Source organism: Camelus ferus, chromosome 4, assembly GCF_009834535.1.
Source record: "Camelus ferus isolate YT-003-E chromosome 4, BCGSAC_Cfer_1.0, whole genome shotgun sequence".
Lineage (NCBI taxonomy): Eukaryota > Metazoa > Chordata > Mammalia > Artiodactyla > Camelidae > Camelus > Camelus ferus.
In genome coordinates, this window is record NC_045699.1 from 27,624,246 (window position 1) to 27,696,334 (window position 72,089).

At 37.4% G+C, this 72,089-nt stretch overlaps 1 protein-coding gene and 1 long non-coding RNA gene across 2 annotated transcripts; one reads left to right on the forward strand and one right to left on the reverse strand.

Moving 5' to 3' along the window:
• Positions 1-14,991: 14,991 nt before the first annotated feature.
• On the reverse strand, positions 14,992-25,981 carry LOC116663116. Its single transcript, XR_004319168.1, has 3 exons — positions 25,783-25,981; positions 23,941-24,005; positions 14,992-16,014 (listed from the first exon to the last, which is right to left on the reverse strand). It is a non-coding gene; the product is annotated as an uncharacterized LOC116663116 (long non-coding RNA).
• Positions 25,982-26,053: 72 nt separating this feature from the next.
• On the forward strand, positions 26,054-27,556 carry DMAC1 (distal membrane arm assembly complex 1). Its single transcript, XM_006176763.3, has 2 exons — positions 26,054-26,384; positions 27,269-27,556. The coding sequence occupies exons 1-2, from the start codon at positions 26,111-26,113 to the stop codon at positions 27,331-27,333; spliced, it is 339 nt and encodes a 112-aa protein (XP_006176825.2). The 5' UTR covers positions 26,054-26,110; the 3' UTR covers positions 27,334-27,556.
• Positions 27,557-72,089: the final 44,533 nt, after the last annotated feature.

Sequence of the window (72,089 nt, forward strand, 5' to 3'; positions counted from 1 at the left end):
CATGAATGGCTTTAATATTGTGTAGAGTATGAAAAGAAGTTATTTTTCTTTTAATGTGAGAGTAGCTAATAGTAATGATGTAAATATGAGTTCATAAAAGTTGTGAATCTTGACATGAGGCCAAAAAAGTATGGTCTGTGACTCACCTGCCAGGGACAGAGAGACATTTATTTCTCTACTGCTTGTATCCTGCAAATCTTTTTATCTGTTTTTGTATTTTTATGGGGGTAGTGTTAGGTAATGTTATTATAATTAAGTAGTTTCTAAATAGAAGGTGTTATTTTGCCAGAGCCAAGAGGAACTGCAATCAAGGCAGAGCTGGCTGTGAATGCCAAGTTGAAAACTATAACTGAGTTGCATGACATTTGAAAGATTGGGGAGTTGTTTTTATTATCGTTTTGTTTCACAAGTGCAATTTGATTTCTACAGGCTTTTTTATTCACCATATTTCAAATGTCTGCCACCATGTACCAAAGCAGACAGACTATGTGGTGCCTGCAAAGGGGATCTTGGGCTGTCTGCCACTTGGAATATGAAGACAGGCATAGTGGCTCTTTATTTTTCAAAAGAGTATCTGCCACTTTCTGAAGGTAACTCATGAACATCTGCAGGACTGGGAATACAAAGGGAAAAATAAAATGAAGGATAATAGAGGGCATGCTTGAGGAAGGAAGAAAAGGTTTGGTAAATAACAGTGTTTTTAAAAATATCAAAGTAAATATTAAAGGGCTGAAGAATCATTTTGGATATTTGAGATTTTTTGTAAGTTCTTTAAGACAAGAGAGAATTCAGAACCTGGTGATTTTTCCTAGACAGCTCATCACTTTCTGCTTGGGAATGACATCTGCTAGGCAGCTAGTATTCAAAACTGGAAGGAGTGATTAGCTTGGGCTCACTGCAGTGCCATATAACCCTACCCATGGCACAAAACAGCTATCAGAGAAATAGCAGCAACAGCAGCAGCAGCAGCCCTGTCATCTCAAAGAAAGGAGGGATGGTGTTGGCTTGTAAGTGACAGAAAGCTTGACATCAGGCCATTTATCATATGAAAACTCCAACAGACAAAAGGAAGTGCAGCAGACATGCAATCCTAGGACAATTCAGGTGAAATAAACCATCAAACCTCCCCATCCATATTTCATATATGCATCCAGAGCAACGGGACAGACACTACATCACACTACGCTCTTCTCCAGCCTTGGGTCCTCCAAATGTTTTCATGGCCATGATTCACTTTCACAGTGTCCTAGCAGGTAGGTGCACAGTCTTTCGTTTCTCAATATCCTTCATAAGGCTATGACTCTACTTTAGGAGGCAGGGGACGCACTAGTCAAGAAGTAGCTTTTTTCAAATTAATTAAAGTATCTGTACACAATGGAAAATTCATCAGAAGCCAAGATAAGGTAGATACAAGGGATGGATATTGTTGGGAGACAAGTCTCCATGGATCTCTCACAGTTCTGCACACCCTGTAAGAAGAGGCAGCTTTTGTTCTAGGCTATTTTTTAAATAATATCTACGTAGCAAAGAGCCTTGGAAGTTAGAGATAGTTTCTCCCTGTGGAGTAGACAGGTTTGTTTACTGTCGAGTATAATATAGGTAACGTCTCCCTTGAGACAGAGGTTGGGTAGGTCTATTTGCAGCCTGTTATGAAGGATTTGGATTTCCTAATCTCAGGGTTCCTCAGCTGTGATACAACTCTGTTGCATGTACTGCATTCCTTTGGCTTCTGCATCACTCCTGTGAGACTTGGGTGAAAAGAGGAACCAATGTCAAAATAAAAGTCATGTTGTTTGCAGTGCCATGAGTAACAAAGTTCTTTGTCTCTGTCCCAGACATCTCATGTTTTCTGCTTGCATCCATGAAACTGTAGCAGGCTGACTTATTACATCGCCAGTGGGGTAAAACTGCAGATCCTTCACAGTCTTGACAACCATCTCTCTATAGTCTTGCCTACCACTTAATCTTAACTTAATCCAAGAAGACTGTTTTTCCCTCATCTGTATGCCTCTGATGTTTATACAAATCCTATTATACTTTGAAAGTCAATATTCAAATAAATTTCTTTCTCTCACATGGCTTTCTGCTCCATGCCTTAGTCATTTTTGTAACTTCAACTACTAGTATAAAATAGATGCTTAATAAATGAATCAAATTAGGGTATTTGAAACAGCCAACTTAGTTCTTCAGATATTAGTTGTCTTCTTGGCATAGTAAACTCTCCATCTGGTTCCTATCTATGGATAAAGTTGTAAGATATTTCTGTCCAATGACAGATTCAGCCATCATGACAATTGTTAGCACAAGCACTCAAGTCCCCACAATTTCATCTGGTGGTGGCAGGACTACAAGAATGATCTATAGCTGAGAGGCAGAAAGAGGCTATTGCAGTGATTCTGATTACTGGAAAATCCTAGCAAAAAGTCCTGCTGTAGGTAGGTATTTCTCCAAACATCTTTGCCTATATTCTAGGGAAAACACAATCTAGGAATAGACTGTTCTTACCAGGAATATGGCATCTTTTCTGAGATTCCAATGTCCCTACAACAAAGAAGGTAACAGTACCATGATTTCCAACTGTGATCCCTCCATAATTTCCTCAAGAATGACAAACTCATTTCTTTACCCTCCCATAGATCTTGATTCTCTTCAGCACCCTCTTCTCTCCTAACCACCTCCACCCCCTGCTCACCGGCTAATGGATAGATTTGAATGACAGATGTTCAAAAAGGCAACAGTGGTTCCTACTGTTCCCACCAATAAAATACAGTGTCATTTTCTAAAAGGGGATATTAAGTGCGAACAAATCTCTGTGGGAAGAGATTTATAGTTAGAGTGAAATAGGAACCTTTTCTTTTCTCAAGATCTTTTCTTTTAAGGGAAATAAAAATTCCCTCTATGCAAGCATAGTTTGATCATAACTATTGTATTTGGCACAATTCAAAAACTCATTTTCCACAAAACTGAAGAAATATATTTGAAACAGCTTCCCCGTTTCTCTCACTCTCACTCTCAAGAAAAAGCAAAGGGTATAAAATTTTGCAGATTCTACAACATCCTTTAGTTAAAAGAAGCTGGACAAATGTGTAAAACAGGTTTCTAGAGATGTATAAATTAATTTTATTAAAATGAAATCAAAGTCTCCCCAAACTCTATAAAGGATATTGGTAAGTACTGATGAAAGACAGTGTCTACTTCCACCTTTGAAGAAAGATTATAATGATATTTTAATTAAACAGCTTTACCCAGATTACCATATTTTAAGAACAAATAATTCACCTTTATTGTTGCTTCTGCTTCTTACTCCTCACCAATAACACTCCGTGATTTAAAATGATTTGGAACACTGCTTTCTAATATGAAAGAAGAAAGGAACAAATAGTATCCTCTAATAACTTAAAGGCCTGTTCTTGACTTTCAACTCAACCACTTACTAGTTTGGGGCAAGTTACTTGAGTTTAATTAGCCTTAGTTTCCTCATCTATAAAGTGTCAAATATATAGTGTCAAACTTAAGGGTTTTGTGGGAGTTAAATAAAATAATATAAAAGTGTTTCCATAGTACGTGTTACATGGTAAGTGTTCAAAGATTAATACTACTTACCATTAGGACATGCCAGGCACAATGCTACGACTTTACTATACAATAGCTTATTTAATAAAATAGATATTATTAAAAGTCCTATTTTACTAATGAGGACACTGGCATCAGAGAAATTACATAATTTACCTGAGGCTATAGAATTAGTCATTAACAGCACAAGGATAAAAGCTCAGCCAGATTTTCTGACATCGGGTCCAGGACTCTTTCCAATAAATACAAACAACTGGGAATAGATATGAACTGGTTTCATTTCATGTTTCAGTCTAGCCAAACTGCCACTTGCTTTCCCATAAACATACCCCACAGCGTTACATCTTTACACATTTCATGAGTAAGTTTGATTTGGGATAACTTCTGATTCAGGGGCTGGGATTTACTGGTCTCTGCAGCCACATCTGCTTCCTGTGGCAGAAGTTAAGATCAAGGGCACCTATGGTGATGGGGGATAATAACTATCCTTAGAGCTGAGTGCAATAAAGCATTAAACTCCCCAAGGGAACCCCTTCTTCTCAGCGGTCTGCACTTGAATCTTAGGAATAGTTCACTGAGGACTTATTTCTCCCACTCCCAACCTTAGCATGTGGAATCTTTTCCCCTCTCCTGTCACACTCCTGCAAACATAATTTCATGCTTCTTAAATATAAACGGCTCTCTTCATAGTGGTCTTATGGCTGGTAGAGGCGCTGTCCATGTGCCCTACCCCTTACTCTGGGCTATTTTCACTGATGTTTGTATCAAGAGTCTAAACTCTAGCCTGATTTCCCCTATAATCAAGTTCATAGTTTCTGATTTATATTTTGTGTATATATTAAAAAATTGTCTAAAGGATTTTTGTAGTAAGAATAGGATATATTTCTTGGGAAATTTTCACACAGTATATATACAAAAGTGGAAGTCAGCCCTCTAATCCTATTCTACTTTTTGAAGGTGAATACTATTAATAATTTAGTGTGTATCCTTCTAGACTCTTCTGTATATAAACACCTACCCAATTGCCTATAAATATGTATACAGCATATTATGTATTATAAATACATATTGTATATCACACATGAATATGTAGTAAATGAATACATACTATATATAATATATTGCATACTTATATAATTTCTTTAGATAAATGGAATTATAGATTCTACAATTTGCTTTTTCAATAAACAAAATATCACAGACACCTTTCCATGCCAATACATATAGATACCTAATTCTTTTTGAGAATAGTATGATATTCTATTTTATTAGTGGACTATATTAACCAACTTCATACTGATAGGCATTCAGGTTGTTTCCAGTTTGAAAGCTATTATAACCAACACTGCAGTAAATATCCTTGTAAGTTCAGTATCTAAATACTTGTTAGAGTATTTTTATAGGGTGGATTCCTAGAAGTGGAATTGCTGAATCAAAGGGTAGACCCAGTTAAAATTCTGATAGACAGTGTCAAACCACCCTCTTACCCACTGAATTTGAAAATGCGTATTTCCCAATATATTTTCCAACATTGGATATAATCAAAGTTTTCTTTTTTGACAATCTGATAGGCGTAAAAGTCTTATTTGAATTTATAATTCATCAAATATTAATGAAATTCAATACTATAGTTTCAATTATACTTCCCATGAGGCTCTGTTAGTGCTGCATCTTAATTTCAGTCTAGGTCTCCTGCTGATGTCCCTGACAACTTGACCCATCATTATCACATTTAAGACAGAAACCTTGATTATCGGCCATCCCCATCACTTTATAGAAGAAACTGAAGGACAGAGAGGTCAGAGACATGCCAGAGCTCAAGCTGATATACAGTGAAATTGAGGTGGGTCAGTGCAGTTACCTTCTTACTGGTTACTAGTTATTGTCCCAGGCAGATACCAAATTCTTACTCATTTTTATGTCCCTCCGTTGTATCTGCTATGCTATAGTAAAAGGTAAGTAATTTTTTATTAAATAAATTAATTGAAATAAAACAAGGTTTTTGTTCTCTAGTGGTAAGAAGATGTATCAGTAGATGTCCCTAGTGACTGCAATATTGAAACCAAAAAGACAATACTAGGTTTTTATTCATTTCTTGTAATGCAATATCCAAATCATATCTGCACTAATATAGAAAAAGACAGATATGTACACAATGTTTAACATATAAGATTATTCAATGAAGTAGGTAATTATCAATCACATAAAGTGTCACTTTGTAGTTAAAAGCAAAGCCCTCAGAATGAGAACTAGGTTCCAGCACCACAGGGAGAACAATTGGAGTAGAAGGATCTGGCTAAATTATTTAAAGCAAGAAATGGTCAGACTCAGATTCTTCCTGAAGGAAAATCAGAGGAATATAGTGGAAGGAATCTAGCTATGAGCAAATAAATGCAGGTAGTTGGGCTCTAGGGAACAGCTGGGAATTGGGCCTGAGAAGCTTCTTCCTCTTTCCTTCCTGTACCCATGTAACCTAAAAACTGCATCATCCTCCATGTCCCATAATGTTCCATCATCCACACCACTCCCCCCATTCTAGGAGGACATCAACTGTACTCATTTTTACTGCTGTATAACATTACCACAAACTTAGGGGTTTAAAACATACCCATTTATTACCTCACAGCAATTTAGGTCAGAAGTCCAGGCATAGCATAGCTGGGCCTGGGGCTCCTTGCTTAGGGTTTTTGGTTTCATTCAGCCTTTTTACAAGGCTGAAATCAAGGTGTTGGCCAGGGCTTTGTTCTCATCTAGATCTTGGAGTCTTCATCCAAGTTCATTCACATTGTTGGCAGAATTCAGTTCATTGTCGTTGTAGGACCTAAGTCCACATTTTCTTGCTGAGTGTTGACCAAGGGTCACACTTGGCTCCTAGAGGCTGCCCTCAGGTTATAGCTATGTGGCAGTATAGCACATGGCCATAAGGCAATACGTCGTATGGCCACATCACAGTATGGCAGTTTGCTTCTTCTAAGCCAGCAGGAGCATCTCTCTCCAGTCTACTATGACAGCAATATATATGACATAATATAATCATGAGAGTGACTGTCACCTTTGTCATATCGTATAACTTAACCAAGGGAGTAACTGCCCCATCATATTCACAATTCCCACCCATGCTCAAGGCGAGGGGATTTTACAAAGCATGAACTCCAGGGTGTGGGAATCCTGGGGAATACCTTAGAATTCTGCTTGCCACACAATTATAGCAGATAGAAGCCCAAAGTGACTTTGATGAAATACTCATGACTAGTAGGAATGACAAAAGATGCTCAGCCTCATTAACAGCCTAAAAAATGGGAGTAACAACAATAAAATTACTAGCTGGAAAGGTTTTAAACAAGAAAATAATATGGTCAGAAAAGTTTGAATATATTTTGTTGGTTTGAAAATGGTCATCTATACTACATCTCAAGACAGAACTGAGATTTCAGAGTTTTCAAATCATCAAAAAATGGTATTACATCAACAATATATCAGTATTTAGTTACTTAAAAATAATTCGATATATCAAAAGTACTAAGAACCAGTATTACAATCACAAAATGTCTCCCGGACTTGGGGAAATAAATCAATGTTGAGCTTTTAAATTATTCTCCTATAAGAATTGCTACCTAAACACTAAATAAGCTTATTCATTTTCTAAATACGTACACTTTTTTTCAAACCCATGAAAACTCTGCCCTATTTCTTAGTCAGCTTACATTCTTCTACAAATGATAATGGAGCATTTCTTCTTTTTTTGTACTCTTCCACATTCCATTGCATCTGTATTCTCATTCTTCTTTCTTTGGTTTTTAATGAAGTCAGTCAGTCCTTCCCCTTTCCAGTTAATTTTTTAAATAGAGTTTCACTGATGCTGAAACACCCACTGCCTGCTGTTACCCACAGGCAAGATCCTTACCACCTATAGGAAATGAGTGAATTGAATATTTCAAACAAATCAACATAAACAGTTTAACTTGTGACACATTCTGACTTTGAATTACTAATTCATCAGCTTGGCTACATCCTTGGTTAGGCTGATTTGAGCTCAGCAACTTAAACCTGCTGTCCAGCAGAACAGAAATGAAATAATGGTTCTGTAAGGTAAGCATAAGAGCTGCCAAGGCCTGATCCTTTATTTCCTTTGCCTTGAATTATGTCTTATTGAGAACAAGATCTAAAAACATTCACTATTTATTTTTGGTAATTTCATTTTAAAATTTTATTACTGAAGTTTCAAACATAAACACCTCATGGTAATAGTACTATAAATTCAATGTGCTCATTTCATCACCTAACTTCAACAACATATTAGCACATGACAAGCTTGTTCTATTATATTTTTACCCACTCCTCCCTCAATTATATTAGAGTAAATCTACCTATCATTTCATATTGCAGGTATTTCAATATGTATCTCTAAAACAGGAGGTTCCTTCTAGAAAGCATAAAAAATATAATTACACCTAATAAATTGACACTAGTCCCATACTATCATCCAATATCCAGAAAGTTTTCACATATCCTTAAATGTCTCAAATTTTTGAAACATATAATTCAATAAATCAGGATTCAAAAAAGGTCCAACAGGGCTGGACCTAGAGATCATCATTCTGAGTGAAGTAAGCCAGAAAGAGAAAGAAAAATACCATACGATATCACTCATATGTGCAATCTAAAAAAAGAAAAAAAGAGGACACTAACAAAGTCATCTACAAAACAGAAACAGATTTACAATCTTATGGTTACTGGGGGGAAGGGAGTGGAAAGGGATAAATTTAGGAGTTTGAGATTTGTGAATGTTAGCCACTCTATATAAAAATAGATTAAAAAAACATATTTCTTCTGTATAGCACAGGGAACTATATTCAATATCTTGTAAACCTTTAATGAAAAAGAATAGGAAAACAAATATATGTATGTATATGTGTGACTATGACATTGTGCTGTACACCAGAAATGGACACATTGTAACTGACTATTCTTCAATTAAAAAAAAAAAGGGTCCATACATTGAGATACCTGGTATGTCTTTTCAAGCCTTCTCCTTTTGTTTCTGTTTCTTGCATTTCTTTTTGTTGTTGTTAAAGGTACTAGGCCATTTATCCTGCAGAGTTTTCTAAAATATATCATGTTAACTACATACTAGTGATGTCATTTACTGAGTTTCTTTCTCACTTACATTTCCTATAAGTTAGTAGGAAAACCCAGATGCTTGATCAGATTCAGATTTTTTTTTTTCTTTTCTGGGCAGATTTCCTTCATGGGTAATACTGCATACTTCTACCAAGATGTTATGTTGTCTTTTTTGATGTTATCAACTACTGATGATTATTACTTAAATCCATTAATCCATTGTAGGGGGTGGCAAAATACTCAGGGCTACATAATTAATGCTTTTGTATTTAAACAATTTTTTTTCACTGAAGTACAGTCATTACTCTTCCAGAAGACCTCAAGAAGATGATGATCCAAGTACCTTTTCATATATGCATCTCCTGTAATATCTAACTTGGTCTTTGCATATAAGTGACACAGTAAAAATTAATTATGAGATAACCTGCATGCTATTGATTCTCAGGGCAAGAGAAGTTCAGAGAAAGATCAAATAAATGTGGCCAATAGAAGTCAGAGAAAATATCTTCCTAAAAGATGTAGAATTTGAGCCAGATTCTTAAATAAATAAGAAGTTATTTTTTTAAAAAACATATTTACATATCCCAGTGGTTAGCAATACACACCCCCCTGCCCATCCCATTCAGAGTTTAAACCTATTTCCTAAAGTACAGCCTTAGGAAGAATAAGTACTACTCATTCATAGCCTCTCTCTAGATATAAAAACACTTATTAAATTACTTATTTAATGTTTTTACTCCAGGCTCCAGCCCCTTCTCCACTTCTCATTCATGTTTTTAAAAGAACCTACTAGGGTCTTCCTTAGTCCAATCCTACAACACTTACTTATCCCATGAAAGTTGGATTATGATTAGATTTACTTGAAAATTGAAAACAGCCATCTAACTAGACACTGCCCATTTATAAATCGGTGATAGCATAGCATAACAGGTCTTATAACACATAACAGTGTGTTATAAGATTTGTCAGACTTTCCAGAATCTTATCCTGTCCAATTTCCCTTTTTAAAATAACTGTTGTTCATTACAACTTACCTGAAACTATGATCGTACATTTACTTCTGCAAACCTTTCAGGATCCTGATGTATGATTTTCATGGCTCTGAAGAAATATGCTAGTTTATGGCACCTAACTGCTCTCCCACATGTGATCTTGTTTAAATCTCAGATACTCCTGAACTATGCTTGTTTTGCTCTTCCCAGTTTAAAGTTCACTTCTTCAGAGTCAAAAAAGAAAAAAGAAATCTGCAGTTGGTAAAAAGCATAGTTTAAACAATGGACACTTGAAAACTGAAAAAATTAGGGTTTTTTTCCCTTAGTTCAATCAGACTATGTTTGTAACTTCAGGCAAAGCTCACAGACAATTTCCTCATCTGTATAAAGAAGCAAGAAAAGGTAACTATTGGATCCTTTCTCCATGTTTGTCTTCAGTAAGTGTAATTCTCACTATCCAGTTGAGTTACAAATCTTTTAAAACAAATCTTTTAATACTCCACATCACCATCTTTTTTGGTAAAGTAAGTTTTCTCCTACCCTGAGGTTTTCAGCCCATGTAATTGCTAGACAACCTACAGAATTCTCATAAAACATATAGATTAGTCATTTTCCTCACTTACATGGTCATCTGCCTAGAAATCTGACATTCTTTTTTTTTCTTACAGCTAAGCCCCTTGAGAGCAGTTTTTTGTTGTTGTTTTTTAAATTACAGTCAGTTATAACGTGTCAATTTATGGTGTACAGCACAATGTCCCAGTCATGCATATACATACATATATTTGTTTTCCTATTATTTTACATTAAAGGTTATTACAAGATACTGTATATAGTTCCCTGTGCTATACAGAAGAAATATGTTTTTTAATGTATTTTTATATAGAGTGTCTAGCATTTGCAAATCTCAGACTTCCAAATATATCCCTTCCCACCCCCTTTTCCCTGGTAACCATAAGATTGTTCACCATGTCTGCGAATCTGTTTCTGTTTTGTAGATGAGTTCATTAGTGTTCTCTTTTTTTCTTTTTTTAGATTGCACATATGAGTGATATCATATGGTAGTTTTCTTTCCTTTCTGGCTTACTTCACTTAGAATGATGATCTCCAGGTCCATCTATGTTGCTGCAAATGGCATATCCCATGCTCTTGGACTGGAAGAATCAATATTGTTAAAATGGCCATACTATCCAAGGAAATTTAATGCAATCCCTGTCAAATTACGTATAACATTTTTCACAGAACTAAAACAAATAATCCTAAAATTTATATGGACTCAAAAAAGACCTAGAATTGCCCCCCAAAAAAAACTGAAGAAAAAGAACAAAGCTGGAAGAATAACCCTCCCAGACTTCAGACAATACTACAGAGCTACAGTAATCAAAACAGCATGGTACTGGCATAAAAGCAGACATATGGATCAATGGAATAACCCACAAGCCTACGGTCAATTAATCTTTGACAAAGGAGGCAAGAATATACTATGGAGAAAAGACAGTCTCTTCAGCAAGTTGTGCTGAGAAACTGGACAGTTGCATGTAATGAAGTTAGAACACTCACTCACATTATACACAAAAATAAACTCAAAATGGCTTAAAGACTTAAATATAAGACAAGACACATTAAACCCTCCAGAAGAAAACATAGGCAAAACATTCTCTGCCTACATCTTAGCTATGTTCTCCCAGGGCAGTCTATCCAGGCAATAGAAATAAAAGCAAAAATTAACATATGGGACCTAATTATTATAAGCTTTTGCACAGCAAAGGAAACCATACGCAAAACAAAATGACAACCTACAGAATGGGAGAAAGTATTTGCAAAAGATGAGATTGACAAAGGTTTAATTCCCAGAATATATAAACAGCTCATACAACTTTGTAAGAAAAAAACCAAACAACCCAATCCAAAAATGGGCAGAAGACCTAAACAAGCAATTCTCCAATGAAGACATACGCATGACCAATAGGCACAGGAAAAAATGCTCAATATTGCTAAATATCAAAAAAATGCAAATCAAAACTACAATGAGGTATCACCTCACACCAATCAGAATGGCCATCATTAAAAAGTCCATGGACAATAAATGCTGGAGAGGGTGTGGAGAAAAGGGGACCCTCCCACACTGCTGGTGGGCTACTCTTCTCTCTGGATCTTGCAGGTACACACAAATAAAAACTGCCTGAGCCCTACTTCTACTGCTCCCTGTTAGTGAATTCCTTCACACTAGAAACACACACATCCCTCAGGATGTAGTTGAGTCAGAAGGGTTTCAATATCAAACACAAGAACTTCTAAAACTAAGTGCCTCAGAGAGCAGAGAAATCCTCTCTTTCCCATTGCCCACTCCCCACTTTACTTAATTATAAAGCTTTACTGACAAATAACATAGAATAAACAATATCTAATTAAAATGTACAATTTGATGCTTTGACTTATATACACACCTGATGAGCCATCACCACAATTAAGATAAATAACATAACTATCATCATTAAAAGTTTCCTCCAGCCCTTCCTCCATCTTACCCCTTTCTCATGTACCCCTTTGCTGTTTCCGGTATTTATAAGATGTTGCCATCCTTTGGGAATGGGGCCCAGAAATACTACTTTTAACTGGCTCCCCTAGAGATCCTCTACATACCAAGATTTGAAAACCTCTGCCTTGGGGGAGGAACTTTACATCTTCATTGAAACATTCAATTTTGGGCTTTTATCCATGAAAGCATATCCTTTTTTTCCTCACTCTAAATGTTCTTAAAAGTCTTTTTTTCCCATTGCTTGTGATATATATCCAACTATTCCAATCATTCTCTTCTTTCATTTTTTTAGAATTCCAAGTCAAGGCAGTCATATAGTCATAATCATTATAAATATATAGAACCATGATATATATAGTTCTAAGAGAAGATGGGGGATAATACAATGTGGAGACTGCAGTGTAACCTAAGACTCTGAATTTTACAAAGTTCTAAGTAGTTTTATAAAAGGCTTAAATTTTATCAAACAGAAATTTTCAAACATTTCCATATACAAAGCTTCCTAAAATGTACCATACACATTTTCAAGGGACATGACTCACTTCACTGTGCTAGATAATTCAGAGAGCTATTTTTTGAAACGTGTTTATCATGGCTTTGTAAGTTAAAATTTCAAATTATTTGGACTTTGCTGAACATATGCAGTTGTCTAGTTCAAACGGGGCCTCTCTTCAATGGGAATATATATGGGGCATCAAATGTAATTACCAAAAATATTAGATAATTTATATTAGTAATACTAATATTGTTGACATTTTTCTTTATACTATTCTTGAAAATGTCTCCAAGGGGAATCAGATAAAACTACAGTATTTGGAAATTCCATTGAATGTGTTTATTACTTATTGTTGTAATAAAAACAAACTAAGTCCCACCTCCATCATTAATGCTTTAAGGTCTTATTTATTCTTTTGATGATTACAACCTCAGGCAAAATTTAGAAAACACAGAAAACCCTTAAATTTCAGGTAGAAGCATTATTATTTTACTCTTGAGTATAGAAAAGCACCATGAGTCATCGCCATCAAATGGAAAATGCCTTATGGTAAATAATGCTTCCTTATATTGTTGGTATAAAAGTCCCAGCTCCGAGAGTAACCTAGGAGGCACTGCAAGTAGTTTTCTGTAAAAAGAAATAAAACCAAATGATCAATGTGGAGACTACAGTGTAACCTAGATTCAGAATCAAGCAGGAATTCTCATATCCTAGTTTTTATGGTCATGCTGTCAAAAAATGTTAAAATTATATGGAGTAAGTAGGGTATAACTGGAGAATTTTGGCTTGTTTTCTCCCTCTCAAGGAAATCATGCAACCTCTCAAAGATACTTGATTCACTGTGTGATTATACATCCAAAATGCTTCTCTGAATTGTACAGGTTTATTAAATCTCTATAACAGAGTAAGACACTCTCTAAGGTACTTCTGTCATTTCTAGAAGGGCTAAACTGAGTATGGCAAGATCCCTGATCACAGTGATTTGACATTTCTTATGTAACTGATTCTAAGTAAACCCAAGATATTTCAACAGCATTTCACTTTTAAAAGCTAATATATTTAAAAAAAAAAACTTGTTGGAAAGATGCAATCATTATTCATTTATTTAACAAAAATGTTTTGAATGTCCACTATGCCCACCTATAAGGTGCTGGAAGATTTACATCTCCTATTTATTTTCACTAAGGTAGTTTGTCCACTGTTGCTCTACAAAAGGGCAACAGAAGTCCTTACTACTTAACCTCTCATCAACAGATGCCTCTTCTATGAAGCTTTCCCTGATGATCTCAACTAGAAATAATGCCTCTCATCTCTCAACCATATGATCATATATCAGTCTTGTATTTTATCTAATCTAGTAGTATATCTCATCTTTCCATTTAGTCCATAAGCTCCTAGAGAGCAAGGGCCCCAACTCTACACCCCTATTCATTCATTCATTCATCCATCCACCCACCCATCCATCCACTCATTCACTTATTCAACAGGAAAGATACTGAGCCAGGCATTATGTGAAATATAAAGATAAGTAAGACCATCATCATCAATTTGATTTTAGTTCAGTTGGTGAAAGATACATACACGATTATTACACGATTCCTATAAATTTTTATACACCTAAAAATGTGTTAACTTGATTGAAGGCTTTCCCCAGCATTCCTGCCCCTTTCTTGTCTATATACCTCACATAATTTAACACAATGTCACAAAGTAGGGACTAAATAAACAGGTATTTGATGAACATTTGTTGAGAGAATTTTTCAAGATTTCACTGTTAGGCCAATCAGTTTTCCCTTTTTGTTTCTGCATTTCACAAAGCTACCTACTGTGATACTTTATTACATTTGCATTTTCAGATTCTGTTAGCTCATAACCAACTTAAGGAGACAGAAATCTTAGTAAAAATGTGAGGCAGCAATGTGTAGTGTGAAAAGCATCGAGCTTTGTTTCAGGGAATCTGCTCTGGACTTTGGTTCCTCTATTTCCTAGCTGTGTGGATTGAGTCTTAACCTCTGATTCTAGGTCTCAGTTTCTTTATTTGTAAAATAGGAATAACATTCGCCACCCAACAACGTTGTTGTGAAGCACAAATGAATGAGCACATTTGAAAGTATTGGAAAACTGAAAAACATCCTAAAAATTATATCATGAGCTCCCAGGCTGCTTATGGCCAGTAAAGAGTAGCATGTAGTCAAGGTACTACAATAAGAACTTTTCTTGCTGCTATAGATTGTCAGGCTGACTTGCCACGGATACCTTATTTATTTAGAAAAGTCACATTTTGTAATTGAATTTCAGTCTTTCTTGCCACTACTTGAACAGAAGCATTATACAGGTAAAAGCTTAGCGGGATCCAGAATTTGATGATTCTAAAACTAGTTGTAAAATTTTCAGAAATCTTTATAGTAAAGGCAATAGGCAAGTATACCCTTGTTAGCCACACACTTAGAATAGCTTTCAGTTACATAATGTTTTTTACGTGTGAGGCAAAGTGCAAAGTGCTGTAAAGATATTTTCTTAGCATAGTATGTGAACAGAAATCCCAAATTCCAGTTAGAAGAAGATGCCACATGACATGGACTACATCAGAGTTCTCAAGTCTGAAGATCTGGATTCAAGTCTAGTCCCTTAAACTAAATAAACATGGTTTCTTATCTTTTTTTTTTTTTTTTTTAATGGGACCAGTGTTAGTCTCTGCCACAAAGGCTGTCGTGAGGATTGAATTTACTGATTAATGTAGAGCATATGCAGAGTGTCTGGTTCAATTTTTAGAATCAGGATTTTTTAAATCTCTTCCACCTAACAGCAAATTACTTTGAGCAAACTACCTAACCCCAGACCTTAATTTCCTTACCTGTAAAATGGGGATGATAATATTTTTGGCACTGTACTATTGTATTACATTAGATAATGTACATCTGGAAAACATCACAGATATTTTCATTCATGTAACCACCTCATCCTCTTTCTTTTCTGCCACTTTACTCTTCATACTAACCACAGCAAACTATCAGGATATGCTTTTTGGAAGGAAATTCTGGAACAAATTAAAATTCCAAGAAAACTGTGCATTTTATCACCAGGAGTAGTTATCTCCCTTGGGCTATGTATGCTTCACATCAACAGCAGCCACAGAGCCACCTAACCTGACAGAACAATGCTGTGTGGATTAGTGTCAGCAAACCTTGAGATGCAGTGGGCTGCAGGACACCTGGGGCCCATCTCCTCTTCTGCTGATTCTCTGGACAGTAAAGAACAGCATTCCCAGATGTTCAACCATGCAATATCCACCAGACCTAAAAAAGATTACAAGAGGGATCAATATGAGTTCCTTTCTCATGACAGTAATAAGGAGCAAGGGAGTAGAGAGGCATCCTGTTGAAGTGAATAAGTGTTATGGGAAGATTTGAAATAATTAAATCATTTTTTGCTCACAGCTCTAAAGGTCTGAGCTCACTGACGTGCACCTTAACAGCTTTTCCTTCTCAGCTATGTATATACATCAGACCTTTTAAGTTAAGAAGATTCAAGACACTGTGAAGTGTTATTTCTTGAAGAGAAGCTACGCTATTTATTCCTCATCTAATCAATACTAGTATCCAGACCTAAGGAAATATACTTCTTAAGAGCTCATATAGAACTCCTTGAATTCGATGAATGTAAACATTAGTATTAGGCTGTAAGAGTGGTTGATATAAGAACAGAATTTACTTAAACATCATTTTGAATGACATTTTCATTTTTGATTTATTTTAGGTTCTGAGTGAATGAGATACTGCAAGGACTCAATGTCGGTAGACTGAAACAGTATGGACATCCAGAGTGTATACTAGCTGCCATTTTATACTACATCAACATCCTAGATAAATATATATATACACACATATACATACACGCAATCAGAAGCTGAGGAATCAGTAGTAAACTACTGTAATAAGTTTTAGAAAATCCCATTTTAAATCATTTTAAAGCCTATTTTTCAGGTTCTAATTATATAAACTGTCTGTTAATATCAATACAGCCATACGAATAATGTATGTACCACCACTATTTAACTGCAAACCATGTTACCGAGTTTACTTATTATATCTCTTAACCCTGCCCTAAGACAATGAAGTCATTGATATTTACATATTACTCAGCAGTCCACATGGTAGGCTTCTTTTAAGGTTCAACTTAAAGCATTCTTCCCCTTAGATTTAACTCATATGCCTCTATCTAATTAGAGATCTTCTTTTCCTATATTCTCACTAAATCTTCTTACTACCTCTAATATAACATTTGTCACAGCCTATAGGTATTAGATTTATGTTTATCCAGAAAAAATCCTTAAAGTCTAGAAGGCAGCTCTATCCTGCTCATCTCTGTGTAAGCTGCCCCCTCTACTTCTCTCCACTAGGAGTTTCCACCTAGCTGGTATTTAATGATTTTTTTAAATGATTTTTAAAAAAAATGTCACTGGTCATCTCATTTATATTCTAAGTATGGAGCTATTCATTTTGACCATTAAAATAAGACAATTACATAGCCTACCCTCACCCTTTATATAACTTTGTGGTTATCTACTAGGAACACATGCAACCAGATTTTTTTTTTTTTTTTTTTTTTTGCACTTTTCTCTCAGCTACATGGGACATCCTCTCCTGCAGTTCTTAGGGTGATACTTTCTCTCCATGCTGTCTGTGGTAAGTGGCAAGCAGTGCTTTTCCCTAGTGAGAAAGTAGTCAATAGGCTGTATTTTACTGTGACAGCTGGGCCATTTGACTTGAGTCTTATTACACTTGATGGCTACCTTTAGGGAATGTCTTTTTCAATTGTTTATTTTCCAAGCCTCTTGTCAGTTCAAACTACAGAAAACAAAAGGGGAACCCACATTTTACTAACATGAACTCATAACATGGAAAGCACTTTATCTAACATGGGCCCAAAAAGATATTTCAGTCTAATGAAATATACAGATATTTACCAGATATCACTAACAATATGAGAATGATACAAAAATTAATAAATTCTAACAGTTCACTTAAGGGTGTTATATTTAAGAAATAACAAGCATATAGATATAAAAATTTGTAATTATTTGAATTACTTAAAACAGAAGACTCCCCCTACCCCTAAAATGCTAAAAATATCCAATTTGGGCAAGGTTTCAATAATGGGCACTCTTTTTAGTAAGGTACTTAGGCTGTACCTGTCAAGCCATTTACTGAGTTTTTCAGTGGGGGAACTACTGATATTCAGCAAAGCAATCTTTATTGTATAGGACTATAGTAAGCATTACTAGACACTTAGTATCCCTGGCCCCTAGACATTATCATTATGACAAACAAAAACGCCTCTTATTATTTCCAAATGCCCTCTAGGACAACACCCCTCAGTTGTAAACCAAGTATATCAGTCAAAATAGGTTAAGTTATGCTACAGAAACAAACAACCTCAAACTTCAGGGACATAATATAACAAAAGTTTATTTCTCTTACTCTACAGATACAAAACAGGTCAAGAGGCATACTGTGCTCATTACAACAACCGAGGATCAAGGCTAACGAGGCTCCACTGCAATGTGTACACACATAATCACTGTAGCAGCACTGATCACACTAACGTGTTTTAGAAAGAAGAGACAGCGGAGTGAGGGCATCATTACAGCGGCAGATATCAGAATGAGTCAGCAAAGCATAATTTTTGAAGGTGAAGGGCGCACCTTGAAATGTAAAACCTAATCCCTAGGTTTCATAGACCTAGTTTTGCTCCTTGCAGAAGAGAAGTTAAAGTTAAATAAGGAAACCCATCAAGAATTAATGTATGCAGGAAGCACACTCTCTGTGGCAGTGAAGAAGAAAAAAGACTTGATTAAAAAAAAAATCAAAAACCCCAAAGCTGCCTATTCCACTCACTGAGGAGAAAAGCAGGCTACATGAACGCACATAAGACTCTCTGAACCATGGGGATAATCCCAACTGGCCTGGAATTCAGTTCTGGCTCTGTTCTGATGTAAACCTACTCTTAATGGCTGGGGAAACTCACCTTAGGGAGCTAAGTCAGGATATTCAAAGATACACTAAGGAAAAAGAAAAAAAAAAAAAAAAGGAAGAAATAAGAACAAAATAAATGGTAAATTCACAATAACATTCAGAAAAATATTGTCACGGAGCATGTAAAACTCATGACCAAATATTTCTCCCTGAATTTAAGAAGCAATCAACTCTATGAAAGAACTGCTCAAAGCAAGAACTTACAGACAAAATGATTATACAGCAGGAGAAGATAAAATATGAATTGACACAGCTCAAGAAAAGCAGTGGGACAAAAAAATATAACCATCAAATTTATAAGGACAAGGTAGAGAAATAGAAGGGAGAACAGACACTATAAAGACATTAAAGAGAAAAGTTAAAAAAAGTAAGAAAACAAATGAAAAGGATTTGTAAAAAAATTAAAGGAAATGAAATAGGAATATAATTGGAATTTTTTAAGAAAAAAGAAAAAATAGAACAACTATTTAAAGGGCAGGTCCATTCTGGCAACAGTACAGCAGGAAGAAGGCCTGTTGAGTCCACACCAGGCCCCCAGGGCACAGGGGAGGGATCACAGCATGTCACACTGCACCGCTCTTCTCCTACATGTGTCAGTGCTGCAGCCATGGCTCTCTGGCCATTGCCCATCCCAGGGTCTATGAAAGCAATGAAGATTCCCTCCAACATACTCGTCAACAAAGTAAAAGAAAAGATAGTTAGCTGCAGGGAAATAGGGAAAGGCTATTTCTTGTCACAAAAAGGCAGGCATATATCTTTCTGAATCCATGAGCTGACATGGTCTGAACAGGCCCATTTATCACTGGAACTGCAAATGGATCATTGAACAAAGCAGCTACTGTTCATTCTGGAGAGGTGGAAAAAGAAAAGCATCTGAAAGTATGAAAGTTCAACAGAATATGGTCAAGGATGTTGCTCCTCATCTTAGGCATCTCCAACCCTCTGCTGTGGAATTTAAAAGCCCAGATCCTTTTCTCTTCTAGAAATGGAAGCCTACCACAGAGACACAGCAGCAGAAATTTAGGGGAGTCTTTCATGGGATTTATTTCTTAATTCAGCAACAGAGTAAGTCAGCAGAGCCATGCATTAGAAACAAAGCTCCAAAAGATGATCAAATACTTATAAATGAGCAGATAACCAAACTGTATATCTAAAAAGGTACATGGAAAAAATTAAAAAATTAAGGCACATATGAAGTTCTTTGAGGCTAAGAATAAAAACAAACAAAAACCCAGGGAAAGCAAATAAACAATGAAAAGCTGGAAATACCAGTCTTCAAAAAGCCCCCCCAAAAAATAAGGAGCCAAAGGTAGATGCTGATTTACCCCAAAAAATGAGTTATGGAGCTTATCACATTTAAAAACTTTCAACTCATCAATCTGGCAGAAATTTGCAGCAAATATAGGGAAAGCCAAGGACATACCAAAACCCAGTCTTCCCCTCTTTAATTTTGTATCTCTAAAATTTCTTCTTAGAGGAATATTCTTCTTGAGAATGTTTTGAAAGGACTTACAATTAAGTAAAATAGAAGAGCATGTTAGAGGAAGGAAGGAGGAGAAATAACATAGTTGCACACCAATAACAACAACAACAACAACAACAACCACATACAGAAAATGGCCAGCCAGGGATACTCCCCAGAAGTACATAACCTGTCAGTACTTCAGGAGAAAAGGCAGATCCACATCTTAGGAAACTGTGAAATATGCAGCATATCTGATTTTTTGACTCAAGCTAAGGATTTCAGACTTGGTAGACACTAAACTCTTAGAGGTTCAGTTTATCCTACTAGAAACCAAATGGCTACTGGGAACTCTTTTGCAAGAAACAATTATTTTTAAGGTTATAAATATATTAAAAATGTTTTATGTAATCATCTATAGTGTCATAAAAGATAGTTCAATATCAAATTTTAATATAAAAGCCTCAGGTTCTCTGTATTCATTTTATTATGAAATTTTATTCAGTCATATGAAGCATGTAAATTTCATACCTTTCTAGATAAAACTACACATAACACACTCTGAGCTACTTTAACATAAAGATAACATAAGACTAATAGAACTCTTTAAACTTCTATTTATGAGGAAAGAAACAAATGATTAGTTTTGCTCTTTTCTTAATTGTCAGTTTACATAATTAATCAAGGTGCTTTTGTAATTTAACTTTTTTGTTGCACAGTGCATTATTCTAAAATATGCAATGACTTATCCTTTTGTCTTTAATTATGAATGAGTGGAAGTAATGCTAGTTGGCCGTATTAGTTTATAAGAAAACAGTAAGTGTACTTTAAACAAGATACAATTCAGATAAACATTCTTGGAAAAAAGATAAGAATATCTATCTATCTACAGTTGTTTATGCCTGGGAAACTAAGCTAGGATAGTCCACAAATATGTATATATCTAGTAAAGATGTCATTGGACTTCAACAACTTTAAGAAGAAAAGAAGGATGAAAGGAAGGTGGGAAGGAAAAAGGAAAAAGAAAAAAGAAAATCATTTTGGCATCTAAGCAAAAAAAATCTAGTCACTTAAATCAGAGAATAAATTGGCCTGGCCTCAGTATTCTCTACAGCAATATTAAAAGTCAGAAAATAGTGGAGTAATACAAAATCCTTAAAAGAAAATGCTATCCCAAGTGGTTATACTTTGCTGCCTTAGCCTAGGTTCTTCAGAGTGCAGAGTCTGGAACAAAGGTTTAATCGAGTGCATTTTTTAGCTTCCTGTGGCTGCTATAACAAATTGTCACAAACTTGGTGGCTTAAGACAACAGAAATTTATTCTCTCACAGTGTGAAGGCCAGAGCCTAAAATCAGTATCACTGAACTGTAATGAAGGTACTGGCAGGGTTGTGTTCCCTCCAGAGGCTCTAGGGGAGAATTTTTCCCTTGCCTCTTCCAGTGAGTTTGGGAGGCTGCCAGCATTCCTTGACTTATGGCTACATCACTCCAATTTCTGCTTCTGTGGTCATACTGCCTTCTCTTTTATGAGTAATCTGCATGTTACTCATAAGGACACTTGTGATTGCACTTAGGGCCTGCCCAGGTAATCCAAGCATAACTACTCCATTTTAAGATCTCTAATTAATCATAGCTAAAAAGATTTTTTTGTTTGTTTTTCTATAAAAGGTAGCATTTACAGGTTCCACATAGATTATAAAGAAATTAAAGGAATTGTAAGAGACTACTTTTCTCAATTTAATGCAAATAAACTTGAAAACTGAGTTGAAGTAGTTAATATGTAAGCAATATATAATTTACCAGAACTATTTACAGCAAAATACGTAAAATTTCCAAAATACAAATAGAGAAAAATGTCAGAGAACATCCCTCTCCACTTTCCCTCCATCTGCCAAAATAATAAAGTGCCTGGATTAGACAATTTGACAGAGAAATTCTAACAAAACTTTTAAAAAGCAGGTTAATTCCAAAGATACTTTTAACTATTCTAGAGTGCATAAAAAGAAGGAAATTTCTCCAAATTTTTTTTTTCAAAAAAAAATTTTTTTTTTTTTTTTGGTGGGGGTAGGTAGGTAATTAGGTTTATTTATTTTCTTTAATGGCAGTGCTGGGGATTGAACCCAGGACCTCATGCATGCTAGGTGCACACTCTACCACTGAGCTATACCCTTCCCCTCCAAATTCTTTTTATGAAGTGGGCATAAAAGTGATCCCTAAAATCAACAAGGATCTCACACACACACACGCAAAAACTATCAACCACATCTCAAAGGTTCAACAGAAGGCACTGCTAATTAGGATACATGGAAATCAATAGCTTTAGAGTCAAACAACAGCCAGTTAGAAGACAGGACAGAAGGAAAAATCCCTTATTTTCAATAAGAACACAAAAGATCAAAATATGTGAGAGAAAGTGTGTGAGATCATTATGAAAAAGACTTTAAAATGATGCAGTGGAACACAGAATAAGCAATGAACAAAGAAAAAGCATTCCATGACCTTAGATAGGATGACTCAATACCATAAAGATGTCAATTCTCCCTAAATTAACTACAATTTTCACACTAGTCTAATAAAGATGTCAGTATCATTTTGTCAGAATAATCAAGCTGAGTCAAAAGTTCACGTGGGAAAACAAACAAGTAAAAATAGTGAAGAGAAGTTTGCAACAGAAGAGTAATACAGAGGGCTCAGTTTCCAAGTATTAATCCATTACAGAGCTTCAGTAATTACCGTGGTGTGACACTACCACATGGATAAAGAGACAAATCATGGAACAGAATATAAAGTCTAGAAAGAGAGATACATTTATACATAGTATTTTAGAAAAGGTGGCATTTCAAATAGGTGGGGAACAGGTGGCTTATTTAATAAAGCGTGTTTAGGAAAATGGACCAGAGAAAAGAAAAGGAAAAGAAAAAGAAAATCTGACTCTATTCCTGATAACTAGAAATAGGAAAAATTCCAAATGTATTTAACTTTTAATTGTTAAAAAAAGATTAAAGTACCAGGGAAAGCCATAGAGGCCTTTCTATGCATGACGTGAAGCTCAAAGGCAATAAAATTAAAGACTGATAAACTCAATTATATGTTTCAAAAAACGCACATGGTTTAAAATACAATAAGCAAATTCAAAAGGCAATTATCAAATTGGGAGAAAAATGAGAATCAATATCACAGGCAAAATGTTAATCTCACTAATTATAAAGAGTTCCTAGAAATCAATGAGAAAAAGAAAATCCAATGAAAAAAATGGGCAAAAGTATTGACAGTTCACAGAAAGAAAACTTGAATTGTCCTTCAATATACATAAAGAAGCTCACTCATAATAAGAAGAATAAAACCATTAAACCATTAAACCATTTTCACCTATCAGATTGGCCGAGACAGTTCAATAATTCACTATTTGGGGGAATTGGGAGAGGAAACAGGTCTTCTCCTATTTGTTGGTGAGAATTAAATGGGTATGACTTCTGTGAAGAGCAATTTGATAATGTCCACCAAGTGTATAAATACAATATCTTTTTAGAAATATATTTTAAGATATACACATATATTTGTGATATTATGCACACACAAGGGTATTTACTGTGACACTATTTGTAATAGCAAAAGAATGGAAGCAGCCTAAATGCCTATTAACGTCCATCAATATATGAGTATAGTACATCCATGCAATGGAATCATATAAAGCCATACAAAAGAATGAAGAAGCTCTTTACTCACTGACTGATATGGAATGATCTCCAAAATTATCGGTGGAAAGAGCACACAGGGGCACACAGACATCTCTGAAAAGACACACAGGAAACTGGTAAGACTGGCTGTGTTGATGAAGGGGAAATGGGCGGCTGAGAGACTGAAGTGTGAAGGATACTTTTCAGTAAGTATCTTTTTATGCCTTTTGCATTTTTAGTCTTGTGAATCATAACTGCCAAAGTGAACTACAGAGATATTAGTGAAAGAAATCAATACAATAGAGAAAATGAGGTAAAGTTAGCTTTCAACCTTTTCCTCCTGTCTTTCCCCCAAGATGTGCAATTCTTCCTCCAATTAGTTTTGCTTGCTTCCATTGGCTTCTACCCTTATCCCCAGACCTTACTGTTTCATTTATCTTAAGAGGTTTCTTAACATTTCCAACATTTTTCCATCAAAGTTATTATTAGTACATCTCAATTTCATCTTGCACTATGTGCAGTTCTAGAACATGGACTCCACAGAAGCCACTGTGAGTTTTGAGAGACACCAAAATAACAAAAAAGCCTAAAAATCATTCCCTTGAGGCAATCGTAAGAGAACAAACGCATCTTTTGGAAGGTACTCTTAAAAAAAAGTGCTTAAAATAAAATCTTGCCTGTTATTTGCAAAATGTGTTATTGCCCATTCTAATAGTATTTGTTTGGAGAATTAAAGATGTCCTTCCCTAGCATTCTTAACTGTTATAAGCATACTAAAGAACATAAGCTTTTAGATAAAAGGAGGCCATTCTCCATGCCATATGGCCATCTCATAATGACAGAGCCAGGTAAGAACCCGGAGTTCCCAAGCCTTTGTCCTTTTACTATACAATACATGGAGATAGACAAGTAAATATTTATGTGTGTGTATATATACATATTTTGTTACACCTATATATGTAACAAAATAGGATCTTTGAAATTAAGCAGCAGGCCAACCCAGTATTCTCATATTATTTTCCCCTATGTATATTTATTTTTGTCTTTTTTTAACCTTTCCCAAAATCACATCCCATTTTAGAAAGTTGAATAGTGAATTTCTTCTTTTATCATGTTATTAAAACCATTCTAAAGGAGAAACGTTCAAATCTGAAATTGACCCTGCTTTCACCCATCTGCTCAAACAGAAATAACTTCTGAACTCTAAATGCTTTTCTTTCTTACCAACAATCCTCTGAAAACAACCTAACACAAGAAATATATGCCCAACCCTCCCCAAAGGAAAGGTAGGATGTGGGAGTGGATGATATAGAAACTGAATTGCACAGAAGCAATAAGAATCAAAACTCCATGCTTTAAGGAATGGTAAGAATGTAAACCTGCAAGAATAGACCCCATATTAAACTCCTCAAATCCATCAGCCTGATTTTGAGTTGAATTTTCTCCAAGGCTCTCAAAGCAGAAACAACACGTGTAAGTATGACAAAATTGAGTTTATGACATTAAGAAAAATGCTAAAGAAAAAGGGAAACTATGTATTCAGGTAACTCAAACCTATTTTTAATACCTGTCTTATATTTGTGTTGTCCCTTCACATTATGTACAGGTAGCGTTTGAAAAATTCGATTCTGTATTCACACAGACATTGGTTTCAACTATGGCTAAATCACCTAACCAGTTTTGTCATATACTGGGAAACATACCGTGTTGGGTTGGTAATATTAAATGGCATGACACTGATAATCGCTTAGCAAAGTGTCTAGTACATAGCTAAGCACAAACATAAAAACTAAAAACCAACAAAAACAAACAAACAAAAAAACCCTTGGAACTCTTTTTTGAGTCACACATCTCCACACAGGTGTGTGTGGTGACATGTCCGAGGTCTCACCTTTCGTGTCAGACAGGACATTTAGAAAGCCAGGCTTTTCCTCTAAGGAGACTGAAAGTTGAGGCAATTAGGGAATTCGCTAAGTCAGTATCCTTAAAAGGACTAGGTGGGGGAAAGCGGCCTCCGGCACGGACAAAGTTTTCACCACAGAAAACCGCCACCACAGACCCTCTCGACCTTTCTCTCGTCTCGGGCAGGCACGAACTACACTTCCCAGCAGCCCTTAGGCTGCTTCCGGTGCAGCGCGCGCCAGCGCCCCGTTTTACGGCCGCATCTTTTACGTCAGTTCGATCCGTAAGCTCCTACGGCTGAAACCGAGTTCCTCGATATGGGTTCCTTCGTTTCCCAGCCTTTGGATTCCGCCAAGGTCGCTGCACCGCCTGAGGCTGCCTCCTCCGCCAAGCCCGCTCCCATCTCTGCACCCGGAGTGGCGACCTCTCCAGCGCAATCCCCTCTATTTAATAATTGCTGGAGCTGTCGCGTGCTCTCCGGGTCGGGGCTGATAGGGGCGGGCGGGTACGTGTACTGGGTGGCGCGGAAGCCCATGAAGCTGGGATACGCCCCCGGTCCAGGGACTATTGCACAGATGGTCTTCGGCATCAGTGAGAGTCGGGGCACTACTGTTGGGCTAGGGGAGAGGGAGATGAGGGGCGCGGCCACGTGGGTGGGGGAAGGGCGCTCGGTTTGGTCATGTGGCGGGAGGCAATTTCCCCTCCCCCCGCCCTCTCCCCAGTAAGACACAGGGCGGGGAGAAATTGTTGGAACGCTTTTCTTCTTTTTTTATTTTTTCCCTTTAAATCACAGTATTTTTTGAGAATTCTTAACTAGCCTCAATCTTCTTAAGAGCTATTAAAGATAGGTATGAGTATAGCAGTCCCATTTTCCTGTTGAATAAATCGAGGCAAAGAGAAGAAATACCATGTCCAAGGTCAGACATCCAGGATAAGACACAGCTAGCTTTTGATCCCAGGTTTATGTGTCACCAAAACCTGTGCTGCTTTAGATTGTGGAGAAAGCCTAATTGAGAGCACTTGACCTTGGTTTAAGAATTTGGCTTTGAAGGCATGTTGTAGAGATTTGTTCAAAGCCCCCACACTAGGTCTACCACTGGGTGCTGTGGCTACAGACTTTATTTGTACCATTACTAAGTTATTATCAAAATGTCTTCCAGTAAAATGTAGTGATTCTTTTAGCTCTTGAGACCAGTTGAGTGAATAGAATTTTAGGTTTTCAGACCTCTTACCTTCTTAACTAGATTGCTCAGATCAATTCCCTTTTAGTGCCTTTCTTGCTTTGGAGAATTAACAGGATTTTTTTTTTCTTCTCAACTTTCTTTTTCTGAGCTTCACTCTTCTATAAGAAAGTTATAATGGTGATTGAATCTTCAAGGAGTATTGTGATAGTTATATAAGATGACATATGTGAAAGCACCTGGTAAACTGAAGTGCAGCATAACACATAAAGTACTGTTTTTTTTCCCCCCTAGGCATGGCTTGTTGGGGTGTAGTCATACTCTCAGACCCCAAAGGGAAGGCTTTCCGTGCTGGTTGAAAGTACCACCAGTGAATTTGTCATCTCTCCGTGTCCCCATGACATAGAGCAAACATAGAGCATATGGATATTCTGGACAGAAACATGGACATTGACAGACTTCAGTCCTGCGGATACTACAAGACTGAAAAGACAAACATGGATTGATTGTCATTCATTGGTAGTGATTGCTTGTGGCCTTCTTTGCAGATTCCACAGGGATCAATAAATCCCTCAGAGAAGAGAAGACTTTCTATGTCTTATCTGGGGAAGGAGAGTATACTTTAAAAAAAAAAGGAAATGATAAACCAAATAGGAATGTGAGCTAAACTTATTTTAAATAGTTCTTTTACCCTCTCCCATAATTGGGTCAACACCTACTATCAACCTAATCCTGGATAAGCATCATGCAATAAGCTGAAGTACAATTCAGTTATGTGATGTTAGTGCATATAGAAGTTTTAAGTTAGCAGGGACCAGAGAGGACCCAAAGCAGGGTACTTCCTTAAAGGCCCATGACACATGATCATCAACTAAAATACCAATGAAGACAAGTTATTACCTACTTAAAAGGCAGGCCATTCTATTGATGGACAGCTATAGTCCTGAAATTTTCTTAGGTTAAACCCAAATTACATAAATCTAACTTGATGGTCTTGGCTTGACTTACTGAATACATAGAATAACACTTAAATACTGTAATATAATTTTAATGTCTTTTCCAGAATTTGTACTATTGTGAATATTTAACCAAATAAGAGTTTTTCCATATAAACTTGCCCACACATCAGCTATATTGCCCAACTATGTTTGGTTCTTCCCAACTTGGAATCACTTAACCAGATGTGAGCAAGGTATTGTTCCATCATGTCTATAGGCAGTTGGGAATAATGCCCCTCCCTTCCAAAAACAGGTTACTTAGAGTTTGTAGTTAAAAATTTTGTTTTCCTTTTGAAGTGTGTTCTAAAATTTACTTTGATTTCTGCCAAAGCTATGTCAGAGACCCAAGGTTTCTTTTTAAGGATGAGTCTTCAGAGGGAAAAAGAGACATGGCCTTAGTCCTGCAAGCAGGAAGTGCACTTAGTGCCCCTATTATCTTCTCATTTCTTGGGGATGAAGTGGGGAGAGCAGGATTAACAGGCTCAAGAGTCAGTGGATTATTACTCAGTAACTCAAGAATACCAGCTTAATTACGATTTATCAACTTTAGAACCTCTTTACAGCAGTGGAAATGAGAGTTTATAAAGGCTCATAATTACCTTTAGCAAAGAAGAGAAAAAGTACAAAAATGGGTAATTTAAAATGCACTTACAGTTATCTTTGGAACATAGATCAAAATGTGAACATACATGTGAACACTGACATTTCTCATGATATCTAAGACACTTAGCACAACCCTTACATAATGTAAACTTTGTTATCTCCAGATGATCAGGTAATCATTATACCATCTCTTGTTCCCTTTGTGTATTGCACTGACTCGTCTAGAATCCTGTGACCATCTAACAATAGGTCTGAACGTTTTAAAGGACTTGAATATAGATTGATCCTTAGGATCTTGCTGTGTACTGGGGGGAGAGGTGTGGGGTCTCTTTGTTCCTAGGCCAACTGCTGGGACAGCTGTTGCTGGCAGCACTTAAGTGTGCCAAATGCAGATCAATCTAAAAAGTTCTGGAGTTCACCTGACCAGGACCAATTGCAGAGACAGCTGTTGCTGGTGGCCCTAGAGGTTAAGCATTTCAGCCATGATTTGTACTTTACCTCCACCCTCAGCTCAGCATTTGCTCCCTGCTCTTTTTTATTACTGGTTTCCCAGCCTGGTGTGTCTGAATTAGGTGCCTCTTGAATGAAGCCACTTGATTTGACAACATAAAATATATTGCTCCTAAATTAAATATATATGTTCAGGGCAAGCATATGTTCAACTACCCCTCAAACCAGACTTGGCCTCAACTGATTTACTGCCAGGGCTACATTGATCAAACCGACATTCTCAAATCTTGAAGTGAGGAATAGTAAGCAATTCTGAGTTGAAAAGCTACTTTTTAAAATGACAGATAAATCCTTGCCTTGACCCAATGATTATACAGGTGTTAGGGGCAAAGAGTCAGAGGTGAAGGACCTATAATTACACATCACTAAGAGGTATCCTAAGAGCCTGAGGGGAAAAATATGTCACTCTCCTAGATGTATGTCACTTGTCCTTAGCGATATTCAACAACTTGTCATTCATATGTAAATGGAATGTAGAGAAATAGCCAAAAGGGCAAATGTTAAATGTAGCAATGCCTCTAAAAATCTCTGCTTAGTCCTAGGACTGAACTTGCATGTACTTCAGGAGCATGGTAGGCAGGATTTTTAAAATGGTCTCCAGGTTCCCAGCCTCCGGATGTCCATACACCTTCTCCCAGTTATTCAGTCAAACACCATTCTAGGTACTGCTGTGAAGGAAATTTGCAGATATAATTAAGGTCTCAGATCAGTTGATCTTAAGGAGATTATCCAGATGGGCTAATCACATGAATCCATTAAATCTTGGTGCAGAGGTCATAGACCTGAGAAGCCAAGGATTAGAAGCAGGAGAGGTGGGGGGTGTCAATGCATGAAAAGTTCATTGGAGGCTGGAAGAAAGAAACCATCCACGTTGAAAACTGCCTGTGGGGGCCATATGACTAGGGACTGCAGGCAGCCTGGAGTGCTGAGAATGATCACCAGCCAACAGCTGAAAGACAAACAAGGACCCTTAGTTCCACAACTGGAAGGAAGTGAATTCTGCCAGCCACCTGTGAGCTTGGAAGAGGACTGTGTGAGAACCAAGAACCGCAGCCCTGGTCAATACCTTGATTTCAGCCCAGTGAGACCTTAAGCAAAGTAACGTGAAACTGGGAGCTAGTAAATTTGTTTTAAGTTGCTGAGTTTGTGGTTATTTGTTATACAGTGTAGACAATGAATACCAGGAATCAGGAGTGTTCTGTGTTGTCATGGTCATAGTAGATGGCACACCATACCAAATACACACCCTCATTCTGGGTATTCAGGAAGTAGCCAGAAGGGGCCATCTGAATAGCATTTGCCTTTACAGTTATGGTCTTCGCTTGTTCTTTTACTGGTGTTTTACTTGGATAGTTTGTATTTTCTGTTTTCTGGAACAATTGTTCCACTACTAAACATAAAAAAAAATCTGACAGCAACCTTTTTATGTGCCAAGCATTATTCTGACTAAGTGCTCTGCAGGTATTGTTTAATCCTCTCAGCAACCCTGTTTTACAGATAAGATGACTGAGGCCTGGAGCAGGTAAGAATTTTCCCAAAGCCTCAAGTGATGAATTTGGTTAAGCTTGGTTAAGAGCACTTTTTGGGAACTGGGAATTCATGCTGCTACAGTCATTTTCTCAACATCCATTCTCAAAATGTTTAGGTATCAAAATTAGAAATTTTAAATTCTGATTTTCCATTTTTTTCTTGGTTATCCCTTAGTTTAACATGCATCATTAATCCCTTGGTTTCTTCTTCTTTATAATTGAGATCATATCACTTACTACTCTGACAGCAATTTACTTGTTAATCCAGAACAAGAAATTCTTATCTCCCTAAGCAGGCTCAGACAATTCCCTGACTTTACCCTAGTCTGTCTCCTGACCTTAGAACATTCTCCTGAACCTCAGACTCTATTTTCCAGCCTCATCATGGCACGCTACATGTCTGACACCAGAGTCCCAGCTTGTCTCAGTAAACTCTTATCTCCCTCCTACCAATTAGTGCTCCTCTGTTTTCTATCTCCATCCATAGAACTTCCATCTCATCAGCTGTCAAAGTCAGAAACTGTGGAATTATCTACCACTCTCTTTATTCTCATTCTTCTGATCTGTTAACAAGTCCTGGTTATTTTAACCCTTTACTGTTCTTTCCTATCCATTCCCATTGCTGCTAACATCATTTCTCATTTAGATTACCATAATAGATTCTTAATTTCTCCTTGTTTCCTGGACTCCCCTCTCATCGGCCCTCCACACTCTAGACAGAGCAATCTTACAACATGTCTCAGTTTAAAACACTGCATTTAAAAGATTGCTCAGTAGTTAGTTATGCATATGTCCCTCCCCCCCAATTGTGTACTCCTCAAGAAGAGGATTGTGCTTTTTGCATCTTCATGTTACCCTTCCCCAGCCACAGCAGCAAACATGCCAGCCACTTGGTTGGTGTTCAGTAAATATTTGATGAATAAGTGAATGAAGGGCTGAACAAATTAATAAGGAAAGAAAAAAATATTTGTTTTATTTGACAACTTTAGAGTATTTCTGTGGCTCTTAGCTCAGTTACCCATCACCCCTTGCCCAGCAGCATCAGCATTACTGGAAAACTCATTAAAAATGTAAATTCTTAGCCCTATGCCAGACCTACACCCTAAATCAGGAGCCCTGGAATTGGAGCCTACCAACCTGTATTTTAACAAGCTCTGTAGATGATTCAAATGACTGCTTACATTTGAGAATCATTGGTGTGGTTGAACCTGGCTGACGTGTATAGAACATATTTCGGCTGTACCAGCGGGAAGAATACCTGAACATCTGGACATTTGACTCAGGTTCTAATCTCAGTTCTGCCACCAGCTCCTAATATGCTCTTGAGAAAGTCACAACCTTTTAGATCACAAATGTTACCATCCATAAGTTCAGAAGATCGGACTAGGTAGTTTCTAAATTCCCTTTCAGCACTAAGGGCCTCTCTTTGCATAAGGAAGGAGATGTATTCTCAAGTTCTGAAGGACAGAGAGAGCAGCGGGGAGCTGAGAAAAAATGGAAACAGCACTCTCTGCAGTGATCCTGTGATGCTGCCGCAGAAGATCAGACCACTATTCCTGCAAGTTCACTCCTGAGAAACTTGCGGCTGCAAATGCCTGATACTTCACAGGAATTTAGCAACCCCTCACCCCAATTAGCGCACTTGGCCAACCAAACAACTCTACAGGGGAGGGAAGAGGTCCTTCCCAACCTTCTTGTGATCACATCATGCTCTGAAGCATGAAATGTGATTACCCTTTTCTAGCCTGAATAACTGCCCAAGCGTTCAAAAGAAATAAGGGAAGTCAAGGAAGCACTGGGCTGGATGAAGGGGTGGTTGTATATAGTCCCTTTCCATTTCCCAAGAACCCAAATAGGAAAATCCCTCCTTCAGTTTAATCCTGCATAATATTGATTTAATGATATGAATTAAATTAAACACATTATGATGAAAATAGACGCCAAAATCCTCACCAAAATTTTAGCAAATAGAATCCAACAACACATAAAAAAGATTATACACCATAACCAAGTGGGGTTCATCCCAGGGACACAAGGCTGGTTCAACATACGCAAATCAATCAGTGTAATACATCACATCAACAAGAGAAAGGACAAAAACCACATGATCATCTCAATTGATGCAGAAAAAGCATTTGATAAAATTCAACACCCATTTATGATAAAAACTCTCGCCAAAGTGGATATAGAGGGAACATATCTCAACATAATAAAAGCTATATATGACAAACCTACAGCCAGCATAGTACTCAACAGTGAAAAACTCAAAAGCTTCCCACTAAAATCTGGGACAAGACAAGGATGCCCACTATCACCACTCCTATTCAACATAGTCCTGGAAGTCCTAGCCACAGCAGTCGGGCAAGAGAAAGAAATAAAAGGGATCCAAATTGGAAAAGAAGAGGTAAAAGTGTCATTATATGCTGATGACATGTTACTATATACAGAAAACCCTAAAAGGTCCACACAAAAGCTACTAGAGCTGATTGAAGAATTCAGCAAGGTAGCAGGTTACAAAATTAACGTTCAAAAATCAGTTGCATTTCTTTACACTAATGATAAATCAACAGAAGAAGAAAGTAAAGAAACAATCCCCTTTAAAATAGCACCCAAAGTAATAAAATATCTGGGAATAAATCTAACCAAGGAGGTGAAAGAATTATACACAGAAAACTATAAACCATTGATGAAGGAAATTAAAGAAGACTTTAAAAAATGGAAAGATATTCCATGCTCTTGGATTGGAAGAATCAATATTGTTAAAATGGTCGCACTGCCCAAGGCAATCTACAGATTTAATGCAATCCCTATCCAATTACCGAGGACGTATTTCACAGAACTAGAAAAAATCATAATAAAATTCATATGGAACCATCAAAGACCTAGAATTGCCAAAGCATTACTGAAGAGAAAGAAAGAGGCTGAAGGAATAACTCTCCCAGACTTCAGACAATACTATAGAGCTACAGTCATCAAGACAGCATGGTATTGGTACAAAAACAGACATATAGACCAATGGAACAGAATAGAGAGCCCAGAAATGAACCCACAAACTTTTGGTCAACTCATCTTTGACAAAGGAGGCAAGAATATACATTGGAATAAAGACAGTCTTTTCAGCAAATGGTGTTGGGAAAACTGGACAGCAGCATGTAAAACAGTGAAGCTAGAACACTCACTTACACCATATACAAAAATCAACTCAAAATGGATTAAAGACTTAAACATAAGACAAGATACAATAAACCTCCTAGAGGAAAACATAGGCAAAACATTATCTGACATACATCTCAAAAATTTTCTCCTAGAAGAAATAAAAGCAAGAATAAACAAATGGGACCTAATGAAACTTACAAGCTTCTGCACAGCAAAGGAAACCAGAAGTAAAACAAGAAGAAAACCTACGGAATGGGAGAAAATTTTTGCAAGTGAAACCGACAAAGGCTTGATCTCCAGAATATATAAGCAGCTCATACGACTCAATAAGAAAAAAATAAACAACCCAATCCAAAAACGGGCAGAAGACCTAAACAAGCAATTCTCCAAGGAAGACATACAAATGATCAAAAAGCACATGAAAAAATGCTCAATATCACTAATTATCAGAGAAATGCAAATCAAAACTACAATGAGGTATCACCTCACACCAGTCAGAATGGCCGTCATTCAAAAATCCACAAATGACAAATGCTGGAGAGGCTGTGGAGAAAGGGGAACCCTCCTACACTGCTGGTGGGAATGCAGTTTGGTGCAGCCACTATGGAAAACAGTGTGGAGATTCCTCAAAAGACTAGGAATAGACCTACCATATGAGCCAAGAATCCCACCTCTGGGCTTGTATCCAGAAGGAAATCTACTTCAGGATGACACCTGCACCCCAGTGTTCATAGCAGCACTATTTACAATAGCCAAAACATGGAAACAGCCTACATGTCCATCAACAGGTGACTGGATAAAGAAGATGTGGTATATTTATACAATGGAATACTACTCAGCCATAAAAACCGACAACATAATGCCATTTGCAGCAACATGGATGCTCCTGGAGAATGTCATTCTAAGTGAAGTAAGCCAGAAAGAGAAAGAAAATACCATATGAGATCGCTCATATGTGGAATCTAAAAAACAAAAACAAAAACAAACAAACAAACAAAAACAAAGCGTAAATAAAGGACAGAAATAGACTCACAGACAGAGAATACAGACTTGTGGTTACCAGGGGGGCGGAGGGTGGGAAGGGATAGACTGGGATTTCAAAATTGTAGAATAGACTACACTGTATAGCACAGGGAAATATACACAAAGTTATGATAACTCACAGAGAAAAAAATGTGACAATGAGTGTGTATATGTCCATGAATAACTGAAAAATTGTGCTGAACACTGGAATTTGACACAACATTGTAAAATGATTATAAATCAATAAAAAATGTTAAAAAAAAAAAAGAAAAAAAAACACATTATTTAGGCTGTGTCTTGAATAATAACAAACTTCAGCAAAAGAAAAGGTGCCATCAGTGAGTGGGCAAAGCAGACCAATAAAAAATGCACATTCTGTCCTGTACCTGGAGGTACAAGATTGTGTGTGTGTGTATATATATACATACACATACATATTAATGGTGTCCACCTAAGTATGAAGCTGAGTGCACACAATAAAACCCGAATGATGACTTTATGACTATAATGGCCAACTACAGAAATAGTCATTAAGCCAGGGACCAGGGGCCAGTTTTGGTGAAAGCCCTAGATTCTGGTCATGTTACCACCAAAAAGGTCCTAATATCTAGAAGAAATCTGGCCTCATTTCCTTCAAGGGAATTACCATTTTCAGGCATTTCAGGTGCATTGTGTTAAGATTCTGCCCAAATACGTATTTATTAGCCTTTGTTTATATGTCAAGTACTCTGCTAGGTGAGTTAGGAGTATGGCAGAGTCCTTGCTCAAAGAAGTTGAGAGTCAATTGGGAGAGCCAGACTCTTTACAAAGTGATTGTGATATAAGCAAGTTTTATACACTGAGTACAGGAGAGCAAGGAAAAGGGATATTTTATATCTTCTTACACTGGCACAGAAATCAAGTCTGATATCTTACCCAGAGTAAAGCCTAGTCACCAGTGGGACAAACTTTTGACCTGGGTGCCACCCAGCAGGAGGATGAATAAAATAGACACATGCCAAGAAGCCAGGCTACCCACACTCCTATCCAGGCAGGTCATCAAACCGAAACTGTAAGGGGATATACTCCAAGTTCCTGACTTGGGGTTGTTTTAAGTGGCATGCTGTGCAGCCATGCTTAGAACTGTGTGACAGAGAACTGCAAAACGCCTGTCAAAACCTAGACAAGTGAAAGACAGGCAAACTGGAGGGAGGCCTGCTCTCCATACTCATCATCCTGTGAACACCTGTTACCAGCAGAGCAAGCTGACAGACACATTTGGCACGTGTTGGCAGCACCAGCAGAATCAGCACTTCCTCATGATTTAGTGAAAACGTGATCCTTTCTCCATGGCTTCTGCTGCACAAACCCATTACAGTTTCCTTTGCTGTATAGTTATTATAAGTGAGAGGCGGAGATAAGTAAACTTGAGTAGATTTTACCGTGGTTGAAATAGGGATACTGAAAATTCTGGCAACATTTTTTTTTCAAATGAGGAAAAAAAATCACACTAACCCCGCATGTAGGGAGTTTTTCAATTGACAAGTCATTTTCTTTCATTCATTCACACACTTGGGTCTACAGCAGGGCAAGAGAATAAGCTGGGCATCTCCCATAGTTCCCATTTTACATATGAAGAAATGGAGGTGGTTTGGGGAAGTCGAGAGACTCTGTAATCACCAGTAACAAGCAGACTGGTCATGTGAGCTCAGGTCTTCGGAACCTTTGCAGGATGCTCCTCCCACACTGCTTCTCTAAGAATTCAAGGAGGTGTGCCTATTCTAACCAGCTTTCTTTCTGGTAGGGAGCAGTTTAGGTTGTGCCTTCTAAAACAACAGAAGTTCAATTTGTCTGCCTCGGATTAAATGCAGTGACTCCGTCTTTGGAAGCCCGAGGTTCAGAGGGACAAGGACAATGCAGACAAAATGTGTGCTTTAGAGCCAGCTAGTTGGAAGCAGCTTGTCCCTAAACTACATTATTTGAGTCTCAGCTCCCTGATCTATAAGAAGTGAATAGTCACACCCCGAGCTTTCATGGGGACTCATGTGTTCAATGACTGTCATGTACTAAGCAGTCAATAACTGATCACTGATACTGTTTTTAATAGTATATTTTGATTTAATTGTATAATTGTATAAATATTTAATTAGTGTAAAAACTCCTCTTGTCAGCTGAGGACTCAGGCTCTGGATGTGGGAAAGGGGCTGCCACACTAGTGTCCAAGGGATTGGGTGTTTGGGGTCACATCGTGCAGATGCCAGGAAGACAGAATTTTTTTTTTTGAATGTAAAATCCAAGTCACATTTGTGTTTGCGATTTGGCTCAGTTCATTCCAATTTTTTATTTTAAAATGTTTCACTTAGTTAGAAATGTAACTTTAAAATAAAGAGCAAATGAAAAATAAAAAATAGAAAAGACAAAGTCTATCTAGAAAGAAGTGTTCCTCGGAGGGGGCCCCAGAGTTGGCTCTATGAATATGCCAGCTGCCAGTTTGTTTAATTATTATGTGGTTTAAATATATCCCTGTCTGAGAGGGAGGAGGTCAACTGACAGCAGCCTCAGCTTCCTGCGACGCTTGATGCTTATTTCACCAAGCTGGCTGTGGGACTGACACGCTTTCCCTTGACATGTGCACTAAATGACTCCCCTGTGTTGAACCCTTTCTCCACCACTTAGTGACTGTCTCACTTCCTCGTCTGGAAAACAGGGATGTTCCTGCCTGTCTTGCCCATCCTGTGGCTTTTTCATGTAGATCAAATAAAATAAATGGGTATGTGTAAGTCTTTGAAACTGTGTTACCCACATCTTATTTACTTGTAATTTTTCAAAAATAGGCAGTGCAACTCAGAAAATGGAGTTACACTAGTGGTGCTGCTAAACATCCCAAATCCAAGATCTTTCAGGTTATCCCATTTCTCTGTAATATTAGACATTTTCATTTGCCACCAGTTTAGCTCTTCAAAAACACCACTGTGATGCAGATCCTAGAATAAACATTATGATTTCTTGGAGCTTGCCGTCTAATAAAGGCATACCTCGGAGATATTGTGTGTTTGGTTCTAGACCAAAGCAATAAAGTGAGTCACACAAGTTTTTTGGTTTCCCACTGCATGTAAAAGTTATGTTTACACAATACTGCAGTCTATTAAATGTACAATAGCATTATGTCTAAAAAATGTACATACCTTAATTAAATAGTACTTTATTGCTAAAAAAAAATGCTAACTATCATCTGATCATTCTGCAAATGTAATCTTTTTGCAATAGTAACATCAAGGAACGCTAATCACAGATCATGGTAACAAATGTAATGATAATGAAAAAGTTTGAAAAATTGCAGAATTACCAAAATGTGACAGAAGGGCAAAGTAAACAAATACATTGGGAAAATGGCGCCCATTAGACTTCCTTGATGCAAAGTTGCCACAAACATTCAATATGTAAAAAAAGGCAGTATCTGAAGTGTAGTAAAACCAGGCATGCCTACTATTTACAATAGCCAAACATGGAAACAGCCTAAATGCCCATCAACAGATGACTGGATAAAGAAGATGTGGTATATTTATACAATGGAATACTATTCAGCCATAAAAACCAACAACATAACACCATTTGCAGCAACATAGATGTTCCTGGAGAATGTCATTCTAAGTGAAGTAAGCCAGAAAGAGAAAGAAAAATACCATATGAGATTGCTCATATGTGGAATCTAAAAAAAAAAAAAAAAAAAAAAAAGGAAAAAGAACATAAATACAAAACAGAAACAGACTCATAGACATAGAATACAAACTTGTGGTTGCCAAGGGGGTGGAGGGTGGGAAGGGACAGAGTGGGATTTCAAAATTCATAGATACTGACAGGCATATGTAGAACAGATAAACAAGATTATACTGTATAGCACAGGGAAATATATAAAAGATCTTGTGGTAGCTCACAGAGAAAAAAAAAAGTGACAATAAGTATAAGTATGTTCATGTATAACTAAAAAATTGTGCTCTACACTGGAATTTGACACAACATTGTAAAATGACTATAACTCAATAAAAACATTTTTAAATAAAAATAAATGAAAATTTTTTAAAAATCTGAAAAAAAGTAAAAAAAACCAAAAAAACTAGGCATGCCTGTAGACAATCTTGTTAAATTAGACTTTCAGCTTTGAATCCTTTGAATCAGAGGATTAACCATCAGCCGTGCTCCCTCCTTCTGCCAATAATTCACATACTGTTCCATGATTCCACTCCCCTTTCTTCTGACCTGTGACATGAAATATGGCAGCTCTTTCCAGGATTATTCTAGTCAGCACCCCAGCTGTTTAGGAGCATAGCCATTCCTCCTAACAATCAGAGTCAAATGGAATATCCCAGCTGGGCTCATGGGCCACTATATACTCCAGGTGTACTTTAGTGACATTTTACTTCCTCTGTAAAACCATGTTACTTAGTCTATAATAAAGACATACCTGAACTTGAGATCCATTAACACTGATAGCATTTCTCAAGTACTCAACTGTCTCTCAGAGTTCAAGTTGGCTAAGGTGCTCCAGCTTATATTCTTTTCTTTTTCCTATTTGGACTTTAGTTGGAACATCATGCCTAGTTAAGGGCTTTTCTTTTATAGTTCAGAAAATGCTGCTGATATTTAAAAATTACTATAAGATCTCTTTTATATTCAGGATTTTTTCCTACTGAATTTAGCCTTCACTTACTTCCTTGAATGCATGTTATATATGTATGTGTGTGTAATGTATACTATAGATATTTCATATAAGATATATATATATATTTAATTAAGACAGTACTTGAATAACATGCTAATTTCTGCCAAGTCTGTTTTGTTTAAAGTCATCTAGATACAGTCAGATATGGAACAAAGAAGGAGGCAGAAGTTTAGGCTTCAAATCTCAGGGCTGCCAAGGGTGATCTTAAATAAGTCAATGATAATGATTCTCAAATTTACGTCTCTGGACCCCAAATCTTCCTGACCTCCAGACTCATATATTCAACTGTCTTTTGACATTGCTGTTTGGATGACTAATAGGTGTCTTGAATTTAACCCATCCAAAACCAAAATCAAGAACCTCTTGATTTCTCCTTTCACGTTTCACATCCATTCCATCTCTTCGTCCCATTTAAAAAGCTGCATCTCCATGCTCCCAGATGCTCATATCAAAAGCCTAGAAATCATCTTTGACAGTGCTCTTCCTTTTACACTCCACACCTGTTAAATTAACTAAACAAGGGGGCCATTAGACTGAGGTGACTCTAAGGGCTTAGAAGCCTAAGTAAGCAAACCAAATTCTAAGTCTATAAATGACTCAAGGTGATGAAATCAAAACACTAAGGACAGCCAATCACAAACAACCAACTAGGCTTTAAGCTACAGCCAATCAAATTACTTCCTTTCTTTAACCCCATACTTTCTCCATACAAGTTTTTCCCCTAGCTTCTGTCCAAAAGGGCTCCTAACCACTTTTGGTTTGGTGTTGCCCAATTCAAATCGATTTTTGCTCAAATAAACTCATACAATTTTTAATATGCCTCAAGTTTATATTTTTTAACACATCCAACCCCTCAGCAAATCCCGTTAATTTTATCTTCAGAATATTCCTAAAATCTGACCCCATATCACCACTTGTCACCCTGCTTCAATCACCCCCAGCTGTTGCCTGGACCATTATAATCCTCTCCTGACTAGTTTTTCTGCTTCCTGTCTTACACACCCAACAGTTTCACACTGCAGCTAGCACGATCAATTCAAATGTAACTTGGATCACGTTACCCTCTTTCCTGAAACCCAACAATCGCCAATCTTGTCCTATTATTCTTAGAATAGATTCTAAGCTTCTTATCTTGGTCTTCTAGGCCTTATACATTAAACCCCAATATTTGTATGATCTCTCTTCGCACAGTCTCTCTCTTGCTCAAAGAGTTCCAAACACACTTCGTGCTATCTCTCAAACACATTACATCCTTCAGCCCAGAGTTTCTACACATACTATTCTCTCTGCCTGAGACTCCTCGCCTAAGTAGTCAAATAGCTTGTCCCTTGCATCAGTCAGGTGTTTGCTCAAACTCCCTCGGAGTATTTTCCATTATACCCAGAAGAGCTCCCACTCTATTGTACTTTCTTTCTCTTCCTAACTCCCATCACTCCCCGACATTCTGCTCAAACATATACCCACAATTCTTCACTCCTCGATTGAACATAAGTGCCATGAGGACAGAAACTTAGAGTGTTTTGTTTACAACTTTATACCCAGTAACTGGGAGACTGCTTGGTATTCATTAAAAGGTAAATGAAAAATTGTCAATGAATGAAAACATGTAGGTCCTGGGCATGTTTCCATTCTCTAAAATAAAGTTTTCAACAATATGATCTATAAGGTTGCCACTAGCTTTAAAAGCCCATGATTCCTTGCTTTATGATCTTGCTTTGTTATGCACACAGAAACAACTGTGGCAGAAAACAATAGCATAGGAGGCAATGAGCTGGACCAAATAGCATCGCTACCATAACTTTTAAGGATTTGCTTTTAAGTCTTCTTCTGATTAAAATTCTCATTCATAGAATTTATATGGAAAATTCTATGGAAAATAAATGAGGACAGCTAATGCAATGGGTGCAAAGAATCCAATTTTGCCAAATTAAGCAAACCAAGAACCTGGTGAGGTCCCAAGGGTTGGGGCCAGTTTTCCTATCTCCAAATAGCTTTACACAAGTAGCCACAGAGACAAGGACATCGTCAAATTTTTCTGTTTGAGGTCCTAATTTGTAGGAACTGCCTAGGGAGTACATTATAATCAAATGAGCAATCTGATTCTGATGACCTTTTCCAACACATCCTGTGGGTGTTGACAAATCATACATTATCTGAGCTTCAGCCATTGAATGCACTGACTGAAATAATGAAATGCGTAGTTGCAGAAATTGATCTAGTATGTTTAAGGTGCAGAGATAGAGCTCTTTTATAATGTTCATGGTTGAAAACCCTTTTTGGCTTCCATTCAACATGAGGAAGCTTAGAATCAATTCAGAGTAACCCCAGTACTGCTCTTGGGATGGATAAGAGGGACAATACAGTTTATTTTCAAACATCCTTACTCACAGTCAAGTGCTCCCAGACAGTACAAAAGATGTACAAATTGTTCTTTACTTTGAGATGAAACTTCCATCCCATAATCATCCAAAGGGGCTAGAGTTTTGAAGTGGCTTCTCACATATCACAGTTGACTTCTGCTTTTACCTTCATTGTCATTAGGAAAGCAGACCCCTTTCGCTGAGGCCAAAAAGGTCTATTTGACCTGTCTGCTCTTCTCTCTGGGGGCCTTCCTCTTCTTAAGTCTCCGGCCCAAGTTAATTATTTGTGGGTGGGGGTGTGACAGCGGGCAGTATTTGGGAAGCTTCAAGTGGAGGCCTGGTAAGATAACAGAACAGTTTTATGCTGATAAAATAAATCTCTTCTTTGCACAGCTAGAGTTTCTGTTTCTTTCCTCGTTTGATCTGAGCTACCAAATTCCTCCTTTTGTTATCCCGATTTTAATGTCTAATCCCCATGACAGAGGAAGAATGGGAGAAAGAAAGAAGTTCATCTCATCACAATTAGCAAAATAAACTGGAAAAGGGTTTGAAGGAGACTTGCTCACAAGATGGATTTTAGGGAAGACCAAGGCAAGGGTGTTAAGTAACAGTGAACAACAACAGCTGGAGAATCTAAAGAGTCAGGCTTTAGAACCCAGCGTTCTATTTACTATACAATGATATATATATTACACGTATAGGTTCTGTACATTAGCTTAGAATCCCATTGGAGTGTCAGAGATCTGGTTCTGCTTTGGCAAGTCATAAGTGAGAAGAAAGAAAAGCAAATGAAAGTGCTAGATCAGCTCTTGATTGACAGCTCTGTTGCCAAAATTATAGCCAAGTTTAAACCTCAGGTTCATGAGACGTACTGCTGCAAACTGAAAAGAAAAATCCACCAACACACTTGAGCACCTGAGATCAGAATGTGCAAAACATTGTGCTCAACATTCCAACTGTAGTCCTGAAAATAACATCAGGCAGAGTAGGGAGCCATAAAATGTGAAGTCAAAAGGCTGACTGAATTGTCAATGGAAGGTTCATTACTAACCGTGATGTGCTCCTTTGCATTTACCCAGACAATCTAAGGCTATGACATTCACATGTAGTTCTTTATGTGAATCCAAGCCTTACTGCTGCTTCCCCAGAAAGAAATGGGGAGAGAATTAAAATATTTTAACATCTTCTGCAGTTTCACCAAAAGTCCAGGAGTAGTTTTAGATATATATGAAGGACCTCATCAGAAATAAAAGTGTAAGACTTTTAAAAATTTCATTCATATGTGTAATAATAAATACTGGCATCATTTCAGGTACTTTTCAAATCCATCTGCATGTGCATCTTCAAAATATTTCAAAGACAGGGAAAAGGTGAACGATTCCCTGATACCAATGAGGGTTATTAAATTTAAGGAAAAAGAAAGAGAAAATAGCCTTTCTGCTTCTTGTAACATAGTAATCCAAAGGTCTTTTCCAATTGAAAAGAGCAACTTCTAAACATATATCTAAACGTAAATCTGTGTCCAAGGTTTGGACTGCTTTTTGACAACACACGACATAAATCCTGCTTAGGGAATAATTGCCTGGGATGGTGCCGAGTTACCAAGTCATTTAAATCGATGCTGTGTGCTAGTGCACACTTAAAATTATTTACACTGCTCTTATCCTAGCTACAATCTGTTCTCTCTCGCTAATGCAGCGGAGAGCAATTTACTCCAGAATACCAAAGTCCTTCTGATTTCATTTTTGCTCCCACATCTGCTGCTCTGAGCCCAAGTCCTAGAAATAAAACCAAATAAAGAAACACATGGAAGCTTTGGGGAAAGTGGGTTTTAGAGTAAACATCAATGAAATTTTCAAAGTTCTGTTTCTGACACTTTGTTCTAATTAACTTTAATGGTTAGTTGCAGTTGTTCCTTGAGAGATTTGGAGGATTTCCTTCCTTCCTTCCTCCCTCCTTTCCTTCCTTCCTTCCTTCCTTCCTTCCTTCCTTCCTTCCTTCCTTCCTTCCTTCCTTCCTTCCTTCCTTCCCTCCTTCCTTCCCTTCCCTCCTTCCTTCCTTCCCTCCTTCCTTCCTTCTTTCCCTCCTCTGTTAACTTTTTGGACACTTCTCCATTTTACAATTGAGGTAGAGGGAGTCCCTTGATAGTTTTCATCTGAAGTGAGGCTGTTGTCTATAGCTCATGTTACTTATACCACCTGAAGTAACTGGCTGTTTGTGAAAAATAAGAGAGCTCTGATCAGCAGAACTGAAATATTGGCAAATCCTGGAAGATACCAAACATCAATGTTTTGTTTAAATTTCGATTGTTTTATTATTAAACTTTCATGATATCTATTATCTACCTGAAAAGTATAGAAAGATCTTGTTTGATTGATTGATTGATCGATTTTTATGGGGAAAAAAAAAAAAGGAGGTAGAAACAAATTGCAAAATAAGACACTAGATCGTGGATAACTAGCGAAAAGTCAAAAACCTCCCCATTATGGTAACCCAAGATCTGAGATGTCCTTCTGGCTATTCTGAGGTTCCAGAGTGGAAATCTAGGAGTTGTCAACATGCCAGAGGTTGGGACATAAACAATTCTATTGGTCTTCTAGACCTTTTTCATCATGAAGGACCAGTAATCTTTTAGTAGAGACTCCTGCCTGCCTATCCCAAATCTACCTCTTTTCTTCTCAGAAAAACACCCCAACTGGGGGGAAGATATAGCTCAAGTGATAGAGCACATGCTTAGCTACACAAGGTCCTGGGTTCAATCCCCAGTACCTCCTCTAAAAATAAATAAATAAATAAACCTAATTTCCTCCCCCTCAAAATTAAAAAATAAATAAAAATTAAAAAAAACCCACCCCAACTTTATTCATATTTCTAGCTTTCAGGGAGGAAATAGTGAATATTCTAAGGGAAAAAAAAAACCCCACAAGATTAACCTATTCCCCTGGCGATTGGTTCAAGGATGAGCATATGACCCAGTTCCAGTCTATGAGATTAAGAGCTAACTTGCTGAGAATTTTGTCAGAGAGGTTTCCTCAGTGTTAAAACAGACAGACAAGAAAGGGTGGAGCCTCCTCTTTGATTACTGGGTCTGTAGTTGATGTCTGGCACTACTGTAGCTGTCCTGTGACCATGGCATGAACCAGTATGAGGACAAGCCAACAAGCTATAGATGGTAGAGGAGGAAGACAGACAGCCTTGTGACCTTGATGACATTGTTAACCCAATGAAAGTATCCTATTAAGACCTGCTATGGGAAAACAGAACCTCAGCCTACCAGAGAGGATGTTGAGGTCAATAAACTTGGTATGAGGTTGAAGAACCTTTGTAAGGAAAAAATGATCAATTTGAGTGTCATCAGCTCCCTACCCAACCTAAACCCTACCATAAATGAGTTCTGATCAACTTCTGTGCGCAAGAAGATGTAATTAATCGAGAATCAGATCATCACTCCACTCTCTGGCAAGACATGGAGAGTAAAGGTAGATCCATTTAAAGCCTCAGATGCAGAGAACAACACAGGGCTAGGAAGCAAGTATTCTTCACTGGCAGTGTAACTTGTTGGAACTCAAAGTTTGAAAGCAGGACCATATTGAGCTCTTGGATTTGGAAAGTTGGGAGCAGAAAACGACAGCATCCTGGAGAGCTGCTTTCATCAGTAGTGGAATAGTGGAAAGCCAGGACACATCATGGATCGTGTCAGAGTAATATTACTGCAAACCTGAAGAACAAGAAAGGAGATGAGGCCACCTAGGGACCACATGAGAGTATATATGTAGTACCTTCTAGGGACTTCCTAGATGCCTTGGGAGGAATTTGAGGATGGAACTACTCGTGTCCAGCCAGAGGGCTATGATTTTGTTAACTTTATTGCAACCCTAGATTATTGTGACAAGGAAAAACAAAGGTTCTCTGTTATTAAACCAACAGTCACTTTGATTTGGGTTAGAATAGGAAACTGATGTATGGAGAGACACTCCCTATAGCTACCAGGCAAAAAATGGCTTTGTTTAATGGTTTATTGGTGAGTTATTGTTATTAACACTGTTTAAATGGAGTTCATTAAAATTACCTACTCATAACATGATGAATGAATACATCCAGAGAGACTGTGTACTCATTTGAGATCTTACATGACTTAAGTTTTTAAAGTATCATTTCTGAAACATTAGTGTGTCTATGACACCTAGAATCCTTGTTTAAATTGCTGAATTCTGGAATCTGCTGCTTCTCATTATGAAGGTCGGGTGGGACCCAGGAATTTGCACTTTTAATAAGTCCCCCATGTTATTCTGATATAGGTGATCCATGGACCACACTTTAAAAAACTCTGCTCTAAGAATTATGCATTTAAGTACAGATGTTATAAATAAAAACATGTAGTTTTCTCCTCCAAGAAGGCTATGCATTTGAAATATTTTTCCACCGTTAGGAATGAGGTTGATACTGAATAGTCCTCTTGGGATCTACAAATAGTCCATGAATTGTGATTTAGCCACCCAAGAGCTATTATATTGCCATCATTTTTCTTCATAGAGGTCCCTTAAACCTTATAGGAGGAATTTTTGTTGTTGTTGTTGTTGAGGAGGGGAAATGAGAAATATGGAAGATAACACTCACTTCATATTTCCTCCCTCACTGAAAGTAGAAGCATATAAGGAGGTCAAAAGTCCACCATCCTTGAGACCAAGAAACTAAGTATTGATTTGTGGTTTTCTGAGAGCAGAGATTGCTATTCATCTTTGCATTCCTAGCACCCACCCGTGACATTGCTCTACCTACTACCTTGCATGCAAGAGAAACTTGCTAAATATCTGTCAAATGTTAGTGGATCTGGGGCACAGTTTCTGGCCTGAGCTTATAATAACCCTAAGACAGCAACAAATATATCCTAAATTCTTAGCTCTAAGAGGTAAGAGCAATGTATTTCGTTTGACCATGTGCCCACCATTATGTATAGTGGGCATCAAACAAATGTTTGTTGAATGACAAAATGGATGTATGCATATCTACAGACTCTCAAATTCTAGAATTACCTTTTATATGACATTAGTTTTCCAAACTCACTTTTTGGTAACAGAACCTTCCCTTCAAAGAAAAACTCATGTAGATTCTCTCCAAAGACAGACAAAAGCGAAGCTGAGAGACTGGAAGTTGAAGATTCCTTCCCTTTGCATCTCCACTATCCTTCAGCAATAAACAATCGCTGAGCCAATCCTCTTTACTAATTTAAAACTATTGGTCTATACAATCTTCACTAGATTCTTGTGTAGCTTTCTCTACTTCTAGATTTTATACTTTCACATCATGGGTTATAAAAAACTAACTTTTGTGTGGCTCACCTTTCTAACAATAAGTGAAAATATTTTTCCTCGTGGGTAAGATACATTTTAATCTTCTAGCCATAGGATGTACACACCCTGCATTATCTCCCTTTATAAAATATAAAGTAAAATATTCTATACAAGTTTACTTTGTTTTATTGTGCTTCAATTTTTTTTTATTTTGTTTCACATAATATGCTTTTTTTTTTTTTTTTTCAAATTGAAGTTTGTGGCAACCCTGTGTCAAGCAAGTCTATCAGGACCATTTTTCCAACAGCATTTGCTCACTTCGTGTCTCTGTCACATTTTGATAATTCTCCCAATGTTTTAACCTTTTTCATTATACTATATTTGTTATGGTGATCTGTGATTAGTGATCCTTGATGCTACTATTGCAAAAAGATTTTGACTCAAAGAAGGCTGAAATGGTGGTTAGCGTTTTTTAGCAATAAAGTATTTCTTACTTAAGGTATGTACACTTTTTAAAAATATAATGTTATTGCACACTTAATAGACTGCAGTATAGCATAAACATAACTTTTATAAGCACTAGGAAACCAAAAATTTTGTATGACTCCTTTTACTGTGGTGGCCTGGAACTGAACCCACAATATCTCTAAAGTCTCCCTGTAAGTAATTAGGATGTATAGTTATTCTACAAGTTTCTTTTTAATTCATTGTACAGATTGCTTCTATCAAAAATTCTACTTATTCATGGTAGACTATGGTAGCTATATTTTTCTTTTCTCTACACACTTTCCCACCAATTTCTTCTGATTCCTTTAGTGAGCTGGGGGAAATAAAGATTATAGTGTCCCCTAAATCCAACACCAACAATAGCCCTCACCACCACCACCACCACCACCACCACTGTCATCTCAAGTAGGTGCATCAGCCAGGCTAGCCAATCGGAATGCTCATCTCCATAACTACAGTGACTGGCTCAAGAGTGAGACTTGAGATTGATGGAGGTGCTGGGGGGGGGGGAAGTTCTTCTTTCCATCCTACTGCTATGCCATGAACGTGGTAGTGTGGGGATGCTGGTGATCATGTTGCTCACCACATGGGAGAAAACAAGGCAAGATGGGGAATGACCTGATGATATCATTTGACCCCTGGGTCTGGCTGTCCTCATACACTGTTCCACCTCTGACTTATCAATTGTGTGAGCTTTAACGTTCCCTGTTCCCTTAAAATAGACTGAGTTGATTTCTGTCACATAAAATTTTTTATGTCTTTTAAACCAAACATTAATTGTATTCGGAAGAAAAGGAAGAATTTATGAACTTACAGAACACTGAAGAGCATTTACCGTATTGAACTGAATTTACTCTTAATCTCTTCTTATTTATTTATAATCTCAAAAGAACCGTGTATACTAGATGTGAGTTTATCCTGTAGAATATTGAAAGTTTATAATTAATAAAACTTTTTTTTTTCAAATAGCTATATATTTACCTATAGAGCTACAAGGATTCTAATATTTTATTTTATTTTGACAAAATTCGCTGCATGTTTTACTTTATAGGTACCATTCAGGGTGAGAAAGGTAGAAACAAGTAAGAAGTGGGATGTTTCTATTTATCTAAAATTTATTCTCTGGTTTGTTTTTTGTTTTTGTTTTGCAATTTCCAAATTTTGAACAGAAACTATACCTTAACTTTTAAACTACTTTCAATAAATTAATAACAATAATAATAGTGAACATTTAATTAGGCTCAAATGTGCTTGATACATGCCAAGCTAAGTACTTACGTACATTAACTTAGTTGGTGTGGTAGCCACCCATCAAGATGGCCTTAGTGATCCTTGCCTCCTGGTATTCACATTCTTGTGTAGCCCTCACACTGAGTAGGGCTGACCCATGTAACCAACAAGAGACTGTGAAAAAAGATGATGTGTAACTTCTAAGGTTATGTCATAAAATATGTTGCTCTCTCTTGGATTAGTCACTCTGGAGGAAGCTAGCTGCCTTGTTGTGAGGATACTTAAGCAGCCCTACAGAGAAGTCTACATGGCACAGAACTGAGACTTCCTGCCAACAGATCCTCCAGTTGCAGTCTAGCCTTTAGATGACTAAAGCCCCAGTCATCTTCTTGACTGCAACCTCATGAGAGAACCTCAGCCAGAACCACCCAGCTAAGCTGTTTCCGGATTCCTGACACAGAAACTTGGAGATAATAACTGTGTTTTTTTAAACCCACTAAGTTCTGGGAGAATTTGTTATGCAGCAAGAGAGAACTAATACAATTGGTTCTGTTGCTATCCCCGTTTTATAAATGAAAAAAAAAAAAAAAAGAAGCTATAAAATGATCTCAAGATCACAAAGCAAATGAGTGAAAGCACCTGGATTGACACTGAAGCCTGTTATGTTTCAAAGCCCTATGCTACCTACTACCCATGCACCTTCTGGAAGAGGGACAACAAAAGTCAATCTTAAATGGCTCCTCACAGAGCAACCACTTCAACTGTTGTCTCTTTCCCACTAACCCTGGGCAAGTAAAAGGAAAACAATATGATACTGTCATTTTTATAGTTCAAAAAAAGCTGAATATTAGTAATTTCATATGTTATAAACTCGCAGAAAATAAGCCCACAGCAAAATGTCTCCTTTTTCTGTGATGTCATAAATCCTTTACAATTTTTACAAGGTTTTGAGATAGAAGCAAAGTATTTCCCAGTATTTCTCAGTAAGGTTAAAATGAATAAACATTCTATATATTAAATTCACAAATAATTATGGATTTTAGAAAAGAGGATAAGAAGAAGAATGACTCAATAAATAGATGAGAGAAAAAATACGTATGTATGCATACTTATAACAGAGGCAGGTATGCACACGGGTATCTTCTGCCTTCTCTGCTCTTCACCCTCTGCTACTCTCTTGGTCAGTGCACTTCCCAAACCTTTGTCTTAGCAAGTATTACAAACAAACTGGGCACTGAGCTAGCATCCTCATAGTCTCCACTCTTCTCTATTCCAGTCACACACACCTACAATGTCTCAGCTGCCCTCTGCACACACAATGCCCACCACAGGATGACCACCACCCTGCACTGCAATGAGAGTGTTTCTATCTGCATGAGTACATCTAAGTGCCATTGTGCACTGTCTGCCACCTGACACTCTCCAACTAGCTACACTTTTCAGCAGCTGCAGTTAATTCTACCATAACAATTCATCTTTCCCTTTTACTAGCCCCCAGCATAACCCCCTTAAGATTATTCCTGCATTTTTCTTATTTCCAGAGTGTTAAAAGCAGAACCTTGCTGGCTAAAGCAGAACCATGTGAGGTACACAACACATGAAGTTGAAATCTAAATAAGCCAGCAGGATAGACGACAAACAGAAAAAGGCACTGGGGCATCACTGTTCATATTGAAAAACTTCAGGGAGACTCAAAGGGCCCAGTAGTTCTGTCTAGAGAGTAAGGTAACATGGTGCCTTCACAGAGCAAATATTTCATAGAAAATAATGGTTTTAAGTAATGTTTCCTTAGCTCTTCTAATTATCACAGTCCTAAAATGAAAGTAGATGAGAGAAAGGGAAATAAGTCTGAATTGAGTATTCAAGAAGCATGGGTTTTGGTATAAGCTGTGCTAATAGCTACCTATATAATCTTGGCAATATCTTTTTCATTTCTCTGAGTCTTATTTTTTTCTTCTATAATATATGGTGATTTGACGATAAGATTCCTAAAGCCACTTCTGCTTTAACATTTTTGGTATTAATTAAGGAAGATGCCATAATTTAATAAAGTTGAAGAAAATTAGCTCAATGGGAAGAAGTTAAAATATTAAGATTAGAGAAATGATTAAAAGTGAGCATATAATGGTTTTTATTTTAATAAAGAGAATTTTTTAAAGATGAAGATCAGTTGGACTTAACTTTAGTCAGCATGAGAGGACATGCACTTTATTTGCTGAGACTAGTTTAAACGGAGACCTCCCTGAACTGCACTGGATGCCAAAGTTGCAATAGGCAATGGAAAAGAACATACATCTCCTCTGAAAATTTTTTTTCAAAGAGCATGTGTACTTATTTCTTCAAACGGTCTATTCTGAGCATAAAGAACATGCAGGTGGCTTTTCATTGATCCTTTGATTTCACACATTTCATGGACAGGATATTTGGCATAAAAGATTACAATTCCTACTTTTAGCCTGTATTTCCTTGTTTTTCCAGTATCCATCTGCTGTCTATCTGCCCCACTGAAGCTCACAGTGCTTGAAAACAAAAGACAAGGGCAAAACCATATGGTAAGTGCCATAGGCAGTGGTTTGTTGGTAAATTTTATGACTTTTCCCATCATAAGTAAGACTACCGCCTCTTCCTCCTCCACACACAGAGTAAGGACGAATGTTCGTATTTATTATAACTGGATGTGAAACATAAAACAAGTATCATCATAGTTAACATAACTTACTGTGTGAAGGCTTTATCTTAAAGGTTTATTAAATGATCTCATATCACTGCAGAGTAACCCTTGGAAATAAGAAATATTTTTATCTCCACTTTACAGGTGAGAAATCCAAAGACTGGAGATGTAAAGCATGTTGCCCAAGGTCACACAACTAGTAAGTGTGGAGCCAGGATTTGGATCACGGTGGTTCAATTTCAAAGCCCATTGTGACTGGCTCAACAGAAAGATAGCAGGTCTGATTTATACAACCTGCAACCTGAACCTGACCTCAGACTATTTTTTCAGGAAACAGGATTAAGTCAAGGACCAATGTCCCCCTAGAAATTTAATTTCTTACCTGTAAAGGTGAGGACCAGACTCTGTATTGTGGGAACCACACTCATATGCTGCCCCAGCACAGCCTGACTTCTATACTAATGACTTTCAAATGTCTTTGTGACCCACAGTAAGAAATATGTTTTATGTTGCATCTAAGGGCACACACAAACATACACACACGTAATAAACAAAATTTCAAAGGAAAGTAGATAATCGTACTATATGTCATGTACCCCATTTTTTTTTCCTATTCCATTCTATTTCATTATTGGTAAAGACTCACCAAATTGACCTCCCAACAGCAATTTTGAATAATACCGCTCTAGACAATTCCTCCAATGGTATGTCTCCCACATCATTCGCCTTGTTTTTATACCAACCTACTGCAATATGAACATTGTATTTTGTGAGAAACATGTATTTTAGAAATGCTTCTTTGGAAATGTTTTAATAAAATTCTGTTACTTCTTATGAAAGGGAAGCATTAATTATTTGGTAATAATAAATACCACATTTCCTTATGATGCCAGGTAAGTTAGTTTGTGTAAACAAATTATGAACAAAACTAATGCAACAAAATTAAATAACTATATTTAAATGATAGTATTTATCATATCTATTGATTATTCACACACACACACAAATATATATATGTACACATATATAAACAGATACATTTCCAACTGTCTATATCCTGTGAAAATAATTGGATAGACTTTCAAGTCCAGGATTACCTGGCCTAAAATATAGGCTATGTAGCTCCTATAAAATTCAATATAAATTCAATATGAAGAGTGATTTACCAGCAAAGCACTGCCTGTGGCACTTTCCATATTTAAATAAATAAATGGTTATCATCCAAACTAAGAACTGCCTCCTGGTACAGACAGAGGTTCCATATGGACACGTCATGGACAATGGGTTTGAATACAAACCCCAAGCTGAAAATGAACATCTAAGGGACAAATGCTGTAATCACAGGGATTGGCTTCCACTTGGTGTTGCTTCTCACGTGGGCCCCTTTAAGTAGGGTAAATGGCAACAGCTATTCATTGACTGTCCTGAACAATAAGGATGCCACCTAATATTGACTAGGTTATTCTGGGGACATAAAGATCTTTCTTCTTTGTTTCTCAGGGAGAGGTAATAGAGAAAATGAGAAAGTAAAAGTGTGAGAGGTCAGAGTTTAGCCATATGGAGGGACCCTGAAAACTTATTCTACAGAATTGGCTATAAGACTTTAAGAAAGGAGTGCCTACAGTTTAATTTTTACATTGTTTATGTTTCTGAAATGTAAATCCCCTCCCTTTTCTTAAATATTCATTTATACCCATAAAATCCTCATAATGAATTGTCTTGTTTGTTTTTTTGTTTGGCATTTTTATTTTGTTGTTTGTGTTTTGAACATCAGGTAAAGGGAGTTTTACATCTGAGTTGATACAGTGATTCCTGAGGACAGCTCATTTGGAATGACAGGAAAATGTGTAACTGAACCACGTCAGCAGAAGCAGGACTTGGTGCTGTAGGTGGCCATGAGATGCAAAGCCTGCTGGGAATTCACAAAGACAGTTACTGATGGCATTGGATCTTCCACAGGATGCAGAATGAAGTTTTGAATCGATCTTATTTATATCTTAGGAAGACCCAAATGTTATCAAGTATTTGCTTTTTAAACAAATAAAGCTACAAGTGTTTTTTAAACTTATGTTTAAATCCAAAATACATATATATTACTTCACCTCTAAAAGGGTGATATGTATCAAACAATAAGACAATGTTTGGTAATTGACTGGAAATTTTGTTGGGAATCTAGTCTATTATTCATAACACTAGTTTGTGGACCATCTATAAAATGCTCAAGTTAAAGTGAAGACTCTTAATCCAGGACCCTATAAAGTTTACATTCTTATATTTAGTTTAGGAATTTCTAATTTATAAGGTTATTTGCAGTTAAAAAAGCAGAAGGTTTGAGAAATTTTTACTTTAAAGAATTTCTATAGACAGAAATATTTTTTTCTTCTGAAAACCTAATTAAAGTAACACATACCAAAATGGTTCAGTTTTTCAGTCCACTCTCATTTTGTTTCATCTGCACCCCTTCAAGTCTTTGTCTCAAAGAAATGTGTGCCATTAAGCTTCTAATTATCTAACTTTTCTTATTTTCTAATAGGTATGCTTTAGCAATATTGTTTTCTATAGATCACATTCTTTCTATCAGAGTTTTCCTAATAACAGAGGAACAGGGAAGGGCAGGAGAGTAGGAAAAGACTAAATTAATGTTGGTTGAACTCTTTTATGTGTCTTCTATGTACTGGCCATTATGAAGATCCTTTCTTCATAAATTATTTCATTAAATTAATTTAGACCTCATATATTATCATCCCCATTTTATAAAGAAGGTTAAGAAAAAAGAATCACTTGACCAAGATCACAGAAACAGTAAGTGAGGTCGCTTATAATCACACCAGAGGGTTCCAAAGTGTGCTCAGGTGTGTCCATTAAGCATGTATGAAAGAAGCTAGAAGTTGCTTGATCATACGGGCTTGGCAAATGCGGGATTAAATAACATCAAGAAGGTTTCTTTACTACAGCACTTCTCTGAGTCATTAATATGATGAGGTTGATTGTCATTTTCCAATAAAGTAATGAAAGAAGCAAACACTTTCACTAACTTTTTTTTTTAAAGAGTAACTCCTGCCTGGAATTAGTGTTTAGTGAATTATTCACATTGGGGAATAAATACTACACAAACTATGTTGCCTCCAAAAAAGAAATGATTTGATCGATCTAGAACAGTACAATGACATGATCACAATCTTCCAGAATATGGTTCAGGCCAGGTGGCTGATAACACATCAAACATGCCCTGCAATTCTGAGTACAAGTAAGGAGTCTTTATTGATTTTCTCTGGTTGCTTGACAGCCTGAGCCCATGGGTGATGTAGGGCTACAAATCCCATCAAATTCACAGGAACTTTTCGACAGACTGTGTCTGCCTCCTACACCGCAGTGATATGGTTGAACCTTTCTTGGGTTTATACATTGATTATAACCTTGGATAACATGCCACTGCAATTTCTAAATTTCTGGCTGAAGAAAGGGCCTTACTGAGAAAAATAAAAAGCAAAGACCAATGGAATTTTCTTCTACTCTGATGCATTTTAGAAGTATGGGGTTAAATAAAATATGATAATAAAATTAATTTTATCTTTTTGTTTGATAGTTTTTTTTTGCTAAAAGTGTAATTCTATTTTACTGTAATAATTTTGATTGAAAAAGCAATTTTTATCATTTTTGTTGAAAATTCTGGTAAAAATTTCAAACACTATAAAAGCATATGTAATAAAAAATAATTGGCTATTCCAATCCATCATACTTGACCTTTTCTCCAAAGTCAGTACTGAGACTAATTTCTTGGAAATTCTTTCAGATGTTTTCTATGTGTGTAACATGCATATATACACGAGTGTGTTTATGGATCTTTTTGTGGCAGATAAGTATTTTGAGAATGACTATACACAGGGTTCTGGTCCTAATGTTCTGGTTTCCTGAATGAAGATCTTTTTCATGTAACTTAACTTGAAATAGAATGGGCTAACATAACCCATTTCAAGAGAAATGTCAAGCTTGACTAGCTGAACTTGTCTTTTTAAAAATGCAGCCATATTAACTGATGCACCACACAATACAACCATTCTATATGGCACCATTCAATGATCTGAATATTAGTCCTCAGGGAAATAATAAGTGAGCAAGGGAAGGCAACATGAATGAAAAGATAGAGAGAAAAGCAGAGACTGGCCATGTACAGAACGTGGCTTTTATTGTAAGGTTAACATGAAACCATATAAAGGTTTTTGACTGGTGATTGGGTGACTATACTAGTTGTATGAGCTGTGTTGTCCAACATAGAGGCTAAGAGCCACATGTGACTGTTAAGCATCTGAAATGTGGCCAGGCTGAACTGAAATGTGCTCTAAGTGTAAAATACACATTGGATTTTTAGACTTAGAAGACTTAGAATGAAAAAAACAAAGATTATAAAATATCTCAAACATGTTTAAATTGGTTGCATATTGAAATGATAATATTTTGAAAGTATAGGATTAAATAAAATATGATAATAAAAGTAATTTTATCTATTTCTCTTTAACATTTTAATGTGGCTACTAGGAAATTTTAAATTACATATGGGGCTCCTGCTATATTTCCACTAGACAACATAATAGAGACAGGAAGCTCTAACTAAGTGCACACTGGAAGTCTTACTTGTCTATTGGATTTCCCATAGCTCTGAAACTCCATTTGAATTTTTTTTCAAGGATGAATATTAAGCCTAGGTTGACTCAACATTTTTAAATGGTTGTTTTCAAAGATAGTATGGCTCTTGGAAATGAATTCTTCTTGTTTGCATCTGAGGACTACTATCTAGTCTGAGAAGCAATGAGACATAGTGGAAAAATTATTCTTATCTGTGTTATGAGGTAGGTATTCAATTCATTTAACATCAACTTTCTCATCTGTTAACTCAGAATCATGCCACCTGGCCTATCATCTACCTCAGTGATACTATAATGAACTGAGAGAGTAGATACACATTTAATGAACTATTAAGCACCCTTTAATGTTGACTAAATAGATGTATTAAAATAAAGAACAAAGAATATTATGAGAAGTTTAAATTTAGAAGCTCCTTAAGGAACCTTGTAGCCTACAACTACCTTTTCCTCACACATCTCTGCTCTACTTTACATATGAGAAAACTGAGTTAGGGTTTCCAAAAGGTTAAAACTGACAGTGAATAGTTGGCAAATCATAGATTTAAGATTGTAATCCAGATATGATTTGCTCATTTTTTTTTTCCCAGTGAGCACCTAAATGGGTTCTAGCCTGTTTATTCATTTATTCCATAAATACTTAGTATCTGTGATGGACGAGGACTATGAAAGAATCTAGTGATAACTAACAATAGCTAACATTCATTGATTCTACTCTAAGTACTAGACATATTATACAATTTACTTCATTTAATCCATCAACCCTTGAGATAGATGTTATTAGAGCCTAATTACAAAGTGGGAAACCTAGGCTCTATGACATTTGCAACCTGCTCAAGGTCACACAGTGAGTAGGTGGTAGAGCACGGATTGGACCCCTGTTCTCTTAACTCAGAAGCCCATGCTCTCAACTCTGTGCTTCCTACCCGAAGGAGTAAAAAACCTGGCAGGAAAAGTAGCCAGGTAGACAATAAACCAAAGCATAGTGTTGTTTATTCCATAACAAAGATATATACAAAGCTCTCAAGGGGCTCAGAGAAAGTTTGGAATGTCCCTCTGCTTCTTTTGCAGTCTCTCCCAAGCAGGTAAATGGCACCACCACACACCCATTCCATTAAACCAATCCATGACTTATTAAGTTATCCTTGATTATTCTCTTTGTCACTCTCACCACCCAAATCAATGCTACCTCCAGTATGTGTTCCCTGTTCTACATCTACTTCTCTCCACCTGCATTGCCATCACTTTCCTGCCTCCTCACCACCCCCTCATTCCATGCCTGGAATATTGAAATGCCTGAGAATTGGCTGCAAATCTTGTATCCTCTTTACACAAACCTTTCTCCACCAAGCAACTAGAGGGATCTTTTAAAATCGCAAATCTAAATATGCTATTCCCCTGAGTCAAACATTTAAATGGTTTCATGTTAACCTTATAATAAAAGCCTCATTTTTTACGTAGCCAACAAGTCCCTGCTTTCCTCTCCAAGCTCCCATTCATACCACCTTCCCTTGCTAGCTTTTCTTTAGCCACAGTGGCTTGCTTTCAGTTTCCAGAACAAGCCAAGCCTTTTCTCTCCCATAGACTTTGCTTCCGACATGCTTCTGTGATGGGGTGTCCTGCTCTTGGCATTTTGCGTGACTGACTCCCCCTCTTCTTGTAGGCTCCACTTAAGTGGTTGCTGGCACTTCTAAGCATGTCCCCACTGTTTTCTATCTTCCCCACACTTTCATCTAATTGAAAACAGGTATTTATTTCTTTAGTGATGTGTCTATTGGATGCACTAGGCTGCACGCTCCATGAAGGGCAGGGATCATGGTCATCTACTGCCCTCTGCATACCCAACACCTTATGCCTGGCACACAGTAGATGTTTAACAAATGTTTGTTAAAAAATGAATTATAATTAACTCTTTTTTGGAAGGATGGCGAACGCATACTAAAAAAGCAAATCAGTCATTCTCATGTCTCTTTGTCTGAGTAACTATATTTCTTTTTCCCTCATGCTCCTCCTAGAAAAATTATAGGTAGCTTTTCATGCCATTTCCCGGAATTGGAAAAGCCAATGCGCGATGCTCATGATGCTCACAATTTGGGTGATTTGCCTTCTTTATCATCCAGCAGCCATGTATTATGGATGGTTCTCTTAAGTAAAAACTGCTGGAGAAATGAATCAGCAAGAGCTGGAAGTTTGCTGCCTCCATTCAGACACAGCTGTTTTCGCTGTTTTCCTGGCTCTATTCAATTCCAACTCCCTGTCCACCTAATTCAACCAATCATTTTCTGGAGAGAATAGCACAGTAGTCAGTATTTAATAAGACACACAACTCTTTCCCAGAAACAAACAGGATCTGAGTGTCAGAGTTAGATTTTTCCTTTATTGTAGTTTTCTTCTAATCTGGGAATTACATGCTAACTGCACTGCCAAAACTCTAGAACAGTGAAAATCTAGACTTGTAGATTGTTACTGTCTAACAAACACCTTTTCTAGTCTGTTACCTATTTTTATCAGGACAAAGTGACGGAGATTGGAGGGAACAGAATGGAAGCTAACACTTGTTGAGTATCTGTCGGTGATAGGAAATTTGCTATATACTTTACACACTGCTTCTTTTATCTTCAGAGAGAAATACTTTGGGGTAAATATGATCATTACCGTTGTATCCCCACGTCATGATGACAGAACAGAGAGCTTAATTAACTTACCCAAAGTTACATAACTGGTCAAAAGCAGAGCTGGGATTTAAAATCATGTCTATATTTCTCTGAAGCCTATCCTCTGAAAAGAAGAGAGTGTCATTCAGGTTTATTTGGGGTTTTCTGGTCAGCTAACACAGTTCAAGTTTTGGTCAAGGAGAAATTGAAATTATGGCCCCAAATAGTATTTCTGGACCATCTGAGTAGCAGCTGTGAAATATCCATGCCTCTCTACATCTGGGAATGAAAATAAATCAGGTAAATTTTAATGTGGAAGCTAGTTTGAAAGAAATATGACATATTTTGCCCTTATTCACTCAGAACTTGCTTTCCCTTTGGGTTTCTGGAAAGCACTGATTTGGCAGGGAACTGTATGTGACAGATGACTAGTCCAGAAAGAAGAAAGCCACAGATGGGGACAACCAGCACAGAGCAGGAGCGTGGTGGGTTAGTGTACGGTGCTCACATCTGGGACAAGTTCCACAAACTGTTTTTAAAAACTGGCCTATGGGTTTACTGTTTACTACAAACACATCTCAGCTCCAATGGGACCTAGACAGCTGCCCAGCAGAGCAAACCATCAACAAACTGCATGATTGTGAGCAGACATATGAGTTTAGTGAGCAGACATATGTCTGATAGCATGTAAGAGAGGTGGGAGTGACCTTTTCCTGCAAAAAAAATGATGCCAGGACTAACTCCTGTAGACAATGAATATTCAGAACAGAGGATAGATGCTCAAGTCAGACCAGGTTAGGTTCCAACAGCTACTCTTACCCTGTGTATGGGGATCCTACCTTGGTTACATAATTTCTTTGAGCCCCAATTAAAATGGAAATGATGGGCATTTCCTATCCTTCTGGGGAAGATCAGATGGAACAGTGAAGGAAAAGTGCCTGGCACAGAAGATGCAGTGAATCACTCTCCTTTCTTTTCCTCCTATTTTCCTTGTAGTGTTTCTCCAAGTAATTTGATTTAGTCATTCCTTTTGTTTGTTCCTTGCCTATCAACAATTCCCCAAAGAATTTTTCTGAAAACCCACTTTCAGAAAGGATAGTATAGCAAAAGGGAGAATGCCAGTCTCCACAATTCTAGGAACTGAACTTGAGACGCTGAGGCAGCTTCCATTTGCCAGGAGCCTGCAGTGGTGGCCTCGAAGACACGCCCTTATTTTGACCCTCCCTTCTTCCCTCTCTCCCTTTCACCAGTCAACCTTGTCTCAGGTTATGGGTTTGGCGCAAAACCACATTAAGAATATCTGCCACATTCTAACTGATACATGATATAATCCATGCCTGCTATTACACTGAACACCTTCCAGAGAGTTGATACAATTCCTGTAAATATATTTATTATAATATTGAGAAATGATTTTAATACATCAGTTTCCCCATCGACAAATTGGGGGTAATAATAATTCCTACCTCACAGGGGTTCCTGAAGATTCTAAAGAGACATGGCTCATCAATATGCTTAGTATAATGTCTGCTGCATAAAAAGCAATTAAAAATGTTACCAATTACTGATTACTATCATCATTTTTGTTATGAGATTAAGAGTAATGCGACATATGGGCCTCTATTAACTTTGTTGACTGAAATATTCTTTGGCCTTTCAGCCAGCCTTCAGCACATGCTGTTCCCTCCCTCACCCTCCCCACTAAACCCCAGACCACATATAGTTCGTTACAGACACATTATATTAAAACACCAGATTGTGCTGTATCATGTTTCTGGGTTTACTTTCACTGGCTGTTATTCTTTCATCCAACTTTTCATTTGCATTTATTTTTGCAGAGACAACAGAAAGTAGAAGGCTGAGCAATCTTTGTGAGGACTGAACATCAAAAGGATTAACAGAAAAAAAAAACAACTAAGTGTTGAGAAAGGATTTAAGGAAAAATCAAGTACTGAGTGGGTAAAAGATCAAGAAGAGAGGGTTCATCTCAGCTTAATGGATGGCAGTGAAAAAAGGAACAAAAGGAAGACCTAGATAAGAAGATTAAGGAATAACCAAAATTGGATAAAAGGAAGGAAATTAAATCAGAAATACAGGAAATCAGAGAAGATTTGTAGGTAACTCAAAATGTCAAAGAGGCCTGAAATTGAGCCCATGAAGCTGTTTCTTGAAGAGAAGTAAGAAGCAGTCCTAACAGTATAGGATGCTAGAGCTGAAAGGGATATTGAAGATGATTTAGCCCAAGCACTCCATTTTATAAGCAAAGAAACTGAGGCTCAGTGTCAAAGGCATATTGCTTCCCCAAGGCTGCATCATTAGTTAGCTTCCAACCTGGGCTGGAACCCAAGATTTTTTACTTTTAGCTTAATGATTTGTTCTACTCTATTATTTCAGATAAATGGAAAGGAGTGATTTGATCTAACTGACAAATGAGGCATATGATTAGCAAATTAGATCATCTGAGCATTTAAAAGAATAATCTTTAATAAATCTTGTTATAAAAAAGGTTTACTTGGAATAGCTTATAATCACACAAAAATTAGAAACAATCTAATTATCCAATCATGGTAGTATGGTTAAATAATAATGTTGCAACTATAAGAATAGACTTTTAAAAATAAGGTTTCAATAACCTCAAAAACTTCACATCACGTTGAAGGAAAAAATACAAGGTACAAAATTAAAGAAGCAGTATGATCTCAATTAGATAAAAAATACAAATAGAGAAATATTGAGAAGGAACATACTAAAATATGCTAATAGTGGCCATCATTCTGTTTCAGTCACAGATAAATTTTATTTTCTTATTTATAGTTGTATCCTATACATTTCCTACAATAAACATCCATTACTTTACTAATTAGAATAAAACATTTAACTTTTTTTTTCCTTTGTAAAGCTTGGTTGGAAACTATAATGCATCAGATATTACAATTGGAGGTCACATTCTGTTTCTACTTTCTGAATAAGGATGGGATTTTAATGTTCTTTTATTCCTTCCAAATACTGCAGACATATATCTCTTTTATAAAATGACTCCTCACTCTCTGCAGCAACGTTAGAAATTAGTAATTGCTGCAGCAAGTGATGTAGAGTTTGTTATCAGCCTGCATCATTTGTTCACACATTCATTTTTCTCCACCGGTATTTACTGAGTGCCAACTACACATTGTTCACTAACCGGTTCTTTACCCTCAAGAGGCGTTTTTTACCTGAGTGGAAAAAACAGATAATGAACAAAAGGACAAATTAATTTCAAACTGTAGAATATGATAGAATAGAAATGAAGTGAACAGGGCAGTTGATAGAATGCAGTGTGCAAGGGTGGTATGCTAATTGGTTAGGCAAGGCCTCTGTAGTAAATCCACTGATCCCCCTTCTGGACCTGGGCTCTCATTCCCCCAGCTGCAAGATTGTTGACCACCATGAGCTCACAGCTGAGTTCCTCTAGGAAATGTCCTCAGCTAAATAGAGCTGCCCCACCCACATTACTACCCCTTCTCAGCCTGCATCCAATGCCTGACTGATGGGAGGGTGCAGAGGCCCAGCCTTTCGGCCTCAATACAGGACAATTCTGAAAGGCCACCCTGGCGCCAGAACTCCCAGTGAGATTGGCTGAGGTTTCTCTCGTGACTGCATCACAGCTCAGCTTCACTCTTTGTCCAATCAGGCTTTCCTCACCCCTTCACAGGGATAACTCCCCAGGGTGTTCCCAGTCAACTTTCTGCATACACACCTGCACATCAGAATCTGCTGCCCAAGGAACATGGCCCAAACCAGAATCTCCTTGGAGAGAATATATGATATGAACTCTGAAACTCTGAAAGATGAGGAGCCAGCTATGCACAGGGACAGGAAAAGAACAAAGGCAAAATCCTTGAAGCAGAGGGGGAGCTTTTGAATTTCAAAGAAAAGAAAGGAAGCTAATATAGTTGTCTTGCCCAAATTCATACAGCCAGTGACTAGTAGAATTAGGATTCAAACCTGTATTTGTCTGACACCGAAGTTTATGTTGTTCTTTCTGCCGAATTATGAGCTTCCCTTAGATTATATAGGTCTTTGTTGTGCAAAATACAAGTATTCTATTTTAATCATGAGGCACTAGCTCTGCCAATATAATCATTGAGTTGTAAATTACTTGAATTGGCTCCTCAGATAACTCTGTGAATTTATTCTTAAAAGTGTCATTACTTTAAGTATCTTTGTAGTTTAATTATATCCAATTAAATGTTCTTTCATATTATCTGCATATATCCATAGGCAGCATTTACAAATCATGAACATACCATTAATTCTACCTGCACACTTTTTGAATACATTTATAGGTAGATAATAACTATATTAGGTCATTGCCTTAGACATGCTATTAATTTAAAAATTAACCTGAGTTTTATTTTCTCATTCTGGAAAATACATTTCATAAATGTTTTCATGGTGCACCTGCAATAACCAAGCAAATTTGCTTTTAGTGCTCATCAAGAGGTCAGTTATCCGGATTTAGCAAAATGATAGGATAAAACTCACTGTATATTGATCTCTAACAGTCCTCTCTCTGCCTTCAGAGGCTTAGTATATACTCCATCTGAATTTACTAATTCATTCATTCACTCATTCATCAAACATTTCATCTATTGCACAGTACTGATACGGTGCATTCTATATACCAGGCACTGTCCTGATCACCTGGAACATATGTACTGTGAAACTCCCTCTTCTTGGTGAATTAAAATTGAATGAATGGGGGCAGTCAGGAAAGCTTATCACAAAAGCACACCAGTAAATGCAGAGTTACCAAGTAACTGCTTGGAAGGAATAGAACATGGTTCTGTGAGCTCTCACAACAAAGGGACATAATCTGGACAAGAAATGAAGGCGGATAAGAGGCAATGGGGGTTGTCTGGGTTGGAGTGAGATGTGTCAAATAAGACTTCCTTAGGAAACTGCAATATGAGCTGAATTCTTAGATGATGGAGGCCAAAGTGGGAAAACTCCCTTTGGCCAGAGGGACCAGGCAACAAAGACCTGAAAGAAGCCAAATATACCTGAGCTTTGAAAAATGAGCAAAGAGGAAGATGAAGCTAGAGAAGCAGGCAGCAGTAAAAGGATGGGAAATGTATAATCCGTGTTGGGGGTTTTAATTTTAATTTTTTTGTAATGGCAATGGGAAGACTTCAAATTCCTCGAGTGGCAAGTCTCAGATTCTGAATTAACAAAGGCAGACCCTTTTTTTGCCCACAAGGGCTCATAGTCCAGTAAATGATAATTGGCGAGTAAGCAAAAATCACAGCACAGAATTGTAAGGACTATGATGAAGACAAGTAAAGAGTGAAGCAGGAATACTTCTGAGGCCACCTAACTCCTACTGGGAGATCAGGGCAGGCTTCCTGGAGGAAGTACTGGCTGAGCTGAGTTTCAAGAGTACATATCTAAAACTGTTCAGATCCTAATTCTAATCCATGTGGGGGAGGGAGTTCCCGACACAAACAAGCAATTCTTGGCACATCAGCTGGATGTCCTATAATTCAACTCAATTCTGACATTATCTGCCCAGAGATAGCACCAGATCCCACACGTTAAGGGCTCAGTCCACAAGACTGCCCTCCCCCGCCACACACTTCAGATGCCAGTCGCAAGCCCAAGTTGTTACCTGTGCTTCTGACTGACTAGCTACAGATTGAAGGTTCCAATGACCTTCTCCAATTCAGAATGCCAAGTTCAAGTCCAATTGCAACCATAAGCATGACTGATTAAATCATAGGCCATTGGTGACTGAACTTCAGCCTCTCTCCCCTTCCAGGAGGTCAGTGGGTAGGAAGGGAAAGTTTCAACCCTCTAATCATATCGCTGACTCCAGGGTCAACTAGCTCCTAAAAGTCACCTCATCAACATAACAAAAGACATATTTATCACTCTCAACACTTTGGAAATTCCATCGATTTTAGGAGCTCTGTGCCAGAAGTGGGGACAGGAAAAAGATGAAATACATACTTCTTATTATAAATCAAAATATCACAACATCCCATATACATGATTGTTCATCCCAACAGGACTACCCAAATATTGATCTCTTGGTCAAAGTGTAGGCTTGTGGTTTTGCTATTGTGTACATGATTGGCCTCTGTAGAATCAAAATGCCAAAGACAATGACATTTCTTTGCAAGGCCTGGTGCCACCAGGAGACCTCTCCTAAAAGGTAAGTCTTCGTTGAGCTTCTACTATGTGTAGGGCAGGAACTGGGCTCAGCACTGGGAAAGAATGACAAATACTAGCCCACAAACATGTCTTTGCTTTCACACAGAAGTTCTGCATAATGATAAGGAATTCTGTCTCAGCTGGAGCTAAGCATCATAAACATGTACAATGTGGGAACACCTCTCTGCCTAAGTATATATTTGGAAAAAAGGAGAAATGATTTGCTTGTCTTGTAGAAAACAGAGGAGTGATGGTGCCAATGGAAGGGACATATGGTAACTGTCCTTCCTGGGAAGCTGGCATTTTTTTTACTTGATTGTTTATTTATTTCAATTGGGAAAGAGGGAGGAAGGCCTAGGCCTAGAAACTGAAAGGTTTTGGAAAATGTTTAAGATCTTAGGCACAAGCAGCACTGCTTCAGGGCCTAGATTAGTTAGTATAAAACTGAGTTTGGAAAAGGGAATTTCTCCCCACTACCCACACTCCACTGTAGGTTTCAGTCCAGCCATAGCACCCAAAGGGCTCAAAAAAGCCAGCAGAAAAGTACTGAGCCCAGCAGAGAAGAGGAGGGAAGGCAGCACCCAGCAATGGCGGTAGAGCCATGATACCCTGAAATGCTTAGGAGGCAGTTTGATAAAGTCCAACACAGACATGGGCAGAATTACCCATGCACATTTGTAAGCTGACTCTGTCCTTGGTTCTCTTAGAAATGACTAGTAGAGTCTTCTGGGGGGATGTTAGCCAAGGGTCCTACAATTATTCAGGTGGGGATTTAAGTAATGCAAGTTTGGCATTAATGTTGGTGTGTCAGCATTTGTACTCAGAAAGTACCAATGACAAAGCCTATTTCAGATTGGCTTGCACAGAGCAAAGCTCTGAGGAGAGGAGACATGGGACAACTGAAATACCACTGGATGACCTGCTAGATAACTGTGGACAAGTCATGTTACTTCTTTGGGCTTCAGCATTCTCAAATATTAAATAGAGTGAAAGATAGAAATAAATTAATGATCTTTAACCCAGTAGACAAAAGGCTCAAAGTAAAGGGTGGGGTGCGACTTTACTGAAAGATATCTGAGAACCATTGGATTGACAAAGCCTGAAGCCCATTCAACTTCCACTAAAACAGGAAATCTCCATATTATCTATGCCCCATTTACCTGGCTTTCTTTCTGTTGGGATCTTTCTTCTACTCCTGATTCTCATCTCTTTGGCAGTTCAGAGCTACACCTCTAGCAGCAGTGCACTGGAGAAAAAAAAAAATCTTTAAATACTGACTTCACCAGATCAAGATTCTCTTCTAAATGCTTCAGTGGCTCCTATGACATTTGTGATGCTTCCATAACTTTAAAAGTATAGATTTACAAGGCGTAATGAGGCTGTTGCAAACATCAGAGAGGAAAACCCAATAGATCTTAGTGACTGAAGAGGAAGAGTAAAAGAAGTGAGTCTAATTAATTGAGAAAATGGTGGTACTATTTACAGAGAGACACTGAGAGGGAGAGCTGGTTTAGACGTAAAGGAAACGATCTCACTTTCTGATCTATTGAGTCTGAGATGCGAGCAAGACAGATACTTGGGTGATTCCACAACTGGGGCATTAGAGGTTTATAGGGAAAACAAAAGAGCAGAATATTTTTTAACTGCACGCTTACAACATGCCATTCCTGAAGCAGGAATGTTATATTAGTATTCACAGTTAATGCTACAATGAGGTAGGCATTCTCACTATCATTTTATAGACAGGAAATAAAAGGAAGTTTAGTCATTGACAGTCAGACTTTGTTACCCAAAGTCACACAGATCAAAAGAACTTGATTTGAACATCTATTACCTTGACATTAAGATGTGTGCCTCTTCCAATACACTCTGCCTCACTTGTCAAGGCAAAAGAACAAAAAAGTGGGACTCCAGATCTTGATGGGATCTACACACGTAATGTTTAACTTGTGTTTAAGCATCTAGCTTGTAATTCCCATTCTCTATAAAAAATACTATATATAGCTATAGAAGTAGATATAGATATATAGATGTAGATATAGAACCAAGAATCAGCATCACAGGCCTTGAGACACAAAAGTTATGAGTTCTCCTCAACAGCCAGGATCTTGGTTTTCCATTTGGGGACCAGTGGGATTTGGAAATTAAAGCCTAACCATCCAATTTAAGGCTGGCCAGCTCCTATCTGTGCTTTAGAATGTCTTTAAATCCAGCAGTCAGCTGAGTGACTTAGAACAGGAGACCAAGAAATGACCTCAAAACCAAGAGCTTGCAAGACTGTCTCAGTGGTACTGGTTGCTAACAAGACCACCCTAGTGTGGGAACAGCACTAGCTCTGGTCTTTTGTCTGAGGGTGTGATCATAATGGAATGGCTTCTGGTTTTTTGCTTCCCACCAAGACTCCTAGGCCTGGGACAGAGCTGCCTGGGCCACCCCCGCTGGGCAGAGCTCCCATGGGCCCTGGCTTGTTCCCTTGGGGATTGAGGGCAGTGTGATCTCAGTTTCTGTCATCAGTTTGACACTCTCCAAAAATAGAAATCCTGGACCTAGGATAAGTGTAGACTCATCAGCTTTCAGATGCACTTTTTTCACTGAGATGCGAATCACATCTCTACTGCATCTCTCTGGGCAGTGGGAACTGAAACCCTAATCTAAATGGAACATAATGGTGCGTTTATGTCAAGCTGTCTTCACAGCTTTGGCTGTGGAACAGTAGCTACTGATAGCCACAGGGAAGTTCTTTGGGAGCAGTTAACATGACACTTTACAAGGTAAGGCACAGCAGAGAAAGGGACCATTTTCTGGAAGCAGTCCCAAAAAGTAGCTCTGTGAACTGGATTGTGGAACAGAAGAGGATGCCCTTTTCTCATCCAAGCAGCCATTTGTCTCAGATGCCAAGAATTACATGAGCCCCAAGAGAGCCACTGCCCACTCCCTGGCAGGCTGCCAGTTCTCCTGGGCTCAGAGTCCCTCCACATTCTTTCTCTTTCATTTGCATTTTGTGAGTTTGTCTCTTTTAATGCCCTCTCCTCTTAGTCTGGTTAACCTGTATCCATTATTTCAAAATCATCCTCAGAGACTCACCACTGACATAACCTCCTTTGGATATCTTCTTTGACTGCTCTAGCTCAGGATGCTTCAGTCCTTTTTGGTGTTTTTTGTTTGTTTAAGCACCATCTGTGTATCTCTAATACTGATTTTATTTACTACATTGTTTCATGTGTCTTTTTATGTGTCTGGCTTTCCCTGTGGCAGAGATTGGCAGTTGCTTCCCTTTTCCTCCAGGGCACACAGTGAGACTATACTTTCCAGGTTCCCCTGTAGTTAGAAATGACCTAGTATGATAGGGGCCAAGCAGGAAGGTCCGGGATCCTCCATGTGCTCTCTCCCCTTGCCTGTTGGCCAGATTCAGGGACAGTGGAAGTTCTAGAGACAGTGAAGCCCAGGTCCCTGAAAGTCTGCTTGAAAGAGTGTCTCTGTTAACCTACATCATTCTAAGACTTGAGCAAGAAACAAACCACTATGATTTCAGGGAGGGTTTTGTGGTAACTAGTCTGCTACAGATTACTGGACCGACCACATTTTTACAGGCTGACCAGCTAGCAGAGTGCCTGGCAAATAGTGGACACTCAGTTAACATGTGAGGAGTGAAAGCATTCTCTCTCATGAGGAAGGCTATCAAACTAAATCTTTCCCATTTGTAATTACACTGATATCTTTTTGATAAATTAAACTAAAATCTCTGTTTTTATTCTTGCAATGTGATCTCTTCCTAGCATTCTGTACTCTTTGGTCTTAAATTTAAACAGTAAATTAAATTGGAATAAGCAATAGCATAGGGTCCCAGAATATGATTACTGAGGCCTCCTTCCAGATTGGTGCCCATCCATTTATCAATACTCCTTGGATATTCAACAAACAATTAAACTAACAATTACTCTAACCCTACTATTATCCCAGACCACATTTCCTCCCATTTATTAGCAAGATAAGTCTTTGTTTAATGCCTTGATAAATTTACCTTTCTCACTCTATAGCATTCTCCTAATTTTTATGGCCTGGTACCTACATACAAAAAGCAAATTATGGCTTGACTTGTTAGCTTGGCTTTGGGAGTCCATGTTTGTCCTACACGTCACCTCTTATAAACTGCCTATATAACATCTGTTGGGAAATTTTGTTGGGAATCACCATCTAGTCTAGCAGCCTGCAATCCAGGGACCACATTCCCCTTTGTAAGTAACTTTGCAGTTGTCCATTCACTGTCTTAACACATTGCTTACTGCCCAGGATTTCTCAAAGATGACCAACAGTGGTCCCACAATCACGAATGGACAGTTCTTTTGATCCCTTAAGAAGTAACTCACCTGAGTTTGAACTAATTTGAACTAACTTCAAGAAACTAGGCAATATCTTATGATTGATCTCCATTTCTCTTTTTTAAAAAATATTTTATGCTTTACAATTGAAGGAGACTGGCTGTCCCCACTCCTTATTAACTTGACAGTATCTGCATCCAAGCAGGTATCCTGTCCCACCCTCCCTCCATCTCATGTTTAGGTTGTTGATCCATGTTGAATTGATTTCTATAAATGGAATGAAGTAGGGTCAAATTCATGCTTTTGCATATGCTTATCCAGTTGTCCCTGCACCATTTGTTGAAGAGACTATTCTCTCCTTATCGAAAGGTCTTGGCACCCATACCAAAAATAAATTGGTCATATATATTTTGGGTTATTTCTTGACTCTCAATTCTGTTCTGTTGTTCTAATATGTCTGTCCTTATGCCAGTAATACATGATTTTAGCTTTGCAGTAAGTTTTGAAATTGACAAGTATAGGTCCTCAAACTTTGTTTTACTTGTTCAATATTGTTTTGGCTATTTGGGATTCCTTATAATTCCATATGAATTTGAGGATTGGCTTTTCTATTTTTGCAAAAAAAAAAAAAAGGCCATTGGAATTTTGATAGGGATTGCACTGAATCTGTACATTATTTAGGGGAGTATTGCCATTTAGAAATAGTACATCTTTCAATCTATAAACACGGGATATCTTCCCATTTCATTAAGTCTTACTTAATTCCTTTTGACAATGTTTTATAGTACTCATTATGCAAATTGTACACTTCCTTGGTTAAATTTATTCCTAGGTGATTTTATTATTTTAGATGCTATGATAAATGGAATTATTTTTTAAATCTCCATTTTGAATTGTTCCTTGTTGGTGTATAGAAACAAAACTGATTTTTGGTTGTTGATTTTTCTACTCTAAAATTTTGCTAAATTCATATATTATTCTAATAGGTTTTTGTGGATTCTTTGGGATTTTCATACATAGAAACATTTCCTCTAAAAATAGAGATAGTTTTACTTTCTACTTTCTAATTTGAATGGCTTTTATATCTTTTTCCTGCCTGATTGCTCTTGCTAAGACTTCCAGGGCAATGTTGAATAGCAGTGGTGACAGTGGATACACTTGTCTTGTTCCTGATCTTAGGGGAAAAGCTTTCATTCTCTCACCATTGAGTAACATGTTAACAATGGACTTTTCATAAATTCCCTTTATCATTTTAAGAAAATCATCTTTTATTCTTAGTTTGCTAAGTACTTCTATCAGGAAAGGCAGTTGAATTTTTTCAAATGCTTTTTCTATGTGTATTGAGATGATCACGTGGATTTTTTTTCCTTCTTAGTGTATTGCATTGATTGATTTATTATGGTGTACAATACTTGCATTCCTGGGATAAATAATAATTTGACTTAATAATTTGAATAATATCCTTTTCATGTGTTGCTGGATTTGATTTCTTAATATTTTGTTGAGGATATTTGTGTCTCCATTTACTAGGAACATTGGTGTTTATTTTTCTTGTGGCAACTTTGGCTTTGGTGTTTGTTCTGTGTTTTACTTGGTCATTTGTTTTGCTCTAAAAATGTCATTAAAGCCCTTCAGGTGTTTTTGCAAGTTTTGAAATTTTCACCTCATTCTTTAGCTTCCTTAATTATTTTCTTCATGCATCTGCCTTTATGATGTGTACTTCTGTGCCTTTAATGTATCTTTGCACATACTAACTCTATATCTGTCTTTAAGCACATTAACTTATTAGAGAGATCCTTGAAAAACAATACAAATACTTCCAATTTAGTCCTCTTCAGGATCAATCATGACTACTATCAGTATTTCTTATTTTAGAGGTCATCATTCCTCTCTAAGCTCTGTGAGGGTAGAAGTAAATGTGCTTTGTACAGCTCTGCACATAGCACCTTGAATAGCACATAGCACATGGTCAACACTGAATAAACATTTCTCAAATGAATAATGATAATAGCAGTAATTAATTGGACACATTATATGTCAGGGACTGTTCTAAGCACTTTGCAAGAATTAGCTCATTTCTTTCCTCTCAGTAACCTAGGAAACATGCATCATAATTTTCCCCATTTGACAGATATAAAAATTGAGGCATAGAAATATTAAGTAACAAGTGTCACAAAGTGTCACAAAGCTGAGAAGTGACAGAAACAGTGCTCAAACCTAGGGAGTCTAACTCCAGAGTTATTTTCTTAAGCACTGGGCTCTCCTGAATATACTAAATAAATAAAGAAGACTCAGGCTATGTAGCAGTTCGCACTCTGAAAATTTTATGGTCTGTATTCCTAAATATATTTCAAGACCCATAGCAGATTATACCTGCTACTCTCTGCTCCATTGTTACAGAACTGTTTTTGCTGCATTCTCCACCTCCATTAATTACATCCTATGCATCCAGGCACTCAAATTTGCATCAATTCCTTCCTCTCCTCCACTATCCTTCCCCAAACCCTATCCAGGAATAGTTAACAAGTTCTGGGAATCAGTGATTCCAACTGAGTTGACATATTAGACTGTCCTATCAATCAGCTGCAAAATAATTTACTATTGCTAATAAAATGCTGAAGTTTATAAGTAATTTACTTTTTAACTAGCATATAAAATAGAGGGAAGTCAAAATCAACTCTAAATCATCACTCTCACACATAGGCAGTCTGATTCTTTTTTCTTTAATGCTTG

Coding starts and splice junctions, on each gene's coding strand:
- DMAC1 (XM_006176763.3), top strand. CDS start 26,111: ATGGGTTCCTTCGTTTCCCAGCCTTTGGATTCCGCCAAGGTCGCTGCA. Junction 26,385..27,268: donor ACAGATGGTCTTCGGCATCA/GTGAGAGTCGGG, acceptor TTTCCCCCCTAG/GCATGGCTTGTTGGGGTGTA.